Source organism: Vigna angularis, chromosome 1 (genome assembly GCF_016808095.1).
Source record: "Vigna angularis cultivar LongXiaoDou No.4 chromosome 1, ASM1680809v1, whole genome shotgun sequence".
NCBI lineage: Eukaryota > Viridiplantae > Streptophyta > Magnoliopsida > Fabales > Fabaceae > Vigna > Vigna angularis.
This window is the reverse complement of record NC_068970.1, coordinates 60935850-61007459: the sequence shown is the minus strand read 5'-3', so window position 1 is coordinate 61007459 and position 71610 is coordinate 60935850. Positions and strand designations below refer to the sequence as shown.

At 34.3% G+C, this 71610-nt stretch overlaps 6 protein-coding genes and 1 long non-coding RNA gene across 19 annotated transcripts; 2 read left to right on the top strand and 5 right to left on the bottom strand.

Moving 5' to 3' along the window:
- The first annotated feature begins 1741 nt into the window (after nucleotides 1-1741).
- On the top strand, nucleotides 1742-5059 carry LOC108347650 (gamma carbonic anhydrase-like 2, mitochondrial). The gene is made up of 2 exons (XM_017587035.2): nucleotides 1742-2241; nucleotides 4509-5059. Exons 1-2 carry the CDS (start codon nucleotides 1848-1850, stop codon nucleotides 4883-4885), a joined length of 771 nt encoding a protein of 256 aa, XP_017442524.1. The 5' UTR covers nucleotides 1742-1847; the 3' UTR covers nucleotides 4886-5059.
- A 4793-nt stretch (nucleotides 5060-9852) lies between these two features.
- On the bottom strand, nucleotides 9853-13415 carry LOC108346248 (squamosa promoter-binding-like protein 13A). 4 transcript variants are annotated; one of them, XM_017585271.2, is made up of 5 exons: nucleotides 13135-13415; nucleotides 12828-12924; nucleotides 12039-12516; nucleotides 11118-11251; nucleotides 9853-10569 (listed from the first exon to the last, which is right to left on the bottom strand). In XM_017585271.2, exons 3-5 carry the CDS (start codon nucleotides 12461-12463, stop codon nucleotides 9977-9979), a joined length of 1152 nt encoding a protein of 383 aa, XP_017440760.1. In that variant the 5' UTR covers nucleotides 12464-12516; nucleotides 12828-12924; nucleotides 13135-13415; the 3' UTR covers nucleotides 9853-9976. The 4 variants fall into 4 exon arrangements, with proteins under 4 accessions (XP_017440760.1, XP_017440761.1, XP_017440762.1 ...); XM_017585272.2 differs by having other exon boundaries at nucleotides 12039-12538; nucleotides 12834-12924; XM_017585273.2 differs by having other exon boundaries at nucleotides 12834-12924.
- A 10948-nt stretch (nucleotides 13416-24363) lies between these two features.
- Nucleotides 24364-26792, bottom strand: LOC128194232 (uncharacterized). Its single transcript, XR_008245604.1, has 3 exons — nucleotides 26521-26792; nucleotides 26344-26407; nucleotides 24364-24525 (listed from the first exon to the last, which is right to left on the bottom strand). It is a non-coding gene; the product is annotated as an uncharacterized LOC128194232 (long non-coding RNA).
- Nucleotides 26793-30041: 3249 nt separating this feature from the next.
- LOC128195434 (uncharacterized) lies at nucleotides 30042-31615 on the bottom strand. Its single transcript, XM_052872948.1, has 2 exons — nucleotides 30396-31615; nucleotides 30042-30108 (listed from the first exon to the last, which is right to left on the bottom strand). The coding sequence occupies exons 1-2, from the start codon at nucleotides 31613-31615 to the stop codon at nucleotides 30042-30044; spliced, it is 1287 nt and encodes a 428-aa protein (XP_052728908.1).
- A 180-nt stretch (nucleotides 31616-31795) lies between these two features.
- On the bottom strand, nucleotides 31796-42139 carry LOC128194918 (uncharacterized). 2 transcript variants are annotated; one of them, XM_052871437.1, is made up of 4 exons: nucleotides 41868-42139; nucleotides 41691-41754; nucleotides 38112-39838; nucleotides 31796-32174 (listed from the first exon to the last, which is right to left on the bottom strand). In XM_052871437.1, exons 3-4 carry the CDS (start codon nucleotides 39277-39279, stop codon nucleotides 32101-32103), a joined length of 1242 nt encoding a protein of 413 aa, XP_052727397.1. In that variant the 5' UTR covers nucleotides 39280-39838; nucleotides 41691-41754; nucleotides 41868-42139; the 3' UTR covers nucleotides 31796-32100. The 2 variants fall into 2 exon arrangements, with proteins under 2 accessions (XP_052727397.1, XP_052727426.1); XM_052871466.1 differs by having other exon boundaries at nucleotides 41691-41751.
- A 3919-nt stretch (nucleotides 42140-46058) lies between these two features.
- Nucleotides 46059-51988, top strand: LOC108332438 (SUMO-activating enzyme subunit 1A). Of its 3 annotated transcripts, XM_052871491.1 has the most exons (12): nucleotides 46059-46229; nucleotides 46302-46404; nucleotides 47726-47827; nucleotides 48006-48057; nucleotides 48233-48428; nucleotides 48544-48623; nucleotides 48748-48864; nucleotides 50277-50327; nucleotides 50895-50961; nucleotides 51242-51345; nucleotides 51419-51523; nucleotides 51598-51988. In XM_052871491.1, the coding sequence occupies exons 1-12, from the start codon at nucleotides 46154-46156 to the stop codon at nucleotides 51700-51702; spliced, it is 1158 nt and encodes a 385-aa protein (XP_052727451.1). In that variant the 5' UTR covers nucleotides 46059-46153; the 3' UTR covers nucleotides 51703-51988. The 3 variants fall into 3 exon arrangements, with proteins under 3 accessions (XP_052727451.1, XP_017423196.1, XP_052727497.1); XM_017567707.2 differs by lacking the exons at nucleotides 46059-46229; nucleotides 46302-46404 and adding an exon at nucleotides 47482-47629; XM_052871537.1 differs by lacking the exons at nucleotides 46059-46229; nucleotides 46302-46404 and adding an exon at nucleotides 47498-47633.
- Nucleotides 51989-60044: 8056 nt separating this feature from the next.
- On the bottom strand, nucleotides 60045-70473 carry LOC108346826 (tubulin-folding cofactor B). 7 transcript variants are annotated; one of them, XM_017585877.2, is made up of 9 exons: nucleotides 70133-70470; nucleotides 69909-70063; nucleotides 69723-69841; nucleotides 69228-69289; nucleotides 69015-69056; nucleotides 62846-64001; nucleotides 61609-61738; nucleotides 61408-61477; nucleotides 60045-60246 (listed from the first exon to the last, which is right to left on the bottom strand). In XM_017585877.2, exons 1-9 carry the CDS (start codon nucleotides 70232-70234, stop codon nucleotides 60199-60201), a joined length of 1884 nt encoding a protein of 627 aa, XP_017441366.1. In that variant the 5' UTR covers nucleotides 70235-70470; the 3' UTR covers nucleotides 60045-60198. The 7 variants fall into 7 exon arrangements, 4 of the variants coding, with proteins under 4 accessions (XP_017441366.1, XP_017441359.1, XP_017441384.1 ...); XM_017585870.2 differs by having other exon boundaries at nucleotides 61609-61742; nucleotides 62841-64001; nucleotides 70133-70468; XM_017585895.2 differs by lacking the exon at nucleotides 62846-64001 and having other exon boundaries at nucleotides 61609-61742; nucleotides 70133-70455.
- Nucleotides 70474-71610: the final 1137 nt, after the last annotated feature.

Below are 71610 nucleotides of genomic sequence, written 5' to 3'. Positions count from 1 at the left end.
AAGCACTTTTTGTTAAATACTATTAATACTACTGATAACGGTGTGGAACTATCACTTCACTGGTAATATTTTTATACAATGAATCGATTAATGTAATTAATGTACTTTGAAAATTTTAGGCAAACGCGGAACGCGCTTTCTGGCTTGCTTGCAGAGGCAGTTCAACTCACGTGGTTTTGTACACGGACTACGTAGCATAAAGTATAGGAATCCTTAAAATTATGATTCTTGGGTATTGTGGCCTGATCTGCAACCAAAAATAAAAATGTTAGAAATTATTAGTAATTTATTTGCTTTTTAATACTACTCTGTTCTAATTTATACTAGTGCTAATGCTCCTAATACTTTAATATTTCTATATATAATTTAAGAAGATCAATAAATATATATATATATATATATATAATTTTGCATATTTAGCAAAACAGTTTTACAATTTCAACAAATACATTAACTGAGCGACTTAATAAATGCAGTTTTATATTTTATATATAAAAAATAGGTTTAATCATCTCGGACATCTCTATTTCTGTAAGATTTTCTCAAATAGGTCCGTATTGTAAATGTTCTCGATTAGGTTTTTTATTGTGAAAAATTGAATCAATTTAGACGTTGCTGTTAGTTCTGTACTAACACCGTTAAATGATGTGACACGTGTCAGTTTGTGGTTTTTTTGAATTTTTGAATTATTTTTTAAAAATAAAATTTAAAAAAAAATGTCACGTGTCAAACTGATATTATGCCACGTGGCAATGACACTGTGACATGGCACTGACAGTGTCACGTGTCATTATCAGGCCATGTGTCATTGTATTAGTCTCAATTTGGTCCCTGTATTTGTGTCTCGATTTGATCCATGTATTTTTATTTTGTCTCAATTTAGTCTTAATTTTAAAAATTAAACAATTTTGTCCCTCCTCAAATTCAAACAAAATTTAAATTGTATATAAATTTTAACAAATATTTTTATTAAAATTGATATTTTTATTAAATATTTTTAACAAGATTAAGTTTAATTATATTTATATTTACTTAATCATATAAATGTTAATTATGTTATTTAAATATACCTATAAGGTTTTAAAAAGCAGTGACATAGCATGGTGGTATGAATTTTCCAAATGAATTAGCTCATTGAACAAATTATTAATGTGAAATTTCACTTTTTTTTAAATAAAAAATTGGAGAAAGTTTTGGTGAAAACAATAATTAAAGGTGGTTTTTTCTTTCATGATTTTCTATGAAAACTTTCACTACGAAAATTTACACCAACATGTTATGTCACTCTTTTTTTAAACACTTATAGGTATATTTAAATAACATAATTAACATTTATATGATTAAATAAATATAAATATAATTAAACTTAATCTTGTTAAAAATATTTATCAAAAATATCAATTTTAATAAAAATATTTGTTAAGATTTATATACTTCCACGTGTTTTTTCCTGCACCCCACAATTTTTTTCCCCATTATATTTTTTTTGGGCGTATAATCTAAAAGTCATTTTCTGAAAATGGTTTCCATTGCAATTAAAAAAATATTTTTCTTATAAAATGACTGGAGATTACATAATTTGAAAGTTGAAAAATTATTTTCAGAATAAAATTGGATTTTTTTTTCAAAAATGGAGGAAGAAAATTATGAAGATGCATAAGAAACTGCCTTAAAATTTCATAATGATAAAACCCAATTGGCCCATTTATCTTTATCATGGGCTAAAAATAGAGCTCGAAATACCCGATTTCTCTTGGTAGCCCACTAACTCATTCCCCCTTCCTTGCTTCCTGTCTTTCTCACCCTCACTCTTATTCTCCGGTTCCACTTTCCTGACTGTTTCTCTCATGGCGAATCTAGCACGCTTCTCCAAGCGAGCCCTGCGAAGCGCACACGCGCTCGTAAGGCACGCGCAATCGCAACCGCAACCTCAGTTATTGGTTGAGCAGCGCGCTTTCTCGACGGAGGCGGCGAAATCAATTACTCCGTCTCCGGATCGGGTGAAGTGGGACTACCGAGGGCAGAGGACGATAATCCCGTTGGGGCAGTGGCTCCCGAAAGTGGCAGTGGATGCTTACGTTGCACCCAACGTGGTCCTCGCTGGCCAAGTCACCGTGTGGGACGGAGCTTCGGTTTGGCCTGGTTGCGTTCTCCGCGGCGATCTCAACAAGATCAGCATCGGATTCTGCTCAAACGTTCAGGAACGCTCCGTTCTTCACGCCGCATGGACTTCCCCGACAGGTTAGGTTCCCATTCCAACACATTCCTTCCCTTTCTGTTTCTGTACCTTGGAATTAGAAATGTGAACTGTGTAGATTTGTTCTTTTTCTAATATTAGTTATGAAATTCCTCGAATTCGTCTTTCGGTATGGTTTAATTCAAGAGTTCTGAGTTGTGAATATGATTGATTCTCCTTCCCCGGCGTGTTTCATTGTACTGACAATTCTATTGTCAGCATTCGGTCTGGGAAGCTAATGTGTTGGCCCTGATATATTTGAAAACCAATCAGTTTTATCGAAGTACCTTGGAGTTGGGTACATTCTAAGTTCTAAAAGATCACATTTTTGCCTTAATCGTAAAGACAAATGAGGTTTATGGTTTTGATATTCTCTACGCCCACTCAACCTTTTCTGCCCAAGCGTAATGAAATAGAGCTATGCTTACTGGTATGAATTATATAGAATATAGGTGTTTCTCTGTATTTCATTGGATAACTAGTAAGACCTTGTTTTGGATAAATTTCTACCTAAGCAATGAAAATAAGAAGAAAAAAAACTCATTCGACTTTTCTCATAAGCTAAAATTAACAATCAACGTATACACTGTAGTTTTCAAAGGAGATAAATTCGTAAGTTGATTATTGCTCATGCGAGATGTTCAATTCATTTTACTTGTAAGTGCTAATTGAAAGAATAAAAAAAATAGGTAATCTCAATCATGGATAAGAAAATCAACCGTCAATACCACTCGCATAAGAAATTATAAATGTGTTGAAAAATCTATGGATGATTGTCTCCTCGATGACTAAGATTACTTATTTCATCCTTATTCACTTTATTGGAGCCAAATTTAAGAACCTTTGGGTGTAATGATGCAGCTTATCCATGTAAAATTTTCGTGCAACAGTATTGTACCAACTTGCATTTTTGAAGGAACAATTCTTATTTTTCTTTATTCACTTTATAGGTAATATTTGTGCCAGTGTTGTACCAAATAGCATTTTTTCGCGAAAAGGTCCCATTTTTTTCCATGTAATATATTTGTGCCAGTGTTGTACCAAATAGCATTTTTTGAGGGAAATATTTTTGTTGCTTGGCCTCAAGTCCTTAACTTACTAGTTGACATCTACTTTTATAAATATGAGTTTCCTTAAATTTTGGATCAAGATTTATTTTATTTCCTGTAGAGACAGTAGGATTGAACAATTTTCTTATATCATTGAAGATTGTAATATCTATCTTTTTCTTCTATTGATCGAAAAGGATAACTTAAATACTCTTGGGAGTGGAGATGGGGTGGAAGTGGAGTTTGACAGAGATGCTTGTTTGATCCGACTAGTTCTCTATGCTAGGGCCTCGATCTTTAGGTGACTTTGGTGGTATGCTACAAAGAAATGAACCATACTTGTGCATGTGTTTTGGTGTTGTTTGAGAAATGTAAATTTGTTTGAAGCAAAGATACTTCTGGTCATTTATGTTGTGTTATTTTGAGTCCGGCAAGAGGGCATCTAGACGGTTGTGTCCTACACTGATAGAGAGAGAAAATAACTACTTACCATAAAATACCTACAATACTACCTTTAAAGCTAAAGAGCATAAAATCAGCATTCACCTATCCTCATTCATTCATAATAGGTGAGGACGATTACACTTACAATTATAGAACCTAAAAGACGCCAGCAGTTGAATAATGATCCCATAAGTGTCATTATCTGCCTTTAGGAAAATTGAAATATAAACTAATTATTATTCTAGTATTCTAAGACCACCGTATAAAATGTTGGAGTTTCCTTCGGACCTCTGTAGGCCCATCCTAACATACTAATGAAATAAATTTTTGTTAGCATTATTATAGGTATGTTGCACTCGTATGTGATGGTCCTGTTCGACACTTCTAATCTCCCTTCCAACCATTGTCGGCTGTGTTTCTTCAGGAAAATTAGTCTTTATCCTTGTTTCAAAATGGAAAATAATGATTTGACCACTCCTCTGTGCACAACCAATTGACAACCCTTTTATAATATAATATAGAAGTAATTGAGTAAGTGGTTGTATGGGTAATGTTTATATACTCTGAAAATAATATCAGAATGCGATATTCATTGTTAAGCTGTTTATTGTGAACTGGAGTTAGTTATCTGCATACTCCTTTCGAATTATTTACTGTCATGTGGAGGTGAATAACATTGCTGTTTCCAAAGATCCTTGAAATTTTCTTATGGGATAGACTTAAGTATAGTTTATGAATCTATTGTTTATTCATTGCTTATGCTGTCTTCTGTGAAACAGGCCTTCCGGCTGACACTTCAATAGAGAGGTACGTGACAATTGGGGCATACAGCCTTTTGAGGTCCTGCACTATTGAGCCAGAGTGCATTATTGGGCAGCACTCCATCCTAATGGAAGGCTCATTGGTGGAGACACAGTCAATCCTTGAAGCTGGATCAGTAGTTCCACCAGGAAGGCGAATACCTTCTGGTGAACTTTGGGCAGGAAATCCAGCCAGGTTTGTGAGGACTTTGACCCATGAGGAAATCTTAGAAATCCCTAAACTTGCAGTTGCTATAAATGATCTGAGCAGAGACCACTACTCAGAGTTCCTTCCTTACTCCACAGTATATTTGGAGGTTGAGAAGTTTAAGAAGTCCTTGGGTATTTCTGTTTGATGCTCTTTTTTGTTATTCTTCTATGTATCTGTTAGCTGGAGTTCTGCTTGTAAGGAAATAAGAATCAAAAACAAAGAGCAAGCTTTTTGTATTTTCTTTGCATTCCTTGCTGAGATTATTGGCTTAAAACATCATGGTCTATATAATTTGACTGGAGTGATATTTATCAGAGAAGATACTGCATCTTTTTAGCTTTGGCCATTAGTATTACTCATAATTGGACAGGTCCATTTTTTGCGAACAAATATTTATCATAAACGCCTCAATGTCCACTTGGTCAGTGTCCTTTCAACAGGTACTGTGTGAATAAACAATCAGGTTTCCATCACTTTCACTGTCTGCCCCGTTTTTATGAACTATTTGCAGGCATGTGCTGATGAGACGCACGAGTTGATTTGAGTTGTGTTTGGAAGTTTCCGTAGGAAAGGTATGGGGAGTTCTCCTTTGACGCTGCTACTTTTAACACTTTCTTCATGGTTATATTGAAGTATTCTTGTAATGTATAAGTCTGCTCCATATCTTGTGTGCTAAGAATGAGAGGTGATTCAAATTCCAGCGCATCCCTAGTTGATACTTGATGCATCCTGTATCTCCATTCAGACTGTACCAGATGTAAATGTAAAAAATGGTGAGGGCAACTATTGCCTTTGATTAATGTTTTTAAAACAAAAAATTACATTGAAATGGACTTGACATTAATAAATCAATAAAATAATAATAATTAATAATATATAGCATGATATTAAGTTAATATAATATCATTAGTTATTTTAACTCTAAAATCTAAAATGAGTCACATTTTTTATACGTTCTTAACTCTGTCAAAGTAAACATCAAAATTTAAGTAAAATGAGTCATGTAAATAAAAAATAAATATAAATTATAATAATCAAGACTGTAAATGATTAAAACTTTTAATTCTTTTTAATATATTTTTTTGGGTCATAATGTTATTGATGTGGAATATTTATCAGTTTTGCTGATGATTAATTTTCAAAATGAGACCTGATTGGACCCTTTTAGAGTGAAGTATTGTCTTCCAATTATTATTATTTTTTATCTACAAGATTTAAATACAAGAAGGATCAAGTTCTACTTCCTCAAGTCTAGATTTTCTGCTGTTTTCTTGTGTTATACCTATGTTAAGTTTTTTAAATAGAATATTAAAAAAATAATATATTTTAAATTATTAAAATTAGTGTTCATCAATATTACTTTAATATTATTTTGAAGTTACGGGAGGGGATTATACAAAAAAGTTCAACATAAAATTTAAATTACATTTTCTTTCAATGGGACATTTTTTTGTCAAATTTTAATGTTCTCACCTTTTTTTATATAATTTGGACAATTCTTAAATGGACTTTACCAGTTTTAAAACCTATAACTTAGATATATATGGAAAAAAAAATGTTACTTTGACATTCTGAATGGTTCCAAGCATATATTCAGTTAATTGTTCCCTCCTAACTATATCACTTTCAAACACAGGTTTTTAATTCATAAAATTTGAATATACACTTTGATCAAGAGAATCCGGTAATAACTCATCGTTCTTCTTACATGTCCAACTTTTTCTTAAAATTCCATAATCATTTTCCAAGCTTATTTCTTATATTAGCGTTTCCGAAAATGATTTTGCAAATTCAAATGATAACTGGATGATAAGGAAATTCAACTTCACAATACACGATCTATAATTGAAACTTGTGAGAAATCCCTCTATTCTAGATTTCAATGATTTATTTTAATCAATCATAGATTTTGATGCTTGCATTACTCGTATATTTACACCCATGTCAAAGATCACTGTTCAACAACAACCACTTCAAATATGTCAATAATTAAAATTAAAGCACTACAAAAGCTGGTTCGAATCAAAGTTATTATTAGGGCAAAAAAATGGGATAATATAAAAGAATAAACCGTACAAAGAGCACAATGTCGTGAAAATGGAGATACTAAAATGCGAGTGTAGTGCCCAGAATCAGGGGGTGGTGCCGTCGAGCCAAAGGGCAAACAAAACTCCACTTATATGGTCAAAGATTCTTTAAAATTAGCTTAATTCTTATTGCGTGATTTGTTGTAAAACACGTTTTAGTGAGCTTATCTTTGTGATGACATTGACTCCACCAACATTATTACATCATTTTCGACCAAAAATCTTCATACCACATGCTTTCTACTTGAATTTCTTTATTTGTTTTCTGTCGCTGTTGACGTAGTTGGATAATGGATATTATTATTCCACGTCCATCAAAAGACAAAAAGAATTATGTTGGAGAACCCTTCTCTATTGATAATTTGAAAATTAAAATTAAAAAATTCATTTTACAGCAGTGGACCACTTTTCGTGTAGTGTGAGCGGAAAAATTCGTAATTAAAGGGGGAATTAGGAGTGACCTAAAGTTGTGTGAATGATATATTAAAGTTAAAAAATGGCCACTTGAACTGTAAAACAAAGGTGTGATAAGAATGAGTTCAATTTCTTAAAATCAAACATGGTTGATACGATGGCAAATAGATCAGTTGTCATCATTGTTGAAAATTTCATATTAATTGGATATTCATCAGTATATAGGTAAATCCATACCCTTATTTTTTTATTAGTATACCTCTCTAGTCAGCGTTTTTTATAACCAAACAATGTGTTACAGTTGGTTGATGTCAGAATAACCCTAGCTTTACTATTCCAACAATCAGTCGATCAGGTGGTTGACTGACTGATCATCCAAATCCTTAAATCTCGCTAATAATTGAGTTTACAAATAAAAGTATGTATATCAATTGGATCGTAATTATGTCTATGCTAATGGTAAATCCACCTTGAAATCTATAAAAACAAATTGGAGATAAAAAAGTACGTGATTGTATTTATTGTAAATTTAAAACTTTACAATACTAATCGAACAGTCATGTTACTAACTTGAGGATAAGAGTATCTTTGGTTGCTATCCACTAGCATAACTTGAATTTTAAAAATAATTTTGAAACTAATTGAAGTGTTTGATTGTAATTTTATACTCCATAGCCAAACAAAAACCTATAATAAAAACTAAAACAATCATTACTCCTTTCTTTTTCGATAAAAGAAGGGTGGAAGAGATAAATTTGAATAATGAAAAATAGTTAGCACACATGTGAAAGCATTATTTAAAACATATTTAATTAGAAAAGCCAGAAAACAAAAAAACTCATTTTTTATAGGATTTGACAAAATAATCAATTATAATCTATAACTTATCAGTTGGTGTAGTGGTTAAATATCTTTCATTAAAAAAAATAATTTATTATAATTTATGAAAACTTGTTGATCAACAACCGGGAGATTAATTTTTATCTCCATGGACATGAAAATACTATAATACGAAAATATATATGTATAGAACCATCATGTAAGCATTGGATTAATGAAAATTTATATAATAATTTAGAGATATTGACCTTTGACTAAGATTTCCCCTATATAATCCTATCTGTTTTGTTCTCTTGGAAAGTCATATCAATGGATATTCTTCTATAAGGCCAGAGAGCCTTATTTCAATTATTTGGTTCCTTTGGAGGACAACATGCCTCAAACTCAAGTCCATGTTCTTCTTCATTTTGTTCTTCTTCTCGCACAAAGGTAGATATTGTTAATGTTTATGGTAAATTTTCAGGTACCGATGTTGGGACGGTTCAATCAAATCAAATCTCCTAATCAATCGGTCCTTTGCTCTGATTGAGTCGTGCCAATATCGTACTAAACATAACCTTTTATGTTTTACACAGATTTTCTTTTTAAGAAAAATTCAGACCAAGATATATGTAGAAATTTGTATTTATTTTCATAAAATTACCATCTTCACTTATAAGTCTTATTTTTAAATTATATGATATTTTAAATACATCTATTACGTCAAGATGCATATATTTCATATGTAGGATTAGATATTTGTAAAAGATTATATGATAGTAACTGGATAACGAATATTACAATACATTTAATAAATCTCAAGACTTTTACGTCGTATATTAGGAGGAAATTTTAAGTCTAGTTCATTCTCTCAATTTATTAAATGAGAATATGTGAAATATTTATAATAGGATCTGCATATCTTTGCATTAAGAGTTTAATATTATAAGTTTGTTGTTATCATTTAGTCCCTGATGCAAGTATATGAATAGTTACCAAACTTATTCATGCCTGAGTTATTCATGCCTGATGCAAGTATATAAATATGTTTATTTTATATTTTTTTCATTGTCATTCTCAATTTAAGTTATATTCCGTTAACTTTTTTTTATGTAAACACTTGTAAAAAAAAAAGGTAAAACGTATTAAATTTATTTTATTAATTATATCGAATTTGTATATTTTAACTCTTTTGAAGAATTTAATAAAAAATTAATATATTAATTAGTTAATTTTAAACTACAAGAGAAACCAAAATTTGACTTTTTTTTATCTCATTATTCTCTTGTAAGTTTTTCATGAAAATTTTATCCAAACATCGTCGTCATATAATTCTGAACTTAATTTTAGTATTTTTTTTTAAAGTCAAATAAGTTTGAAACAATCATTTTGTTTTTGCACTTTAACAGCCTGATTGCTTCAAAGATCAGATAATGGATTCTATGGTTTTCACTATGACTAATAAGCATGAAACTTCGTCACACAAAACAATATGAATACTAAAATATTAAAATTGATGAGTTTTTTATCCATTAGTACTTAGTGTTCAATCCCCCATTGAAATACTGATTGTAAAATAATACAGATTAATTAAAATAAGTTTAAGCAACTTTTAGATTTATATACCTTCTTCATTCAAACATATATTGTAAATATATTTAATTAAATATATTTTTCTTTCAAATGTAAAAAAAAAAAATTACCGATCATATAGTTTTGAACATAAAATATTTGGTAATGAGGTTATGAAAAATAATTTGCATGAGTAGTAAGTTTTAGGGCAAGAAAGTGATGAGATGAAAAAAATTGAGACCATAATTTTGATAACGTGATAATAGGTAGTTCATGGCTTCATGAAAGATAAATTCAGAATTTAAATAGTGCCAGAGAAAAGAATCCTTCAAATAAAGACGATTCTATCCCCATTGAAAGGGAAACACTGGAGAGGCTTCGTTCCCCTGCGATCCATTAGAACCTATGTTATACATCGACGAAGAATGGTCACTCCCATTCAGGCCCAAAACCGGGTCCACGGGCCCCAAGCTGTTACCATCATGCAGGCTGAGGCCCAATGGCTGCATAAGGGGCGAATGCGGGTTCACTATTTGGCTCAACCCATTTCCAGGACTGTGCGGCTGTGGTGATGACAGAAGAGAGAGAGCACGAGAGGAGGAGTCGTGGACCGAGCTCGTTAGGCTATCGCACAACATTTTACACCTCAGCCCACTACTTTCAGAATACGGGCCGGTCCTCAGAAACATATGGGCCTGGCCCACGGAAGCACCCGCGAGATGTGGGCTTTGGTTGTTGAGAGTGTGGTCACCTTGCAGGAAGGCCAACTGTTTCCCTTCTTTATAACCGGTTGGAGAAGTCCCAAGAAAAAGCTCACCCTGTTGGTTGTGTCCATGAATCCTAACATCACCAGAAGCAACAATTCCACCCCATGTCGGATTCATCACGGTAGTCGATGGGTATACGTGTGAACTTGAGAAAGGTAGCAACTGGGTACCTGCTCAAAACTCATCAAAGGGTAACTCTTTCTACTTATTTTTAAAAATAACGTGTTTCTGATATTTTTTAAGAATTACTGGTTTAAATTTGAGGTGATGAAATGTTTATAATTGAATTTTGTACTATTGATGATGGGTACAGATTTTGCGTGTGTATGGGGAGTGTTAGCGAAAGGTGGTGGTGGCTGAGCAATAATTGATGGATGAGTGTGTGTTTTTGTCGAGAAATGTGGAAACCGTGTAAGAGAAAGTGGTGGTGTGGCAGAAGATGTTTAAGCAAAGTAGATAGGTAGTTAATAGAGATAAGAGTGTACTGCTGGGATGGGAGAAAGCAAAAGGGTATTGTGTTGTGTGTGTAGTGACACGTTGCGAGTTGGATGGAGATGAATGGAGGAAAAGAGAAATGGTGGGTAAGTGTATTGTGTGATGGTGTTATTTCTTACTCTTAACATTTGTGTAGCTATGTGGGGATCCTGAGGAAATGTCTGCTCCAAATCTAGCCACACATGGGTCCACTCAGATAATGTAGGTAGAAGTGTAAGCTAACCTTGGTAATTCGACAAAAAACTACCAGACCGCGTTAGAGGTTCTGGTTGGGGCTTTCTTCTCCGTCTGTTGTGCCCATCTAATCGCTTCCTGCAGCTCCTTTTCCCCTCATCAAATTCCTCCAGTGAATGGAACCTACACAGGTTTATCATTCAAACAACTCCACTCAGCTAACATGTCATCTCACCTTCCCAACTGTGCCATCAAAATGCACCAAATCAAATCAAAATTCACATCATAATAATACTGCTCTCAAAACTCCACTTACCTTATCAGGATTTATCAACTCAATAATACAACCCTCACCATTGCAGACTCATCCCATCAAGTACACCTAAAGCTACAGGACTTCACTGACATCACACTGCCCGGTCTCCTTAATTAGCATCACACTTACTGTAAATTTAGTTAACTATTAACAACTCTTTTATGCACAAATTCCACCTCACCATCCCAACCATCCTCAACACAATCACCTATCTAAGCAGAGGGAGCTATTTTTCTTAATTAATCACACACAGTATACAGTATAGTCTCCATCACTTCAGATTCCCTTTTTTGTTTATATTCTGCTTCTACCTTTCTCTCTCTCTCTCTCTCTCATGAAAGCTAAATTAAAATATTAGACATGTATTTCGTATTTGTCGGTTTAACTGGCACACAGATATAACTCATATTTTACAAGAGCGGTTTGAATCTCATTACCAATAATAAAGACTTTTTGGTAAAAGATTTGGTGAGTAATATATTAGTATTTTATCATGCTGAATCTTGAGGTCTAGCATGACCCGATAAGGTTTTGAACCCACTGAACTCTGGTTAGCAGAGCATGTATTATATAGAGTTCAGATTAAAAAAATGAGATGACAAATCGTGAAAATTTTGAAGCAAGTGATGACATATACAGATATGAAACATGCACCTGCTACACTGCTGGCAGAACCTTTGTTTCTGGCCTCCGATTGTGACTTGTGCAGTTTTGGAATGAACTTCGCAGACCTTATGGCGCCTGTGATAGTCCCTGCAGTTACTGAGATCAGAGTGGCAGCCATCGACAAGACATGAGACTGTCTGTGTGGCGTTGCCAAGGGCACGAGCTCTCTTAGATGAGCCAGAAGATGAAGATGAGGATGAGATTTTGGAGAGTCCTACAGCATCTTTGGACTTGGTCAACACTGATTCTGTGCCAGAATTCCCCACCTGACCAAGCTTCAAGTCAACTGAAAATTCCCCCTTACTTGTAAACATTCCATATCTGCTTGAGCCTTCCACTGTTTCCATGTTGGGTAAGTTTGCCTGATTCACTTCACTCAAATCCCAAGAAGCTGCTTTCAGATTCCAGTCCATACCAAAAACACTTGCACTTTTTCAGCCCCTCTTGTCTTTCTTTGCTCCCCTTTCTGTATACCACACACCAGGATGCTTTCAATTGCATGGAAATTGAAAAGTAAGAGAAGATTAGGCAGGGAGAAATATTAATTGGACCAGACCCTCATAAAAAAGAAGGTGAACCAAACTTCATCAAAGTGTATCTCTTGCTGATTAATGTGCAACAACCGAAATTCTATTCAACAAGATTTTTAAAGTGGCAACTGATACAGAGGAACTTTATTAAAATATAAAAAAGACAACCATAAAATAGGCTCCTTATATGCAACTATATTGGACATCTGTTTGTCCGTATTTAGCAAAAAGGAGAGAGAGAAGAAACCTGCACCAGAGAGTGGTGAAAACACGTGATAATGACTAACAACACTGCCAAGTTCAAAGACTTCCAACGAAATCGGAGTTACAATTCACAAAGTCACCTACATGGTATAATGAAGCAAAAAGATGTTAAAAAGGAAAACAAAAAAGAGAGAAGTTAGTGCTTTTAGACAACCGTAGTAGCTGAAGGATACTTCCTTCTTCTTCCCTTCACTTCCAAAACCTCCACTGGACAGTTAAATTAAGGATTTTTTTCAAATAATAACAGTGAAAAGGACAGAAAGAAGGAGGAATCTATGTGACAAGCATACCTTGTTAGCCATTTAAGAAGGTGAAACTGTGTAGAAAGTTGAAGAAGGAGAAGAAGGAGAAGAAGAAGAATGAAACCCAAAAAGGATATGGATGATGTGGTCTGTTTAACAGGTAAAAGTGAATATTTTAACAATTTGAAAAAGCATTTTCCAAAAATGGGGTCGCTTGTGGGTATTTTAAGCTTGAGAAAGAAAGGAAAGAAAGGAGATATAATAAGGACAGGGTGTTGGTTGCTTTCAGCTTTTTTAGTCAGGAAAGAGAAGTACAAAGAATGGATGCTCAAGACAAGGCATGTGGCATTGTGTTTCACATTTCATGGCATGTTTTTCCTTTATTAGGATTATCTTCCTCTTTTAGTTTTCTACACTACAGTAACATCTCCTTTAACCGTCACTAACGACACAAATAATAAATAATCCAACATCTAATACAAACCATCGCCTATTTAAAATATCCTCTAATTACGTATTTCAATCCCCACAAAATATAAATCCAAACAATTTATTTTCAACCTTCTAAGCTCGTTGGTCAACTACCACATTGTAAAGATTGTAAACGTCATTAAGAATTCGTAGGGTAATTTTAAAAGAATAATTTCTTTTTATTAATATTTTATGTTAATTAAACATTAAAATTTTAGAATTATATGATTTTAAAAAATTAAATTTATGTTTTCTTTCTTCATATTGTATATCAACACGATTTTGGTAGATTTTCAGAAAAAAAAAATTTAAAAAGGTTAAAATATTTGTTGTGAATACATAAAAATTTTAAAAATGTCAAATATATATATATATATATATATACATATATATATATATATATACATATATATATATATACATATATATATATAGATATACATATATATATATATATATATATATATATATATATATGTATATATATATATTTGGTAGAGTCAAGGTCCCCTCACTTATATAGAAAATTCGTCACTTATATGGACGTCACAAATTAAAGATACATATTGTTCGGCTTCACTAGTGATTGAGTGTCATAATTTTAATATATATTTTTTTCATAATTTCGATGAAAGGCTTATTTTTAAAATTTTATTTTTGATGTTAGGTAAAGGTCATTTCTGATTAATGTTAGTCAATTTTTTTTATCACGTTAAAGATGCTTTTTTTATTGATGTCAAATACATTTTTTTCAACTTATACTAGCTAAAGTTACCTTCCGTCTATGTAAGTAGAATTTTCTTTTTTTTTACATTTATTTTTTAGACATTATAGGTCAAGAATATTTCTTGATAAATGTTAGTTAAGGTTTTTCTTTTATACCTTTGAGAGGATTACCTCTGAGTTGATAACTACAAGGATTTTCTTTTATTAATGTTAACAAGAAGTATTTTTTTTATATTGTTATAAATATTTTTGTCATTATAATTTTTTTATTATTTCTTTTTTAATATTAGTTAGGTTTTAATTAACCACTATCCAATTTTTTTTTTGCCAAAGAAAATTAGTATATGTCGTACTTTTCTTGTCCATTGCAATGATTTTTCTTTTAATCCTCAATACTAATGTTATTATTTGTAATTAGTTTGCTAGGATTTTTTTTTCTACTTTTGGTTAAGAAAACTTTTGACCAACATTAAGATTCTTTTAATTAGCGTTGGTTAAGAAATTTTTTTAGCAAACATATATTGAAAAGTCAGTAAAAAATAATAACCAACAACATTGTAAAAATATATGAATTGAGAAAAAAAAAACTTTGTGAATATAGGTTAAAAAGTCTTAATGAATTTTTATGTAAAAATAACAGTAACTAAGATTAACTAAAAAAATTTATTAATATTGATATTTTTGAATCATTAATATTAGGTTATGAATGGGAAGGTGGTGAGTGTAGGGCACAGTGGGGAAGAAAAGAAAAGAGTTTTTGAAATGAAAAGAAAAAAAAAATGTAAGGTTGTAGTGTAGTTTGTCGGCAGAAGGATAATGATGAGTGGTGGTGGTGGTGGGCCTTGGGAGAGGTCGCTGGCCATTAATTCAGAGGGCTCCAGGGGTTTAGATGCCTTCCTCATTTAAGCCACAACAATTAAAACCTTCGTTCACACTGCTAACACTTCCATCTTATTTACCATTCTCATTCACATCTAACAACAAAATGGTTTTTCATCATTTAACACCAAACATTTCATCCTATATCTTTAATTTCTAAGCATAATCTTAGAAATTATATTTTTCTTTATCAAATTATTATGAAAAAAAAAATTCTTTTATCAAATTTTAAAATTTGATAAGAGATTGAATAATGATACTTTGATAACATTTTCTTATAATATTTTAATATTATCTATGTGTCATTTTGTGATTGGTTCATGTTAATGTTTGTAATTATTATTATTGATTGCAGAATAATTTTGGATCAAACAAATAATAATAATAATAATAATAATAATAAATGATGTTAAAATATTATAAAAAATTGTTGTGAAAGTAGTCATTGTGCTTTCTAAATATATTTTAACTTCTTTTCAATCACTGCATAAATCGCTCAGGTCAGGTATCCAATGTCATATTTAAGTATTCTCAACTTTTATTTATATATGTGTGTCTGTTTCTATTAATGGACTTTATGAACTTCACACAGTCAATTCTAATTTGGAAAAGAAAAGGTGAACTTCAATTTCTTTTAATTGTCAGAGAGAAAATTTAGTTCCAGAATATTCAAAAGTGTGTGAGTTTAATTTTCATATTTAGTAGAAATATCAAAGTTTTAAAAAAACTATATCTCATAAATAAACCTATATAGTTAAACTCAAAATGAGTTTTAGGTTTATGTATCATAATTTTTATGATAAATTTTTTTTATTAAACATGACAAATGAATCGAATAACTAAATAATAAAAATAAATAAATAAATAAAATATTTATTTATATGGTAAATATTCTAAAGTAATATTATGATTTAATAAGGAATCGAAATAAAATTATTAAAATTTGAAATATAATTAAAATTAGTTATAAAATGAGTTATGATTTCTAATAAATGGCCTAATTAAAATATAAAATGTGACTAACACTGATTATAAAATATAGATTATGATTTTCATTTATAAAAAAAGTATTACATTAAATATTATATTAGGGTTTTGTTTTTCTTCATCTCTATTGGTAAAGAAAACAAAAATGGAACCTAAAATCTTTTTGAAAGATCAGATATCCGTTATTATTAATATCATTAGTCACTCTTAATAACAAATTTAAGTATTTTTCAATATTTTTTTTTTATGAATTAGTGTATAAATTTATTAAGGATTAACATATAATTATGTTATATATATTTTGGATTTACATAGATAGATAAAAAGATACAGTTAGACACAATTATAATATTTGTTAGAAAGTTTCTTTAATTTTAAATCATTAATTTAAGTTTAATGGAAGTAGATAAGATAATATTATATATGTTTTGGTAGTTAAAATGTAGAAGATTGGAAATAGGTTAAATTTCAGCTATCTAACTTATTTTAGATGCGATATGGTACAATGAGAAAAACATTTATAGAAAGGTTAATGATACTTTTAACATCATCTACGTGTCTTTCTGTTATTGGTTCATGTTGGTATTTATGATTATTATTATTAATTGTTGAGTAATTTTGAACCAATAACAAAATAACATGTAAATGATGTTAAAATTTTATTAAAAAAATGTTGTCAAAGTATCTTTATCTTTATAAAAATATGGAAGTGATAAAAAATGAAGAGTGTAATTGAAAAGGATGAAGGGAGTATGTATGAATGGAGGAGAAAGTAAGTGACACTACAGCCTTCTCGTGACAAAGCTCCTATACCCTATTATTTATTATTTTCAAAGATAATAATATTATTTATTATTTTCAAAGGTAAATAATATTTCACTAACTATAATATTTATATAATACAAAAATTATATACATAAACAACCACTAAACTTTTTTGACACTTGTTATTAATGCTTTACAAATCTCTCATATGCACTATATTCTTCAAATATAACATATCATTACAAAAGAAACAAATCACAACACAACTAACAATAAAGTAAGCAATTTTAATTATAATATAATTTAAATTTACTCAAATTAAAGTATGGTATAAGAAAACTATTTTTCTTCAAACCAATCAATAATATCACGTAAATCATCAATCAAATATCCACATAAAACATGTGTCCAAAATGATTTATATAACATGACATTTTACTTTAAGAAAGACATGTGTATTTACACAAAGGAGTATAAGATCATTTATATAAACATATCACAAACACAAATATAATTAAATCATATACAATCAATTTAAGGAAAACAACATATTTGACTCTGTAATAGGATAGAAAAAGAATTTACTTTATTCATAATTTTGGTTAAGTAAAGTTGTGGAATTCTTTGTTACGAATAGGTGGTTAAATCTTTTAAAAAAATGCAAAAAAAAAGAAAGAAAGGATTTTTAGAATTAAGAATGTTTTATAAAATGAACTCGATAATAAAAAATCCATTTATAGTTTAACTTTTATTAATAAAAATATTTTATTATCATTTTTTTAAATCCTTACAACTTAAATACCCATTTTCTATATAGTTACAAATTATATTTTAGAAAAATAATAATGTTGTTGAATTAAAATTTAAATAATTAATTTTTTTAGTTTAAATAATAAAATACTTATATTTTATTCATATAAATTATTTATCCTTTGAAATTTTTGAATTAATTCCTACATCTTGTAATGTGGAATACAGAAAAAAAAAATGGATAAAAACACGATAGTCTTCCTTACGGGGAAAATAATTTTAAAAAAGGTTTGTTAAATTGTTTTTACATTTTTTTCCTCTTGTTTTCTTCATTTTGGTTCAGTAAAACATTTCTATTTTCTCTTACCTATTTCATTTATTATTTTATTTATACACTCTTTAGTCTTTCTCTTCTCTGTCAAAGTGTATACTTAACCTTCAAATTGTAGTTTCTAAACCTTGTTTAACTAACATTAATTTCATTTCTCAAAAAGAATCGAGGGAAGTGATGACAAAAGCTATCATGTCTATATTTACGAATGTATTTTTCTTTTTAATTTATAAGCTAAAATATCCCACCAAGGACTTGAAAAATGGGCCAAAATTATGATCTTAGAAGGGACCTTTCAAAATCTGAGTTCATTAGCCAACTTTCCCTTTTCTCTCTATAACTCTTATTTTCCCTAACCTTGCTCTACCTTCTCTCTATTATTCCCTCACATTCAGCCATTGCATGTTGGATTAGGTGGTGCTCAAGTGACTGCGGCGCAGTGAGCTTCGCAACCATCCAATTATATTTTCCTTCTTCAGTGGGGTTTGGTCGGGTCCTTGCTGTGTGAGGCACTGTTAGAGCATTCTAGGGGGTTGTACTGCTCAACTCCAAGGTAAGGGGAGCTAGAATACTTCTTTAAATTGCTTGCATGAAGTGTATGTATATTGGATTCTGAATTGGTGCACTATTTGGAGTTGTATTTTGCGTTTTGAGTATGTTGTACTGTATGTGTTGATATGTGAAATCCATGAAACTGTGTTGAGCTGTTTGGAATTGATTTGGATGGGTTTGAATGTCTATAATTAACCAATTGGAAGTGGTTTAAGTGTGAAATCTGATATATTTTTGGTTGGATAGAAATTTGGAGTTTTGTGGTTTTTAGGTCACTTTGAGAGGAAGTGAGGTAGTGATTTTGGGCATTTGGGGCTTAAAGCGCAATTGGGCTGTTGGGGCAGTCTTAGCTAGTGTATTGTGACTTGTTTGAGTCACTAAATTGATCAAAATAGGTGCAAAGCAGTAGGATTGGGTTTTGGATCCCTAAGTTGGGAAAATTGGTGTTTTAGTGTTGAAATTGAGTCTTAATCACTTTAGAATAAAACTAAACCAAATACAATACCATAGTTTCTATCAAAATGAGATAATACACTCATGCAACCAGAATTTGGGTTTGCATGTGACAGAAAAACGAACGGTCTAAGAAGAGAAGTACTCACCAGCTTAAACCACAACTTGATCGGTGCAAAGTGTAGCTCTTGGCACCAAAAATACTCAGGCGTTGCCTGAATGGTGATCGAAAGAAGAAAAAGATGAGAAATCGTAAAGAGAAGACAAAGATTGTAGAGAGAAGGAGGAGAAAATGGAAGGTTCAGAAGATTGAAGATGAAGGGTGCATGCATAAAAGTGGCACGAAGTTTGAACCTTAAATACTATCGTCACTAAAATCGATCGGCCACTCAACACTGCACACCTGTCTTCCACTATCTGAAGCTCTGATACCCTTCCACTGGCACCTGGCTTCCACTCACACGAAATTCAAGGATTATGACAAAGTTAAATATATATAATTTAGTAAAATTAAAAAACATGTTTATATAATAATTTTTTATCTATATAAAAAAATTGAAGAGGTTAAAGCTCCTAATTAATAACAAGGTTCCGTCACTAATATTTTTTACCCATTTAAAAAATTCTAATATACTTATTTTGAAACAACTCTACTTAATAAATGATAAGAGATAATGTAATTTTCAAAAATTTGAAAGTTACATTAAAAAATCTTTCTTTATTTTTATTATTTTATTTCTCTCAAATCAAATATTATATATAAGTAATTATTTAAATAAGAACATGTTTTAAAATAAATATAACATTTAATTAGTATAAATAAGAAAAAAATAAAGTTAATTTAAGAGATGAGGAACATATTAATTTATTATAAGTCTTTATTAGATTCCAATTTTGTAGAACTTAAACATGTCTAATATATTATCTAATAGAAATACAACATGCTAAGATATTAGCAAGTTGTATCTATTTTTCTTACACAAGGTTGAGATGTTTTCTTACAATCTAAGTACTCTCATATTCAAAGTATCAATGTGTTTGCAATGACACTCGTATATGTATATAAACAAATAATAAATGCCATATTGATTACGTATAAATTATTTATTGTGTAAACAATGTTATTTATAGTATTTTGGAGGATTTTTTAATTGGATGAGTTTAGATTATGTACGTGGAGGTTTTGTTATCTTGGTTGGTTCGCTTAATTCGTATTCTAACCTTATTTTGAGAAGCCAACATGTTTTAGGTATATATTGTTACACATATTCCAACAATCTATTATTTATAAAACTTTTGATACAAGAAATTTTAAAACTTAAAACTTGGTTATGATATCAATAATTAGTTTCTTTTAGGAAATCAACTGAGATACCAAGAAGGTATAGATCAAACTGACACAAAAGATTTTGATATTAATTTATATAAAAGACCTTAAAGCAATTGATTTATGATTTTTTTTTGTTAAAACTCTTAAATGATCCTCATATTTAAATTGAAATCTCCCTCGTGTTTTAAATAGTCTCAATTGGATCATTATTTTTTAAAATGTGATATAATTTTGTTCATATGCTAACTCAATATCACATATGAGTCCGTGATCATTGAGTTAACATTGTTCGTTCTGTATTAATAAAAAATGATAAATTGTATAACATTTTAAAAAATAATGACCCAATTAAGATAACTCAAAATATGATAATCAAATTGAGATCTCAATCATGAGAATCATCCAATGATTTTAACAATTTTCTTTCCTACACATTATTATTTCTTATTTGACCTTTAATATATACTCAACATCACGAGATATATATATATATATATATATATATATATATATATATATATATATATATATATATATATATATATATATATATATATATTTATATATATAATTCATTTATATCATAATTACTAAAACAAATACTTGTAAAGAATGAAATATAAGAAAGATTCATTTTAAAATAAATTATGTTAAATTTTGTAATCTATAAAAAATATTTTAAATTAATGTTTGAGTTGTTTATATAAATTTATATCTTTCAACGATAACTTAAAATACTATTAAATAGAAAAAAATAGTATCATCATTAAAAAAATTATATTCATTTTATAAACTAAAATTATATTTAAACTAACTAAAACATTACCTAAATAGGAGGGGTAAATCGTGATAGTAGGTGAGAAAAAAATATATTTAAACCTTACAACCACCGAAGAGGCAGTGTGACAGATATGGCCTGTAATTGTAATTGGCATGAGAATCCCTTGCAGATTTTGTAAAACTGATGTTGCAGGTTCTGCTGTGCTCTCTTATATGGTTCAGCGTTTCAATATTTATGTGAAAAAAATTCTGATAGCTGAGAGTTTCTTGGTATTGTCATTGACTAAACAGTAGTAGTAGGCCCAACCTCTCAACTTCTTAAGTATTTCTCAGTGCCTATCAATTATTGGCCACGTGTACCCTTTCACAACCATGTTTTTTCACACTATATAAAATGTCATTTATCTACTATTTCATTCACCACAAATCTTAAAAGTGTTACGGATGAAAGTAAAAGTCAATAAATTACACAAGCACGTGGGAAATTACAAATTATGTATCAGGAAAAAAATATTCCTTTTTCTTTAAATTTTGATGTTAAATTGTAATTTATTTTTTGTTTTTAATTTTAATATAATTTAATCCTAAATTTTTAAAATTAATAGATATTAATTTAATTATTTTTAATATTTTTAATTATATAAGTCAATTATTACTCTTACTTGACGGAGAGTATTAACGTGAAAAAAATTTACATTTGAAAAAAAATGGTTAGAATTTCAAATGAATTTTTTTATCTCATTAAATAGATATAAACAAAATTAGCTGAAAGAAACTCACAAACTTGGTATTTCAATGTTTTGGATTGAAAAATATTTTTTAATTTTTTATATATAATATTCATAATTAATTGGTGTTAAAAGTTTATGTATTCCTCTTTACAAGACTCGGTAAAAAGAACTTTATTTAATTTGTTTTAGAAAAATAAATATTATTGTAATCGAAGAGTGACAATTATTCTCATAAAAAAGTTATTCAAGACTCGGTAAAAAGAACTTTATTTAATTTGTTTTAGAAAAATAAATATTATTGTAATCGAAGAGTGACAATTATTCTCATAAAAAAGTTATTCAGTAAGAGTGGTCCAAATGCATACCTTACACAGTTGATGTGATATAAAATCAACAAATGATATATGGACAACCAAAAGGGATGGATGGAGTATGATTAGATGACAGAGGTGAACTATTAAAAAATATTTATTTAATAAATATATAAGTATTATATACATTTAAATTTACATTTTTTAAAACAATTCCGAAATATATAGTCAAGGATATTTATACGTAAAAGATCAGTCAAAATCCCTTTTTCAAAGAACTAAGATCTAAAGGTTATTTATCAATTTTATATATCATTAATAACTTTCGTTAATTTATGATAAAAACTAAAGAAAATCCTCTGTTTTTCTCAAATAAACATATAAACGTTAGTTTTATACCAACGAATAATTATATTTCGGATTATAGATAAATACCTAAAACATTCTTTTATATATATATATATATATATATATATATATATATATATATATATATATTATATCTCGTAGATGAATGATTTGCGTGAACCTCAATAAATGTTGTAGGATATTAGGGTGTGTTTTTTTGGTTTATATGGAAGAGATGATTTGAATGGATTTGAGGGTAATTTTGTAGTTGTTTTTTTGAGTGGATTTGTGGGTAATTGAGAGTGAATTTGGAAGTAAAGTTTGTGAGAATTAGTGTAAGATTTGATTGATGTGATAGATTTTAAAAATTAGTATAATTGGTATGAAATAAAGATGATCAAAATGCCTCTCTTTATAAAATAAATATAAAATGTTATTTATTAATGTTATATTTAATTGTAAAAATATTTATAAAGAGAAAAAAATTAACTTAATTAATGAAATTAATTTTAAAAATGTAAAAAAAGTTATAATTTAATAAAATGAAATTATTTTTAAATTTAATATTTTTTGTAATATGATTTACCGAGTGGTGTGACTTGATAATTGTTAATATTATTTAAATTATACTTCCTTCTTCGATTTAAATTATTAATATTATATACATTTCGCACCCACACTCCACTTCCTCCTTCTACTTCTCTGCCCTTTCCCTCTCTCTTTATCCCTTCTTAAACCCCAACACTCAGCACATCGTATACCATCGCCTCCCATTCCCACACCACCAACCTAATAATCATGCATCGTTATTGCGGGAACTCCCAGGGTCACGTCATGGGCACCTGCACATGCACCATGCTTCACACCGAACACGAAGTCTATTGTTCCTACACGCCCTCTCCTTCTTCCGCCAACTGTATGCTCTCCCTCGGTACCCCTTCCACGCGTTTCACCGAAGGCAAGGAGTTACGAAACCGTCACGAACCTCGCTCTTCTGTCACCAACTTCCGCTGGGACTTGAGGGTAAGAAGGACATTTGAAAGGGGATTCGCTCAAATCTTCGCAAAACAGCGAGATACCAAAAAGTCTTATATCTCGCAAATCTTCACAAATTTTTGCAAATCTTTCGTCGCATATCCCTTGATGTGAACATGTTTTTAATCGCAAATCATCGCTCACAAATCTTCATGAATAGTAATTCTGCACAAGCGAACAGAGCGTTAGAGATGAAATCATTTAATAGGTAATAATAATAAATAAAAAGATCATATTAATAAAGATATTCTGATTTTACTAATAGTCTAATAATTATAGAATAATCTTTAGGCAATAAGAAATTAGAGGAAATATAACAAAGTAATATATTTTTGTGTTATCCAGACATTCAAAACATAAACTACCTAAAGTTTCATGGATTCAAGATCTATTATGTGTAAACCTTTGATAAAACTTATTTATTATAATTTATAGTTTTTTAGAGCACATATTATGCACAACTAAATTTAAATTTACTAACATCATATACTTGATTTTTATACATGCATGATAATAATATATATATATATATATATATATATATATATATATATATATATATATATAATAATGATAACACACATAATGTGACATCCCAAAAATACAGCATAACACCATAAAATCAGAAAATCACATTTAATAATATTTCAATACAGTTTTCCAACTAAAAACAAAATAAAACCCGAACGAAAGCTCAAGGACGAACGTCCTTGAGTACAAATCCAACATAACGGACGAATATGCAAAAGTCGCACGCCACACATAAGAGTTTTACAAATTTAAGATAAACGTACAAGAAACCTGACCGAACGGTTTAAACAGGATAAATACCGAACGGTCGAATTAACTCAAAAGAAAACAAGAGATGGTCGAACGACCACTCAATTCAACTAAATACAATACTGGCCGAGCGATCTCACTGCTCGATCTTCACTTCAACATCAACCAGGCTCTCTTCATTCAATGCTTCTTCCAAACGCTCATCTCCCTCTGCTCACACCCACACGGATGATCATTGCAATGACAAGACGGACGTACAAGTACAATGGACAACACAAGGAAACGAAAGGGTAAGCTTACGTAATTTAACTCATGCATCAACATATAATTTCTAGCAAACAGTTCATTTCACGCATACATATCAACGTACGCATTCATCATACATCACATAATTTAACGCATGTACAAAATAAAACTCAACACGACTGACTGTCCGGACTGTATGAAATCTGCGTAGTTACAGGCGTTCACGCACCCGGGTGGTGTGGTAACTGGCATCCTCATCAGCTGCCACCCGAGGTTAGTCCGTTCTTACGTCGCCCATGTTAACTTATGGACTAAGGACCTCCTGCCGTTCCCACGCATGACGTGCGTCCTCTACTTGAGAACGAGCACTCACGGAACATCAGGATGAACAGCCAGCATTAACTATCCACAGTCATACTTTACAACTTTCAACATTCAACCATGAGTCGTTCCTGCCTGGAACGCTCGTTCAATATTCATAACTTTCATATCATCGCAAATACTGTTCATCATTCATTATTCATCAATCCAAAATCATTTTCATCATTCATAACCAAATCACCAAAAGCCGAACGTTCTGTCCCCAAAGACCGAGGACGAACGCTGTAAGTGAGACCAAAAGATGCTCGTTCGGAACGAAGACCGAACGTTAAAATCTGCAGAAAATTCTAATAGTACTGTTCATTGGACGCACGCTATTTAGTGGGAGAAGAGAACGAGCGCTCAAAACGATACCGAGCACTATTCGGACGAACGCTCAATTCAAAGAAGAGCACTATTAGGACGAACGCTCAGTTGGAGACCGAGCACTATTAGGACGAACGCTCAGTTGGAGACCGAGCACTATTAGGACGAACGCTCAGTTGGAGACCGAACGACACTTGGAGCGTACGTTCAGTGTAAGACCGAACGCCTTCCAGTACAATCGTCCGGTGTAAGACCGAACGCTATTCTGGGCGAACGTCTGGTGTAAGACCGAACGTCCAGTAACTCAGATTGATAAGTCTTGAAAATAAACTAAGAGAAGTTTGGAGAAGTAATACGAACGGAAATATGCACTGCTACGTATATATATACAAGTACAAAAAAAAAGAGGGAAGTTTATCAGACGTACAACGTTTCTACAGTGCCAAACCGAACGCTCAAACAGAGCATTCTAGGGTGAGGACGCTCGTCCTCAACTAGGGAATTTATCATGTTGACCAACAAACACCGAACGGTCAGAGACCGTCCCAGTAACGAACGTAAAATATCATGGGAATTACAAAGAGAAGATCAAAACAGTGCTTGGCCGAACGCTCAAGCATGGCAATTTAGGACGAGGACGTTCGTCCTCAAACAGGGATTTATTAAAATGACAGGATCAACATTTCAAACCTTTTATTAGGGGAAAACCGAACGGTAAATGACTGTTCAGTACGAACGTACATGTTCATAAAGTTCTCTTACAATTCATTTTTCATTTCCAGTTCCTTTCTCATAGTTTCACTCGTTCACATAAAGAAAACCTCATTTTTTTTTTCATACGATTCATATCATGTACTTTCATATATTTCATTTCATCCAAATAACGAACGTTCATGCATCCAAATCAACATATAATATTCTCATACTTTCAAAATAACGAACGTTCATGCAAATCAGTCATGGCAACATCATACAGTGAAATAACGAACGTTCATACCATCATTTCATCATTCATCATGCATCTATACAGTAAAATAACGAACGTTCACACCCACACATACAACAAAACAGTTAAATTAAGTAAGCTTCCCTTACCCGGAAATGACGAACGTTCACAGATTCTCTACTCAAATTCCAATAACAAGCGCTCGTTAATCTACTGTTCAGACGAACCCCAATAATGAAAAATCAGAACCGCTCTACTCTAAGAAATACGAACGTACAACTCAAACACAGCTAAGGACGAACGTCAGAGAGGAAGGGAGAACCTACCAGCTTCACCAGTCGAACGTTCTCTCTGGAACTCCTACGCCGAGCGTCCTTCAATCTTGCCGGAGTGTGGAATGGAGGAGGTGCAGTGGTGATTTCTTAGAGAGAGAAGGGTGCAGAGAGTGAAGAGAGAAGGAGGAGAGAATTGAATCTGAGAAACTGAAGGAAAGAGGGTGAAGAGAGAGATCTATCAGAATTAAATTAAGAGGTGAGTGCTCCACTCAGCCGAACGCACGTCTCCACTATACCAGTGCGCGCTCGGCCGGACGCACTACACCAACCCACTATGGACGGTCGACCACTGTACTTTTGCCACGCGTCTTCCACCATCGCCGATGCTCGTTCAGCTGGCCGACCCACTGTTCCCCACTACCGGACGTGTGGCGGCTGGCGTCCAGCAGTGGCTGTCGGGCACTGCTGTCGGCCATGTACACTACTGACGTGGCGCGCTCTCTTGCCGCCACGTGGACGCACGTTTTTTTTTTTTTTTTTTTTGAGTCCTCACATTCCCCCCAACTACAAAAATTTTCGTCCTCGAAAATTAGGACGGAGTCTCGAACAGATGGGGATACAAATCTTTCATAGCATCTTCCACTTCCCAAGTGGAGTCGCCCGTCTTCTCGTCCCAGACGACTTTCACCAATCTGACGGCTTTCTTCTTGTAGTACTTGGTGTCGCTATCTTCAATGCGTACCGGCTGCATTTCCAACGTACGATCTTGACGAAGACGAATATTCTCCAACTCCAATACATGAGAAGGATCGGATACGTACTTACGGAGTTGAGAAACGTGAAAGACTGGATGCAAGTTTGATAACTGAGGCGGCAAGGACAACTCGTACGCAACTGGTCCAATCTTCCTCAAGATCTGATAAGGTCCGATGAACTTGGGAGATAACTTCTTTGGTCGGATGGCTCTCCCTACACCAGTGGTCGGATGTAGTCTAAGGAAGACATGATCTCCTGCATCGAACTCCAAGGGTCTTCTCCTCTTGTCAGCATAAGATTTCTGTCGACTCCTGGACGTCTTTAACCTTTCTTGAATCAGCTTCACTTTCTCAGTTGTTTGCTGAATGAGCTCTGGTCCTGTTAACACCTTTTCCCCTTCCTGAAACCAACACAAAGGTGTTCGACATTTCCTTCCATATAGAGCTTCAAAAGGAGCCATTCCTATACTGGCTTGAAAACTGTTGTTGTATGTGAACTCCACTAAAGGCAAGACTTCATCCCAGACGCCCATGTGATCTAGGACACACGCCCTCAATAAGTCTTCAAGCGTCTGAATGGTTCTCTCGGACTGACCGTCTGTCTGAGGATGATAGGCCGAACTCATTTGAAGTTTACTACCGAGCTCACTTTGTAATGATCTCCAGAACCGAGAAGTAAACCTCGTGTCTCGGTCTGAAACAATGCTGGATGGAACTCCATGCAGGCGGACAATTTCTTGGATATAAAGCTTAGCCAGGTTCGTCATTGACATCTTCAGGTTGACTGCTAGGAAATGAGCACTCTTCGTTAGTCGATCCACAATTACCCATACAGAATCATGATTTCTGACCGTTCGAGGTAAGTGAGTCACGAAGTCCATCGCAATGCTGTCCCACTTCCATTCTGGAATCTCTAACTGCTGAAGTAGACCACCTGGCCTTTGATGTTCAGCCTTGGCTCGCTGGCACGTTAAACAAGATGCCACAAAACGTGCGACATCACTCTTCATTCCCGGCCACCAGAAAGATTTCCTGAGGTCTTGATACATCTTAGTCATACCAGGATGTATGCTAAGACGACTGTGATGTCCTTCCTCAAGAATAATCCTTTTTAACTCACCATCATTCGGAATACACGTTCTATTCATGTAGCGTAGCATACCATCAGTTCCAGTGTTAAAATGTTTAGCTTGATCTGTACCGAGTGCGTTCAAGATCTTCACCAGCTCTTCATCTTCTCGCTGCTTCACTCTGATCCGGTCGAATACGTCACTGGAGATTCTAAGGGTACACCATTTGATAACATTCGGTTGCAAGTCAAACTGTAACCTTAGATCTCTAAAACTTTCTACCAAACTCAACTCTCGGACCATCATAGAGGAGACGTGAACTACCTTTCTACTTAAAGCGTCTGCTACAACATTTGCTTTTCCCGGATGGTAGAGTAGTTCAAAGTCGTAGTCCTTCAAGAACTCCAGCCAACGTCTCTGTCTCATATTCAGCTCCTTCTGATCAAACAGATACTTGAGACTCTTGTGATCACTGAACACTTGGAATGTCGATCCATACAAGTAGTGTCTCCAGATTTTCAAGGCAAAGACGACTGCTGCTAATTCCAGGTCGTGAGTTGGGTAATTCTTCTCATGAACCTTCAGTTGTCGAGATGCATACGCAACCACCCTCTTTTCTTGCATGAGTACACAACCTAAACCCTAATGAGACGCGTCACAATATACCACGAAGAGTTTAGCCGTGTCAGGAATGACCAATACCGGGGCGCTCGTTAACTTATTCTTCAATTCCTGGAAGCTTCCTTCACACCGATCGGTCCAAGCGAACGGTTGATCTTTTCTGGTCAGCTGAGTCAACGGAGCTACTATCTTGGAAAACCCTTCAATGAACCGTCTATAGTAGCCCGCGAGTCCCACAAAGCTACGAACTTCAGTTACCGAACGTGGACTCTCCCACTCCAATACTGCTCTTACTTTTGCCGGATCCACTGATATTCCTCCAGCTGAAACTATGTGTCCCAAGAATGGTACTTCCTTCATCCAAAATTCACATTTAGAGAATTTGGCGTACAACTCCTTTTCTCTTAGTACGCCCAGAACAGTCCTCAAATGATCTTCATGTTCTTCATAGCTCTTGGAGTAGACCAAAATATCATCAATGAATACCACCACGAACTTGTCTAGATACGGCCTGAAGATACGATTCATGTAGTCCATAAATATTGCTGGGGCGTTTGTCACACCGAATGGCATCACTACATACTCGTAGTGTCCATAACGAGATCGGAAGGCCGTCTTCTGGATGTCTTCTTCCTTTACCCGAATCTGATGGTATCCCGACCGTAAATCAATCTTCGAGAATATGGTCGCGCCATGTAATTGATCCAGTAGGTCGTCTATCCGAGGCAAAGGATACTTGTTCTTGATGGTCAGCTTGTTTAACTGCCTGTAATCAATGCAGAGACGAGAACTGCCATCCTTCTTCTTCACTAAGAGTACTGGCGCTCCCCAAGGTGATGCGCTTGGTCTGATAAACTGCTTGTCCATTAACTCTTCTATCTGTTCCTTGAGTTCAGCTAACTCTGCTGGCGACATCCGATATGGTGCAATAGAGATAGGACCCGCATTCGACACTAAGTCGATAGTAAATTCCACCTCGCGCGGAGGAGGTAATCCAGGCACTTCATCAGGAAATACATCAGGGAATTCATCCACAACTGATCGTTCTCCACTCGACTTATTGGGCGATCGCTCATGATTCAAACCTTCAAGTCGTTCGTCCGAGTGCGTCATGATCAGAAAACAACTAGCACCATCCACGATGTCTTCCTTTAGCTGACCGAGCGTCACTGGTAGTTCTACTTCGTACTCGTCTGGAAACACCAATTCCTTAGCACCACAGTCAATGAGAATGCGATTGGCAGCCAACCAATCCATTCCTAGTATCCCTTCCAAATCCTTTAGGGGTAGGCAGATGAGGTTTACCTTATAGTTACGTCCTTCAACCTCTATAGGACATTTAACACATACAGTAGACGTCCTAACCTCACCCGCTGCTGGGGTTGATACTACCAAGTCGAACTGCATCTCGCGTTCGGCTAATCCCAATTTCTCAACACACGCCTTCGAAATGAAGGAGTGTGTTGCCCCCGAATCATACAACACACAAACAGGCATTCCATGTAATGAGCAAGTACCAGTGACGAGCGTACCTGAACTGACAGCTTCCGTGGCCGTGATCGCATAAACTCTACCAACAGCCTGTGCTCGTCCACCCCTTCCCTGTTGCATTCTTCCAGCATTTGGCGGCCTCATTGGCGCTCGTCCGCCCATATTACAGTCGCGCTCTGTGTGACCATTCCTTCCACAACGAGTGCAGGACTTTGCTCCCAATAACTGAGGGCATGAAGACCGGTAATGTGGTCCTCCACATTGGAAACACTTGACTGATCCGTGCTGTCCAGATTGTCCGGCAACAACCATAGCCTGAGAATTAGATGGTTGTGCTGGACGAGCATACGGCAACCTGTCCCGATTCATATTCGGCCTGGACATGATCGGCCCTCTAGTTGGTTGTTGCTGCTTCTTCTGACGTTCTGCTTCAGCCATATTTTTCTCCAACACTTTTGCTCGCTCAATCATAACAGGAAAGGACTTAATGCAGAGGCTGGATATCAATACCTTAAGATCACTTCTCAGTCCATTTTCAAACTTCCTGCACTGCCACACCTCACTGGTGGCAAGGGTATTAAAGCGAACCAGATGTTTGAACCTGTTGGTGTACTCTGAAACAGACATATTACCTTGTACCAACTGGAGAAATTCCACCTCTTTGCCGAATCGAACACTATCCGGGAAATACTCCTCATAAAATTTTTCCTTGAAGACTTTCCAGGAAATAGGGCTGTGAGATTCTGCTAGTATCATCTTCGCAGTCGACCACCAATGACTGGCCTCTCCAGTCAACAGATACTCGGTGAATGCCAGTCTTCGATCATTAGGACATTCCTTGGCATCGTAAATCTGTTCCATGTCCCTTATCCACTGATCAGCTCCGTCGGGAAGGCATTTCCCATCAAATTTTGCAGGACGATGCTGTAGGAAATTTTCCAAACTCCACTCAGCCTGATGGGTGGTGTTTGAAGTAGATGCTCCGGGTGTACCCCTGGTAGATGCAAGAATCTCCATAAGCTGTCTCTGAGTCACTTCAGAACTTGCGCGAGCAGCTTCCAAACTCTGTAAGGCAGCCGCATTTTGCTGCGTCAAAACAACGTTCTGCTCTTGTAACCTTTCAATTACTGATTCCAACAATCTGGTGTTGTTGGGCACATCATGCTCATTAGTCTGCGGTGGAGGAGGAGGGGGAAGTCTGGGTGCCATTGGTTCTCTGAGAAACAGAGAAAAGAAACGAACGTTAGCCCTGTTGAAAGAGTCGAAAATAACTCATTGAACGCAATTTAAGCACACAGCAAAAACACAGTGTACTCATAACCTACAGTGTCCTTAAGAGGACAAAACTGCTCTGATACCACTAATGTGACATCCCAAAAATACAGCATAACACCATAAAATCAGAAAATCACATTTAATAATATTTCAATACAGTTTTCCAACTAAAAACAAAATAAAACCCGAACGAAAGCTCAAGGACGAACGTCCTTGAGTACAAATCCAACATAACGGACGAATGTGCAAAAGTCGCACGCCACACATAAGAGTTTTACAAATTTAAGATAAACGTACAAGAAACCTGACCGAACGGTTTAAACAGGATAAATACCGAACGGTCGAATTAACTCAAAAGAAAACAAGAGATGGTCGAACGACCACTCAATTCAACTAAATACAATACTGGCCGAGCGATCTCACTGCTCGATCTTCACTTCAACATCAACCAGGCTCTCTTCATTCAATGCTTCTTCCAAACGCTCATCTCCCTCTGCTCACACCCACACGGATGATCATTGCAATGACAAGACGGACGTACAAGTACAATGGACAACACAAGGAAACGAAAGGGTAAGCTTACGTAATTTAACTCATGCATCAACATATAATTTCTAGCAAACAGTTCATTTCACGCATACATATCAACGTACGCATTCATCATACATCACATAATTTAACGCATGTACAAAATAAAACTCAACACGACTGACTGTCCGGACTATATGAAATCTGCGTAGTTACAGGCGTTCACGCACCCGGGTGGTGTGGTAACTGGCATCCTCATCAGCTGCCACCCGAGGTTAGTCCGTTCTTACGTCGCCCATGTTAACTTATGGACTAAGGACCTCCTGCCGTTCCCACGCATGACGTGCGTCCTCTACTTGAGAACGAGCACTCACGGAACATCAGGATGAACAACCAGCATTAACTATCCACAGTCATACTTTACAACTTTCAACATTCAACCATGAGTCGTTCCTGCCTGGAACGCTCGTTCAATATTCATAACTTTCATATCATCGCAAATACTGTTCATCATTCATTATTCATCAATCCAAAATCATTTTCATCATTCATAACCAAATCACCAAAAGCCGAACGTTCTGTCCCCAAAGACCGAGGACGAACGCTGTAAGTGAGACCAAAAGATGCTCGTTCGGAACGAAGACCGAACGTTAAAATCTGCAGAAAATTCTAATAGTACTGTTCATTGGACGCACGCTATTTAGTGGGAGAAGAGAACGAGCGCTCAAAACGATACCGAGCACTATTCGGACGAACGCTCAATTCAAAGAAGAGCACTATTAGGACAAACGCTCAGTTGGAGACCGAGCACTATTAGGACGAACGCTCAGTTGGAGACCGAGCACTATTAGGACGAACGCTCAGTTGGAGACCGAACGACACTTGGAGCGTACGTTCAGTGTAAGACCGAACGCCTTCCAGTACAATCGTCCGGTGTAAGACCGAACGCTATTCTGGGCGAACGTCTGGTGTAAGACCGAACGTCCAGTAACTCAGATTGATAAGTCTTGAAAATAAACTAAGAGAAGTTTGGAGAAGTAATACGAACGGAAATATGCACTGCTACGTATATATATACAAGTACAAAAAAAAAGAGGGAAGTTTATCAGACGTACAACGTTTCTACAGTGCCAAACCGAACGCTCAAACAGAGCATTCTAGGGTGAGGACGCTCGTCCTCAACTAGGGAATTTATCATGTTGACCAACAAACACCGAACGGTCAGAGACCGTCCCAGTAACGAACGTAAAATATCATGGGAATTACAAAGAGAAGATCAAAACAGTGCTTGGCCGAACGCTCAAGCATGGCAATTTAGGACGAGGACGTTCGTCCTCAAACAGGGATTTATTAAAATGACAGGATCAACATTTCAAACCTTTTATTAGGGGAAAACCGAACGGTAAATGACTGTTCAGTACGAACGTACATGTTCATAAAGTTCTCTTACAATTCATTTTTCATTTCCAGTTCCTTTCTCATAGTTTCACTCGTTCACATAAAGAAAACCTCATTTTTTTTTTTCATACGATTCATATCATGTACTTTCATATATTTCATTTCATCCAAATAACGAACGTTCATGCATCCAAATCAACATATAATATTCTCATACTTTCAAAATAACGAACGTTCATGCAAATCAGTCATGGCAACATCATACAGTGAAATAACGAACGTTCATACCATCATTTCATCATTCATCATGCATCTATACAGTAAAATAACGAACGTTCACACCCACACATACAACAAAACAGTTAAATTAAGTAAGCTTCCCTTACCCGGAAATGACGAACGTTCACAGATTCTCTACTCAAATTCCAATAACAAGCGCTCGTTAATCTACTGTTCAGACGAACCCCAATAATGAAAAATCAGAACCGCTCTACTCTAAGAAATACGAACGTACAACTCAAACACAGCTAAGGACGAACGTCAGAGAGGAAGGGAGAACCTACCAGCTTCACCAGTCGAACGTTCTCTCTGGAACTCCTACGCCGAGCGTCCTTCAATCTTGCCGGAGTGTGGAATGGAGGAGGTGCAGTGGTGATTTCTTAGAGAGAGAAGGGTGCAGAGAGTGAAGAGAGAAGGAGGAGAGAATTGAATCTGAGAAACTGAAGGAAAGAGGGTGAAGAGAGAGATCTATCAGAATTAAATTAAGAGGTGAGTGCTCCACTCAGCCGAACGCACGTCTCCACTATACCAGTGCGCGCTCGGCCGGACGCACTACACCAACCCACTATGGACGGTCGACCACTGTACTTTTGCCACGCGTCTTCCACCATCGCCGATGCTCGTTCAGCTGGCCGACCCACTGTTCCCCACTACCGGACGTGTGGCGGCTGGCGTCCAGCAGTGGCTGTCGGGCACTGCTGTCGGCCATGTACACTACTGACGTGGCGCGCTCTCCTGCCGCCACGTGGACGCACGTTTTTTTTTTTTTTTTTTTTTTTTTTTTTTTTTTGAGTCCTCACATTCCCCCCAACTACAAAAATTTTCGTCCTCGAAAATTAGGACGGAGTCTCGAACAGATGGGGATACAAATCTTTCATAGCATCTTCCACTTCCCAAGTGGAGTCGCCCGTCTTCTCGTCCCAGACGACTTTCACCAATCTGACGGCTTTCTTCTTGTAGTACTTGGTGTCGCTATCTTCAATGCGTACCGGCTGCATTTCCAACGTACGATCTTGACGAAGACGAATATTCTCCAACTCCAATACATGAGAAGGATCGGATACGTACTTACGGAGTTGAGAAACGTGAAAGACTGGATGCAAGTTTGATAACTGAGGCGGCAAGGACAACTCGTACGCAACTGGTCCAATCTTCCTCAAGATCTGATAAGGTCCGATGAACTTGGGAGATAACTTCTTTGGTCGGATGGCTCTCCCTACACCAGTGGTCGGATGTAGTCTAAGGAAGACATGATCTCCTGCATCGAACTCCAAGGGTCTTCTCCTCTTGTCAGCATAAGATTTCTGTCGACTCCTGGACGTCTTTAACCTTTCTTGAATCAGCTTCACTTTCTCAGTTGTTTGCTGAATGAGCTCTGGTCCTGTTAACACCTTTTCCCCTTCCTGAAACCAACACAAAGGTGTTCGACATTTCCTTCCATATAGAGCTTCAAAAGGAGCCATTCCTATACTGGCTTGAAAACTGTTGTTGTATGTGAACTCCACTAAAGGCAAGACTTCATCCCAGACGCCCATGTGATCTAGGACACACGCCCTCAATAAGTCTTCAAGCGTCTGAATGGTTCTCTCGGACTGACCGTCTGTCTGAGGATGATAGGCCGAACTCATTTGAAGTTTACTACCGAGCTCACTTTGTAATGATCTCCAGAACCGAGAAGTAAACCTCGTGTCTCGGTCTGAAACAATGCTGGATGGAACTCCATGCAGGCGGACAATTTCTTGGATATAAAGCTTAGCCAGGTTCGTCATTGACATCTTCAGGTTGACTGCTAGGAAATGAGCACTCTTCGTTAGTCGATCCACAATTACCCATACAGAATCATGATTTCTGACCGTTCGAGGTAAGTGAGTCACGAAGTCCATCGCAATGCTGTCCCACTTCCATTCTGGAATCTCTAACTGCTGAAGTAGACCACCTGGCCTTTGATGTTCAGCCTTGGCTCGCTGGCACGTTAAACAAGATGCCACAAAACGTGCGACATCACTCTTCATTCCCGGCCACCAGAAAGATTTCCTGAGGTCTTGATACATCTTAGTCATACCAGGATGTATGCTAAGACGACTGTGATGTCCTTCCTCAAGAATAATCCTTTTTAACTCACCATCATTCGGAATACACGTTCTATTCATGTAGCGTAGCATACCATCAGTTCCAGTGTTAAAATGTTTAGCTTGATCTGTACCGAGTGCGTTCAAGATCTTCACCAGCTCTTCATCTTCTCGCTGCTTCACTCTGATCCGGTCGAATACGTCACTGGAGATTCTAAGGGTACACCATTTGATAACATTCGGTTGCAAGTCAAACTGTAACCTTAGATCTCTAAAACTTTCTACCAAACTCAACTCTCGGACCATCATAGAGGAGACGTGAACTACCTTTCTACTTAAAGCGTCTGCTACAACATTTGCTTTTCCCGGATGGTAGAGTAGTTCAAAGTCGTAGTCCTTCAAGAACTCCAGCCAACGTCTCTGTCTCATATTCAGCTCCTTCTGATCAAACAGATACTTGAGACTCTTGTGATCACTGAACACTTGGAATGTCGATCCATACAAGTAGTGTCTCCAGATTTTCAAGGCAAAGACGACTGCTGCTAATTCCAGGTCGTGAGTTGGGTAATTCTTCTCATGAACCTTCAGTTGTCGAGATGCATACGCAACCACCCTCTTTTCTTGCATGAGTACACAACCTAAACCCTGATGAGACGCGTCACAATATACCACGAAGAGTTTAGCCGTGTCAGGAATGACCAATACCGGGGCGCTCGTTAACTTATTCTTCAATTCCTGGAAGCTTCCTTCACACCGATCGGTCCAAGCGAACGGTTGATCTTTTCTGGTCAGCTGAGTCAACGGAGCTACTATCTTGGAAAACCCTTCAATGAACCGTCTATAGTAGCCCGCGAGTCCCACAAAGCTACGAACTTCAGTTACCGAACGTGGACTCTCCCACTCCAATACTGCTCTTACTTTTGCCGGATCCACTGATATTCCTCCAGCTGAAACTATGTGTCCCAAGAATGGTACTTCCTTCATCCAAAATTCACATTTAGAGAATTTGGCGTACAACTCCTTTTCTCTTAGTACGCCCAGAACAGTCCTCAAATGATCTTCATGTTCTTCATAGCTCTTGGAGTAGACCAAAATATCATCAATGAATACCACCACGAACTTGTCTAGATACGGCCTGAAGATACGATTCATGTAGTCCATAAATATTGCTGGGGCGTTTGTCACACCGAATGGCATCACTACATACTCGTAGTGTCCATAACGAGATCGGAAGGCCGTCTTCTGGATGTCTTCTTCCTTTACCCGAATCTGATGGTATCCCGACCGTAAATCAATCTTCGAGAATATGGTCGCGCCATGTAATTGATCCAGTAGGTCGTCTATCCGAGGCAAAGGATACTTGTTCTTAATGGTCAGCTTGTTTAACTGCCTGTAATCAATGCAGAGACGAGAACTGCCATCCTTCTTCTTCACTAAGAGTACTGGCGCTCCCCAAGGTGATGCGCTTGGTCTGATAAACTGCTTGTCCATTAACTCTTCTATCTGTTCCTTGAGTTCAGCTAACTCTGCTGGCGACATCCGATATGGTGCAATAGAGATAGGACCCGCATTCGACACTAAGTCGATAGTAAATTCCACCTCGCGCGGAGGAGGTAATCCAGGCACTTCATCAGGAAATACATCAGGGAATTCATCCACAACTGATCGTTCTCCACTCGACTTATTGGGCGATCGCTCATGATTCAAACCTTCAAGTCGTTCGTCCGAGTGCGTCATGATCAGAAAACAACTAGCACCATCCACGATGTCTTCCTTTAGCTGACCGAGCGTCACTGATAGTTCTACTTCGTACTCGTCTGGAAACACCAATTCCTTAGCACCACAGTCAATGAGAATGCGATTGGCAGCCAACCAATCCATTCCTAGTATCCCTTCCAAATCCTTTAGGGGTAGGCAGATGAGGTTTACCTTATAGTTACGTCCTTCAACCTCTATAGGACATTTAACACATACAGTAGACGTCCTAACCTCACCCGCTGCTGGGGTTGATACTACCAAGTCGAACTGCATCTCGCGTTCGGCTAATCCCAATTTCTCAACACACGCCTTCGAAATGAAGGAGTGTGTTGCCCCCGAATCATACAACACACAAACAGGCATTCCATGTAATGAGCAAGTACCAGTGACGAGCGTACCTGAACTGGCAGCTTCCGTGGCCGTGATCGCATAAACTCTACCAACAGCCTGTGCTCGTCCACCCCTTCCCTGTTGCATTCTTCCAGCATTTGGCGGCCTCATTGGCGCTCGTCCGCCCATATTACAGTCGCGCTCTGTGTGACCATTCCTTCCACAACGAGTGCAGGACTTTGCTCCCAATAACTGAGGGCATGAAGACCGGTAATGTGGTCCTCCACATTGGAAACACTTGACTGATCCGTGCTGTCCAGATTGTCCGGCAACAACCATAGCCTGAGAATTAGATGGTTGTGCTGGACGAGCATACGGCAACCTGTCCCGATTCATATTCGGCCTGGACATGATCGGCCCTCTAGTTGGTTGTTGCTGCTTCTTCTGACGTTCTGCTTCAGCCATATTTTTCTCCAACACTTTTGCTCGCTCAATCATAACAGGAAAGGACTTAATGCAGAGGCTGGATATCAATACCTTAAGATCACTTCTCAGTCCATTTTCAAACTTCCTGCACTGCCACACCTCACTGGTGGCAAGGGTATTAAAGCGAACCAGATGTTTGAACCTGTTGGTGTACTCTGAAACAGACATATTACCTTGTACCAACTGGAGAAATTCCACCTCTTTGCCGAATCGAACACTATCCGGGAAATACTCCTCATAAAATTTTTCCTTGAAGACTTTCCAGGAAATAGGGCTGTGAGATTCTGCTAGTATCATCTTCGCAGTCGACCACCAATGACTGGCCTCTCCAGTCAACAGATACTCGGTGAATGCCAGTCTTCGATCATTAGGACATTCCTTGGCATCGTAAATCTGTTCCATGTCCCTTATCCACTGATCAGCTCCGTCGGGAAGGCATTTCCCATCAAATTTTGCAGGACGATGCTGTAGGAAATTTTCCAAACTCCACTCAGCCTGATGGGTGGTGTTTGAAGTAGATGCTCCGGGTGTACCCCTGGTAGATGCAAGAATCTCCATAAGCTGTCTCTGAGTCACTTCAGAACTTGCGCGAGCAGCTTCCAAACTCTGTAAGGCAGCCGCATTTTGCTGCGTCAAAACAACGTTCTGCTCTTGTAACCTTTCAATTACTGATTCCAACAATCTGGTGTTGTTGGGCACATCATGCTCATTAGTCTGCGGTGGAGGAGGAGGGGGAAGTCTGGGTGCCATTGGTTCTCTGAGAAACAGAGAAAAGAAACGAACGTTAGCCCTGTTGAAAGAGTCGAAAATAACTCATTGAACGCAATTTAAGCACACAGCAAAAACACAGTGTACTCATAACCTACAGTGTCCTTAAGAGGACAAAACTGCTCTGATACCACTAATGTGACATCCCAAAAATACAGCATAACACCATAAAATCAGAAAATCACATTTAATAATATTTCAATACAGTTTTCCAACTAAAAACAAAATAAAACCCGAACGAAAGCTCAAGGACGAACGTCCTTGAGTACAAATCCAACATAACGGACGAATGTGCAAAAGTCGCACGCCACACATAAGAGTTTTACAAATTTAAGATAAACGTACAAGAAACCTGACCGAACGGTTTAAACAGGATAAATACCGAACGGTCGAATTAACTCAAAAGAAAACAAGAGATGGTCGAACGACCACTCAATTCAACTAAATACAATACTGGCCGAGCGATCTCACTGCTCGATCTTCACTTCAACATCAACCAGGCTCTCTTCATTCAATGCTTCTTCCAAACGCTCATCTCCCTCTGCTCACACCCACACGGATGATCATTGCAATGACAAGACGGACGTACAAGTACAATGGACAACACAAGGAAACGAAAGGGTAAGCTTACGTAATTTAACTCATGCATCAACATATAATTTCTAGCAAACAGTTCATTTCACGCATACATATCAACGTACGCATTCATCATACATCACATAATTTAACGCATGTACAAAATAAAACTCAACACGACTGACTGTCCGGACTGTATGAAATCTGCGTAGTTACAGGCGTTCACGCACCCGGGTGGTGTGGTAACTGGCATCCTCATCAGCTGCCACCCGAGGTTAGTCCGTTCTTACGTCGCCCATGTTAACTTATGGACTAAGGACCTCCTGCCGTTCCCACGCATGACGTGCGTCCTCTACTTGAGAACGAGCACTCACGGAACATCAGGATGAACAGCCAGCATTAACTATCCACAGTCATACTTTACAACTTTCAACATTCAACCATGAGTCGTTCCTGCCTGGAACGCTCGTTCAATATTCATAACTTTCATATCATCGCAAATACTGTTCATCATTCATTATTCATCAATCCAAAATCATTTTCATCATTCATAACCAAATCACCAAAAGCCGAACGTTCTGTCCCCAAAGACCGAGGACGAACGCTGTAAGTGAGACCAAAAGATGCTCGTTCGGAACGAAGACCGAACGTTAAAATCTGCAGAAAATTCTAATAGTACTGTTCATTGGACGCACGCTATTTAGTGGGAGAAGAGAACGAGCGCTCAAAACGATACCGAGCACTATTCGGACGAACGCTCAATTCAAAGAAGAGCACTATTAGGACGAACGCTCAGTTGGAGACCGAGCACTATTAGGACGAACGCTCAGTTGGAGACCGAGCACTATTAGGACGAACGCTCAGTTGGAGACCGAGCACTATTAGGACGAACGCTCAGTTGGAGACCGAACGACACTTGGAGCGTACGTTCAGTGTAAGACCGAACGCCTTCCAGTACAATCGTCCGGTGTAAGACCGAACGCTATTCTGGGCGAACGTCTGGTGTAAGACCGAACGTCCAGTAACTCAGATTGATAAGTCTTGAAAATAAACTAAGAGAAGTTTGGAGAAGTAATACGAACGGAAATATGCACTGCTACGTATATATATACAAGTACAAAAAAAAAGAGGGAAGTTTATCAGACGTACAACGTTTCTACAGTGCCAAACCGAACGCTCAAACAGAGCATTCTAGGGTGAGGACGCTCGTCCTCAACTAGGGAATTTATCATGTTGACCAACAAACACCGAACGGTCAGAGACCGTCCCAGTAACGAACGTAAAATATCATGGGAATTACAAAGAGAAGATCAAAACAGTGCTTGGCCGAACGCTCAAGCATGGCAATTTAGGACGAGGACGTTCGTCCTCAAACAGGGATTTATTAAAATGACAGGATCAACATTTCAAACCTTTTATTAGGGGAAAACCGAACGGTAAATGACTGTTCAGTACGAACGTACATGTTCATAAAGTTCTCTTACAATTCATTTTTCATTTCCAGTTCCTTTCTCATAGTTTCACTCGTTCACATAAAGAAAACCTCATTTTTTTTTTCATACGATTCATATCATGTACTTTCATATATTTCATTTCATCCAAATAACGAACGTTCATGCATCCAAATCAACATATAATATTCTCATACTTTCAAAATAACGAACGTTCATGCAAATCAGTCATGGCAACATCATACAGTGAAATAACGAACGTTCATACCATCATTTCATCATTCATCATGCATCTATACAGTAAAATAACGAACGTTCACACCCACACATACAACAAAACAGTTAAATTAAGTAAGCTTCCCTTACCCGGAAATGACGAACGTTCACAGATTCTCTACTCAAATTCCAATAACAAGCGCTCGTTAATCTACTGTTCAGACGAACCCCAATAATGAAAAATCAGAACCGCTCTACTCTAAGAAATACGAACGTACAACTCAAACACAGCTAAGGACGAACGTCAGAGAGGAAGGGAGAACCTACCAGCTTCACCAGTCGAACGTTCTCTCTGGAACTCCTACGCCGAGCGTCCTTCAATCTTGCCGGAGTGTGGAATGGAGGAGGTGCAGTGGTGATTTCTTAGAGAGAGAAGGGTGCAGAGAGTGAAGAGAGAAGGAGGAGAGAATTGAATCTGAGAAACTGAAGGAAAGAGGGTGAAGAGAGAGATCTATCAGAATTAAATTAAGAGGTGAGTGCTCCACTCAGCCGAACGCACGTCTCCACTATACCAGTGCGCGCTCGGCCGGACGCACTACACCAACCCACTATGGACGGTCGACCACTGTACTTTTGCCACGCGTCTTCCACCATCGCCGATGCTCGTTCAGCTGGCCGACCCACTGTTCCCCACTACCGGACGTGTGGCGGCTGGCGTCCAGCAGTGGCTGTCGGGCACTGCTGTCGGCCATGTACACTACTGACGTGGCGCGCTCTCCTGCCGCCACGTGGACGCACGTTTTTTTTTTTTTTTTTTTTTTTTTTTTGAGTCCTCACACATAACATGATGTTATTTTTTATTTACATTAGTTTACACTTACATGTTTTTGTTTGTACGTAAAATTGATGATAAAATGTGATAGGAAGCAAATTTGGTTATAAACAAGATCAAAATATGGTTAATAAGATTTTTATGTCGAAATGAATATGTTAATACCTTTAATTTATGTGTGTATATGATAAATTTCTTTAAGGGACATGATGAAGTGATAAATATTAGCTATTGTAGAAACTTTTATAATTCATAAATGGTGGAAGAAACTTTTTAATACACAGTAATAAGGTAAAATATGTTGTAAATCTTTATTGCTCCTTTACATATTTCATCATCTAATTTTTTAGTAATTTACGTCAATGTCGTTTCGCCTATGAAATATGTTATAAGTGAAGGTAAATACTTATATGGTAATGGTTAATCATTGTTTTTAATGACTAATAGTTTGTATTAATATTATGATTACTGAAAATTTTACTTTAGATTTTGAATTATCTTTTTCATTTTGCTTATTTTCTATTTAAATTGTGGTAAAATGCATTTTACAAGTCTCGTCAAACGCAATACCGTCGATGTTACTTTCAAGCTAATAAAATAACTAAATAATTTAAGTTTAAAGATTAAATAAATAGAAATTTTACAAAGCAAATGATCATAATAAATGTTTAAGAAAAAGTAAAAAAAAAATACATTTTAATTCACAACATTTATGAGATAAATTATAATTGTTCACTAGAAGACAATTTATACAATAAACAAGAATAAGATATATATAAATATAAAATTAAGTTATAAAACAAAAGTAAATATAATCACTTGACACAGGTACGAATAGTTTCTATCCATAGTCTCTGACATGTAAAACAAAAACTCAATCCATAAATATTTTTTATACATTTTAAAAATATAATTGAAATAAAATTATAAAAAATATATAAAATTTAATATAAACTAAAATTTATTTTTAATTAAATTTAATATAATAAAATATAAATTAATTTTATTTTAAATAAAATAAAATAAAATATAAATTAAATTATTATTATTATTTTTATTTTTTTCAAAAAACGTCGTTTATAAACAAATATTCTGAATTTTTTTTTGTCATCCTATGTTTAACCAATGGGATAATAGTATATAAATAAATAATACAAAAATTTTAACTTTTAAATATTATCCAAATAATATTTAAAAAAAATGAATTTGATATTAATATTAAGAACGTAGTCTACTGAAGAAGTTGCTTCACGTTGACAAAAGGAAGATTTGAGTGGTCCATGATGCTTCCCTAAATCCCAATTGCTAATATTTATTATCAATTAATATTCTCTTGATGCTGTTAAGATGTTTATAACTTATATCATCATTGTTAAGGACTTTTTTTTTAATTTCACATAACATATACAAAGCCGATGTAAGGTCTTAATCTTTCAGATGAAACACAAATAAAGTTTTTTATTAGTTAGTTCTCATTTTTATTAGATGAAAATAATTTTTTATTGATGGATAATAATTTATAAGTGATTTATATATGTTTTAAGGACAAAAAATAGTGTTTTTATAAGTTTTAGAACCAAGGTAAACTACCTAAAAAATCACTACTTTTGAATCTTCAAGAATAAAAATAATCCAATTTTTGCTTCTAAAGGAGCATGTTTTAGGTTTTGTCGTATTAGTCAACTTTCTTTACCCAGTGATAGATTACTCTATTCTGGTTGGAATTTATAATTAATTAATTTTTAACCTATCTATTATAATTATCTTACATGAACAAATATCCATACCTATATCTTCATTAATAACACTAAAACATATAGAAGTTACAGTAATAAATTAAATTGAAGTTTTACATTGATCAAAATATTCAAGTATGTTAAATTGATACTTTAACATTAAATTGTAAGTGGTGCTTAAAGTTTATTTTTTACAAAATAAACATTAAATGAAAATTAGCATAATTTACATCATAAATAAATATATAATCGACACGAGTGAAAATGAAGAGATGGAATACCTTTTTCTTCTTCTGTTCGTATCCAATCAAAATCTAAATTTAATCATTTATGTGCATTCGAATATAATATATAAATATAACATTATTAATTATCAACAAAAATATTTTTGTCCTATTTGACATGAGAAACTTAGCTAGCCACAAATATTTTTCTTAAAACAGGTTCATAATGAATCATTGCACACGATACTGCTATACTTTAAATATATTTTTATGAGATTAAATAATTATTTTTATGACACTAAAAATTTATAAAGTCTAAATTAATTTTTTTTATACGATCAAATCATTATTTTTTTTAAGAAAAACTCACCTTAGCATGTGAGAGTATTGTAAGTGACATGATAAGACACGGCAACCATGTCATTAAAAGTGTTCAGTCCTAGCATAACATTGTCTTAAACAGTTAAATATTTTGTTAACTTGGATTATGAGAAATTCATAAAAGTCAAATTCTTTAGAAATTAAAATCAAACTTAACAATCGTAGACAGATAGACACACATTTTATGCTATCGTTCTTTATATTTTAATAAATGATATGAAGTCTTGATATTCATGTATAAAAAAAATCTTGATTTCATCTTCTTTTGAAGGTTTATAATAATAATAATGATCCAAAATCAATACTATTGATAATTTTAACAATAAAAAAGAAGTCAACTTTAAATATCTCTCTTACCTTGAATATTGAAGTTTACATTAAACGTATAAACGAAACCCTATTAAGGGAAATTATAGTTTTATGACTTAAACCGTTTCGATATTTGGAGTTTATTGATAAGAAAAACCGTATAAAGTTTGAATTCCTCGTTTTAATGATCTCAAACAAATGTAATTTCTCCATTTTTTTAGGCAAAAACCAAAATTAAAAAATGTATAAAATCTTTCATATAATCAGTTTAACATGTTTTATGTTTTATTGAATTTATTATTCTTTTCTTTAATAAAATTTGTTAATATTTCTACTCAATTCTATAACCATTTTTTATGATTTTTTAATAAGAGTATTTTATGTTTTGTTAAATTAAAATAAAATCCACAACTTTACAATTTCTAATAATAAATATATGACAACTCAACTCAAAAAAGTTAATTATTTAATTTTGACTATTTCCCGTTGAAAACATATATTTTGATATTTTTCAAAATTATATTATTTTAATAGGAATGTGTACCTACAACGGGACATTGACCTTTCGAATTTTGATTTTTGTCATAACATGATAATATTTGTTGTTTAAATTTAGAATTTAGGAAGAAAAGTGGATTTATTTAATGTTGATACAAAAAGAAGTATGTTATTTTGACGAGAGTTTGAAGTGGTTGTCGATTTGATTAACTGGAAAGCTTGGTAAGTTAATTAAATTGAATAAAAGATGGTGTGGTGACGCAGTTTAATAATCCAAGTGAATGTGAGTGAGGTAGAATAGACGTGTGAGTCTTAAAGATATTTGAATATGTGAGGCTGACATTTAAAAAAGTTGGGTGAAGTTAACATTTCCCTTGCACTTGGGGCACGTTTCAAATCTCAAGACACGCACATTGCACTTCCACTAACGCGACCTTTCAAATTCGTTTTTCAAATTAAACCATCAAGAGTAAATAAATTGATATATATGCTCCGAGAAGGAGAGGCATAGATAGCCATAGCCAGTTAAGGCAAGAGCAGATTTATTCAATAGGTAGGGTTTGGTGCTACATTGGGGAAATTCAAGTACACGTAGTTTTAGCCACGACACACTCAAATTATGTGTTACCATTCATGACCCATAATGCGAATCTAATGGGTCTGTGGACCAGAGTGGAAGTTTCCAACCGCGATATTCTGCCTGATACAGGTTTTTCTTTCTCTCTCGTTTGAATTTCTCTTACAGAAACGTAAGAAAATGATGTTGTTGTTATTGTATTAGGACTGAAGTGGATAGTGGGTGGTGGTGGAGGAGAGGATGCAAAGAGGAAGCATGTTGTTTGGAGGAAGAAGAAAATAAAAGGAATTCGTTCTCTGTTTTCTAGGCAAGTTTATCCGTTTTTGTCTGTGAATTTCGTGAAGGCAGTGTAATATGTAGGCATGTTGACAAAGAAGAAGTGATAAATCTAGCAGTGCTATGGATGCCTACTCTAGAAAACTCTACCAGACCTTGGACAAATACTTGCACTACCTAAACTTGGACCACCTTGAACTCCACACATTTAAAACCATGTTGCCACTTTCTTTGTCAAAATAAAACAAAAAGGTTGTTTATAGTTTTTTGGGGTGAGGGAGATGGAGAGGAATCATCTTCGTTCGTGAAGCCGTGCTCTCCCAAACAAAATGGATAAGGACAGAACACATTTTAAATTATTACACACCAGCCGATATTTCGATTTTCAACTTCATACCTACACTCCACTACGCATCTCTAGGTCCACAAAAACACTCTCCCTCTCCTGCTTCTTCTAATCACAAACCCATTTAATCATTTCTTCAATATACATATTGTGCAACAAAATAAAATATCAAATAAAACTAATTTATAATATATAAATGAATTAATTTATAACATATAAATGAATGTAAATACGAGTTGATTTTATTATATTGAATTAAGTTTAAAAAATATTTTTTTAATATTATTCACATTGTTTAAATCAAATTTACAATATATATTTAATTTATAAAATTATTCTTTGGCTTTTGTGTTCTGTTATCTGTACCTTTCGTTTTTCTGTTATATGCATTTTATTTTAATTTGATTTGTGCTTTGAAGTTCCAATTCTGATAATACAATTCATTGTGTGAGTTATTCTAAATTATCTATCATGTAGTTTGTATTTTAATAAATAAAATATTTCTTTAAGTTCATTAATTAAGATTCATGTTAGTTGAAATTATTTCTTTTTTTTTTAAGTATTGAAGGAAACTACATAATTAGCTCTGATCACGAGAAGATTTATAAAAATAGTAATCTTTGTTCATATTCCATCTGGTAACCAAATGATTTACAAATAAGGTTTCCGTCATGGGCCTATTGTTGCCCAAATTAGGTATCCAGGTAGATGGATCCAAAGTGACGAAGCCCATTTAAGTTATTCGGGCTTACATTTTTCTTGATCTTGGGCTCCTGCTGTTTGGCGCTTTTCTTCTGGTGCAGTTGACCCCCAAAAAATCACACTCACCATTACCCATTATTCTCCTCCGTGCGCTACTGAGAGCTTGAAGCGAGAAACGGAATTTTGCCTTTGAGGGGATTCAGCGACAGTGGGTGTTTGTCATTGTTGCTAATTTGTAATTTGTTTCTTATTATTTGCGAATTTGAAAATTGAAAGTGAAGGTTTCGATGATGTCGTGGAGCAGGTTGCGGCTCGGAATGGAGGGCGACGGCGAGGAGTTGACGGCGCAGGAGACTGCTTTGTATGACCGCCAAATTAGGGTTTGGGGAGCCGATGCTCAAAGAAGGTTCTTTCTTCTTTTAGTTTTCAAATTCTGAATTGTTTCGATTTGTTTTGTTACTTTTTTCTCATAACCTAATTATATTCTGCTATTTTCTTTTCGTTGTATCTAATTTAAAAATTTAAGCAATCACTCTATTCAGCATTTTAACTATAGTTTCTTTTTGTTGTTCTGGTTTACCTAGATTAAGCAAAGCTCATGTCTTAGTCTATGGAATGAAAGGAACTGTAGCTGAGGTAATTCCACCACTTTATCTTGTTGGTTTCTCAAAATTGACTTTGACACACAACATAAAAATGAGTGGAATAGGATGTTGGATTTGGTTACCGGTTGTTCCTTTTGCACTTTATTTGTATCCTTCTCGCGTTTTTGTCATTTTGTATGGTGTCTGAGTTTACTTTTGTTGGTCAGTTTTGCAAGAATATTGTTCTTGCTGGAGTAGGTAGTCTGACTTTAGTAGATGATCGGGTTGCCACTGAGGAGGCATTTTCCTCAAATTTTCTCATCCCTCCTGTTGAGGATGTGTATGGTGGAAAGACCCTTGCGGAGCTTTGTTGTAATTCTCTTAAAGATTTCAATCCTATGGTTCGTGTTTCAGTTGAGAAAGGTTTTTGTTTCACATCCGTTCCCTTCTTAGTTTGGTTTCTGCTTCTGCATTGTTTTCTTGTGGCTTTTGACATTATGTTTTGTTTGTACTTTTATGTCATTCATCTTGGCTTCAGGGGATTTGTCAAGCTTTGGTGTTGAATTCTTCAGCAAGTTCAATGTTGTTGTCGTCAGTTGTTGCTCACTTTCAGCCAAAGTAATTTGGAATATTTTTTATTTCTGATGCTGTACATTTACTGTGCATAAAATTACTTTACACATTTCTCATACTGTAAAGTGTCTTTTAACATTCTTGTTTGCCTCTATTGCTTTTGCTGTAGAAACTGGCTAATGACAAATGCAGAAAGCTATCAAAACGTGTAGCATTTTATGCTGTTGACTGTAGGGATTCGTGTGGTGAAGTTTTTGTTGATTTGCAGGATTATAAATATTCAAAGGTACGCTTCACTTTTGTGGAACTAATTTGTCACAATTATATGATTTTATGACTAGATATTATTTCTTTGATTTTGTTGAGTCAATTTCTGTGCTTTTTATATGAAGATGGTTTGTAAAGAATTCAATCTCTACTCTATTTGTGATTTCAATGAATAAAAAGTCGTCATTTTTGATATTTTTTTTCTTGCTATTAGTGGTAGAAGCTGCAAGCGAAGCCTAAGTACAATATCATAAAAACAGAAAAATTAGTGAACGTGTAAGTTGGTATTCATAGTGATGCCCATTATTGTGGATTGTATGTTTACTATTTGATAATTAGACTCATTAAGAATTTTCAAAATCATTTTTGTTTTTTTCTCATACTCATGGTTATTAAACTTGTGTGTTAACTTGTAGACTTGGGACGGGTTTACGTCTCCAAGAAGATGTATTTTGGTGTTGCAATTGCCACCATTTGTGCTGCCAGAAGTCTCTTTGTTATCTGTTCTTGTTAAGGAAGGCAGTTGGATGGAAGAAGCAGATTAGGTTGTTTTTATAGGCATTTTTTTTGGGTCTGTTGGGGTTTTCTTGTTTTTATTAGTAATATGTTATATCATTACAAGACTATGGGATACTCTAATATTTAAATAATACATAATTATATATTAGAAAACAGGGATAAATCTATAATGACATTTGAATTTCAGTTATATAGTAATTATATATATATAGTAATTAAATAAAATATCATATAATAAGCTAAAATAATAAATTTTAATATTTCAGTTACCTTGCAATGTTTACTTTGTAATTTTCATATTGAGTAAATTATTACGTGTTTTCAGTTCAACTTTATGGAGCTTTCGTAAGTTTACATGGACTGTCGAAGTTAACAACCTTGTCTATGTTTTGTGACAAAAAAAATTGTTTTTATAGGTTTTTTTGGGTTTGTTGGGTATTTTTTACTGTTTTTTTATTAGTCAAATGTTATATCATTTTAAGACTATGGGATACTCTGATATTGAAGAAATAATACATAATCAGAAAACAGGGATAAATATATAATAACATTTGAATTTAACAACCCTGCAATGTTGTTGGGATAAATAAATAAATATATATCTATATATATATATATTCAACTAAATTAAATATAATATAATAAGCTAAAATAATAATATTAATATTTCAGTTACCTTGCAATGTTTACCTTGTAATTTTCATATTGAGTAAACTCTTCAGAGTTTTCAGTTCAACTTTATGGAGTTTCATAAGTTTACATAGTATGTTTGAGTTTAACAACCTTGCTTATGTTTTGTTACTAGAAATAAATTGTTTGTGATTGCAAGTAGTAAATTATAAGCATTAGATGATCCTGTGCTTTCTAAAGCTGCATCTATTTTCTTTTTAACGCTCTATTTTTATTTGGCAGAAAAAACAGGATGAAACCATTGAATGCGATCTGAAATATCCTTCTTTTGAGGTATGTCAGTCTTAATTCATTATAGTTGCAATACTACCTTGTATTTCTTCTTATGTGGAGAAATCCTTTAATGTTTCCCAAAATAGTATGTGGTGCAATCCATAAGACCTTCAAAACTTTTTCCTATAGTTTATCATTTGCATAAAGAAATGAAAATAACAGTTGATATATTATGTTTATTTTGACTCGAAGGGTAGTTGATGCAACCGGTAATCATTATAGCAGGCCATACTATTAATTTACATCAGATACCCATGGTATGACTTCAAATGCATACTTTTAAATTCAGTGAACCTAGTATCATAATCTAGAATTCAGAAAAGAGAAGTACCCTCTTTTGTATCATGTTTCAGGTCGGTCATGCTTCCCATATGATTTCAGAGTTGTGTTGATTTTGTAAAATAAAATTGGGTCTGTAACAATCTCAAATGGCAGATGTGGGATTAGAGTTATTGTGCTTGTGATTTTGTCTTGGTTGTCTATGTCTTTAATAGTTTACTGGAGTGACCATCCTTTTGTAGTTGAGAGCTATTTTCGTGAGTATGACTATTTTTTTTTTTCCTGCAGGATGCATTGTCAGTACCTTGGAGGTCACTTCACAAGAGAATGTCAAAGCTGTACTTTGCAATGAGAGGTATGGTAATCTGTACTGCTCTGTTTGTAAGTAATACACAAGAAAACAAAGGGATTCTAATCAATTGGAAAGTGAAAACTTTACCGTTTATTGGGTCCTTAGACTGTGTTAACAAAGACGTGGAGTGAAAGCTTGCATCTCGTGTGTGAAGCAAGATTGTTTTCATTCTGAAGTAAACAATTAATACATCTCTATTTTGTTCTCTTCCTTTGAATTTTATGATCAGTCTGGTCTATAGACAAATGTGCAGCAGTCATTAACGTTTTGTTGTCCGATGCAGTAATTGAAAAGTTTGAAGAGGCCGAAGGACGTAGTGCTGGGGAAGTTTCAATTGCAGATCTTTCTGCTGTTCTCAAGCTGAAAAAGGACCTATGCACCGCACAAGTATGCTTCCTGAAATTTGTTATTTTGCTGGTATTACACAAGTCCTTCATATATCTGATCTTTGTGTTGACAGTCTCTCAACGAATCTCATGTGCCTGACACTCTGTTAGAAAGATTGGTGACAAATGCAAAAGAATTTCCGCCTGTTTGTGCCGTTATAGGGGGCATTCTTGGACAGGTACTGACTACTTTTCATTGCCTTGTAAAAATGTTTGTGATATTTAACTGACGAATTTGACTTTATCGTCTCAGGAGGTTATCAAAGCAATTTCTGGAAAAGGAGACCCCCTCAAGAATTTTTTCTTTTTTGATGTTTTCGATGGGAAGGGCATTATAGAGGACATCTCTGCGAATTGATTAATGGCTGAATTTTCGGTAATCTAAATCAGGGACGCAAGATTTTGCCAAAAACAGCACAGAAAACTAGTAAAGTTGTAAGATCTATAAGAAGAAACTGACCCTTCTTATTAACTACTCATATAGTTTCGTAGTTGGTAATTATTTATCTAGACTAATGACAGTTACAGTTAGGATCTTCTAGCTATGAAGACACTAGTCACTCAACTGTATGTAAGCACTTTTGACCGTGGATTGTATTTCATCATCGAATGGCTTTTGAAGTTATGAAGCCTTATTTTCCTTAGTTTATGTGTTCTTCAGTGGGTACACCTGGTTATTTGTTTTTCTTTAAATCTTTTTTATTTTTCTTAAATTAAACATTTTTAACATTTACTTTATTTTTCATTTTTTTACTTAACTATTTATTAAATGCATAATAGGTAACACAGCATGATAGATACAGGTTATTATAATTTACATTTTATGTGTAAGCAAAATAATTAAAAATATATTTGATTATTGTTTATAATAATACTTTTTAATGTCATTCAATGATTATTTTATATGAAGTTTGTTTATTTTTGTTATTTATTTGGGATTCTGATACTGGGGTTATTTATTAGCAATAAATTCACACACAAATATCTATGTAAGTACATTTTTTTATTTACAAATTTTAAGCATGCATCATGAATTGATTTTTTATTATAGATTATAAATTTAACTAACCTATATGTATTACTGAAATTTATTATAATATAATTTCCCCCGTTAATTTCTGTTGAAGAATACTGTTTTTTATGGCCATTGTTTAGATCTATATTTAGTTGCAACTAATCAGAAAAGAAAAATATATATATTTGTTCATCCTTCCCACAATCTTAATTATATTTTCAATCCCAGCTTTCTTTTTATGTTAATCCTCCATATGTATGATCATAAAAAAAATAGTTGTTAATTAGATAACTTTTATTCTGTCAAAAGTAATATTTGCCAAAGTTTTTACACACCCCGTATTCATACTTTTCTTCGTGGTTCGGTAATCTATACTTAATATATAATAGACTTAATATATAATAGAAGTTTTTTATTTACTATATTTAAATTGTTGTGTAGTGTGTGTGAATAATATACTTTCACCTAAAACCAAAAAAAAAAACTTAGTTATGAATATGCGTTAAATATATAGTCGTTATAAGGTTTTTCACAGCATCTCCAAATTTATAGTTTTCTCCTTCAGTAAAATATATATAAAAAAATAAAATTAGTTAAGCACTATCCAATTGCATTCATTGTTGGTTTTACATTTATTGTCATGCACTCCTAAGTCTTTTCAGTTTCATTCTGTTATCTCGTTTGTCGTGTGGTCTAGAGGTAAGTTTTCATTAAAAAAAACAAAACCTTCAACCACTTTGCTTAGTTCATCTTCTTCATTTCATCTCTTATGTTTTAGATGTAAGTTTTTTTAAAGGTTTTTAATTTTATATTTCTTGATATATTTGTTTTTATTAAGTTTTTGATGTATTGAATTTTGAAATTCAATTTAGAAAATTAATCGAATTTTGAAATCTAATTAAGTAAATTTATCGAATTTCAAAACTCATTTGCATCTAGAAATTGATTTAAAGAAGTTGTCGAATTTTAAAATCCGATCAAGATACACATAATATTTCAAAATCTAAATAAGAAAATTGTTTTTTTTTTCTAAATTTTTTTAAATTTTTTATTTTAATTTATTTTTCTATGTTTTTTAATAATTTCTTGAGGTATTATTATTACTATTATTATCAAAAAAGTGAGGTATTAGATGATGATGATGTTATGTTATATCATATATTGACTATGTTATTACTAATCAATATGATGTGATCATAATTTGTCTCATATTGTCAAAATATTACGATCTTTTCATTATATAGTACACTACCTTCTGATATAAAACAATATTGATTAATATGTATACAATTAGTTCATGGATCTCATTTTGTGCGAGTAAAACTATTATTCTTTTGTTCTATTATAAAATAAGTTTCATTATCTTTACAGGTTCAACAACATCATCCTACTCCTTAATAACATCTTAGTGCTCCTCATGAAGGATTACATAATACTCCAACTTATTTAGGATGATCCCTTTTACGAGCTGACGTCGTAAGTCTCTTTTATGAAAAATTCTTAGACTGATTTGTAGATACACCTCACGTTCTTTCCATATTTATAACAAACAAATTCAAAAAAAAATATTAAAATCAATACATATAAAAAATAGAAAATACATAAAGAAAACTATAACAAATAAAAAAAATATAGATATGCACTTAATGGACTTAGAAATTCAGTTAAGAGCTTCCTCAAATTTTGAATTATGCTATAAACTCGCTTCACCTAAATCTAATAAACCGTTAACCAAATTTCAAAATCCGATAAAAATCATAATTGGATTTCAAAATGAAGTGAATTCTATTTATCCAAATCCACACATGTCCCCAATTTCTACGTGCATGTACTCTATACCAATCATTTTAAATAAAATGTAATCTAATAGATCTAAAGGAAAAGGATTATGTAGCTGAAGTGGATGAACAAACAAAGGTTCCTCTTGGTGATGAAATCAACAAGAGCAAAGTGTTGGTGCATGAGGGTGGAGAATGCAGCGCTAGAGTTACACAAACAAGTGAGAGTAAAAGTGGGTGAAAATAATTATATGAGAGAGAAAAAAGTTTTTTACCCTTATTAGGAAAAGTAACTAATAGAAAATTTGGAGGTATATGAAGAAACTTTAATGTTAAAAATAATGTTTAGTTCGCAAAAATCATGTTCTTAAGGCATAGTTGTTTGTTCTTATTGAAATACATTAACCATGTTTATAGAAAGAAAAAAAAATGCTTCTTTAGGGCACGCGGGTTGTCTATTAAAGTTGATAGAGACTTACACTGATTAGCAGCCACAAAATTCAATTGTTTTGCATTATTGTGATATTTGATATTAGATTCTCTAAACCTCTGCTCTAGGGATGGCAACGGATCGGGTCGGGCACGGATAGTGCTTATCCGCAATCCGATCCGACAAAAAAATTCACCTTCTACCCGCCCCGCTACCCGTACGGATACCCACTTAAAAAATATCTGCGGGTATTTTAAAACCCGCGGATACCCGTGGATATCCCCAGATATCCGTAAATATTTTAAAAAAATATATTTTAATAAATTATTTAAATAATTTAAATACAATTACAAAAAATATATAAAATATAATATAAATTAAATTAAATATAAATTTAAATTCAATTTTAATTAAATTTAATCTTGTAAAATATAAATTAATGTTAATTTAAATTAAATTTAACTTAATAAAATATAAATTAAATTTTTATTTTTATTTTTTGCGGGTAACGGGTATCCGCGGATACAGATAGTATAATACCTGCACCCGACCTGTTTATAAGTGGATTTTAAAATATTCGCTACCCTCGAATTGCGGGTAGTAAATATCCGCGAATATTAACTATCCGTCGCGGATTTTATCTGCGGATGCGGATTTTTTTGCCATCCCTACTCTACTCATTATCTTTGGTGTTCTAACTCCTTACGTTTTCAAACTTTTCTTTTCAACAAAGATGATGTTGTCTTGTGTTTGTGTTGTATATATGCGGAAGAAAATATCAATTTCTCTAATAAAATATTTATGATATTTATAAAACTCTATCTTTTTATGTATGATAAAGTGCCGAAAATGCGTCGTTTATTGAAATGCGTTGAACACATTTATAAGGTAATGAATTGAATAAAGGTGAAACGGTGCTAAAGAGAAAAGTGAAGAACTTTTGAAAAATATGAACAATTTCCAACATATGATTGATTTGGGAGTATTATTGTTACTTGCACGATTTCTTTCTACATTTGGATCCTATGCTATGCAGTAAAGCTTTTTGTTTCTTACACGACTGCTTTAGCCATAAAACAAATTTTCAAGGGCTAGAATGATAATTATTATAAAATAACGGTCACAAATTATTAGTTTAAGCGTTTTTTTTAATAGATGTTTTGTTTTATTTGAATGATTTTTTTATATTATTGTGATAATGAGTTATAATTATTTACTATAAATAATTACGATACTTATTATATAATATCAATTTAAAGAGTATGTCTATTACTGTTCAACTATAAAAGACAAAGAGACTAGAATATACTATGAGCCATCTATTCCATTATGTCTGCTAACAGAAGAGGAAATTATGGAACATAGTTTTTGCTTTTTATGTGGAAAAGGAATAAGGGTGCTCATGGTAATGAAGGCTTCAACCTCTAGTCTAATTTAATTAAAATATTTTTGGCTTAAGTTGGGTTAGACTAACTTAGATGTTTCACGATTTTTTATATATTTAATTTATGATTGAAGTAAAAAGTTGATAGAATTACTAAATACGACACACAAGTCTAGAACTTCCAAAAGAGAGATAGTTTAAGAATCGAAGGATGCATGAAAGAATGTTGGAGTAAAGAAAGGAACAAAAAAGAAAGAAAAAGATATTTAGCGTACATGAGTTTCTTTTAATGTTTATTTTTTATAAAAATATAGAAACAACAAATTAAAATAAAATATATTATATAATAGATGAATTGAATGCATGGTTCTTTACTAAAAATCCAAAGACAATAAATCAGATTCGATTAAATTGAAGCAAAACGCATAACCCTAAATATTTTTATTAATTTAAATCTATCTGAATTTATAAATACTTCAACTGCTCTTTTATAATTATAACAATACAGAAAATATACTGAATTATTTTTTTAAAATTGAGAATATTGTGTTTGATAAACCTTTGATTAATTATTTTTTCATAAACGAATAAATAAACAGGTAATACGGTTTTTAAAATTTTAATGCTAAAACTACTTAAATAAATTCATAATCAAAGAGTTGAACTTAAAATCACTTTATTAAACGACTCAAATTACAACTACTCAATAATATAGCATATATTAAACAAATAAGAATGGTCAAATGTGTTCTGGATGAAGATTAATAATCCAAATAGTAATATTGTCATAGAAAAACATAATTTTTTAGATGTACCTCTTCATAAATTGTTATAAAGGTTTTACATTTAGTGCTGGAATTGCTCTAAGAAGATATATATTTGAGAAGAAGAGAAAATATTCATGGAGATAAATATAAAAGAAATAGAAAGAATGTATTATATCAAAATATATTGAGATATTCTTACTTTTTTCCTCTCTCTCTCTCTCTTTAAACTTAGTCTAAAGAATGAAAATTATTAAAGAGTTAAAACTGAAAATAAATTGAAATGCTATCCACTACATATTTTCCAACATTTTTGGAGATACTGTAATTAAAGAGTGAGGCTATATATGTGATGGTTTCTGAGTATCTGCTCGAAACTTTCACTTGTCTTTTCCACAGGATGAGAATGTGTCCCTTCATAGGTTGTTACCACAATCTCTTCGTCTTTGCTATGTCGTTGGATTTGTTTCTTCACGTTGCAACCTCGATAAGAACATCTGTAGTAGCTTCTGATACAACCAAAGTAACAAAAACTTACCAATCATGGAACTCAAACAAGGAAACACTTAGAATTTTTCAAATGAAAGGTTGAGAATTTTCTGTAATATGCCTAAGTTTTTCATATCGCACATGAATATAATCTTTTTGAATATCAGCAAAAGTGTTAAAAGATTAATTTTAAGTACGTAGAAGTTCCAAGAAAAAGAAAAGTAAAAGGGGAAGAAGATGAGAAACCTAGGAAATTTATTGTTTTTGACAGACTTTTCCCCATACTTTCTCCAGCGATATCCATCATCGAGTATATCAACCTGACTCCTTGTTTGAAATGCAAATCTGCGGTGCTTCATTTGTTCTCGAACGTGATGACGAGGGAGTTTAAAGTAAGAAGGAGAAGGAGAAGATGAACAGCACTTGATCTTTGTCCATTGAAGAAGGAATAAAGGAGAAGATATGTATATAATAGAATAGATGAATTGGAAGAAGGTGAAACATGAGGGCGGCAAGCAAGTCAACAGGTCTGGTGAAGTCGAACATGACTCACCACAAGCTACATATACTCGATGATGTATTAATATCCTCCATCTCATCAAACTCAAAACAAATTACAATAATTCAAATGTTTTCTCTAATAGTATTATCTTGATAATTCTAGATTAAGAGTTTGTATTTTAGCATGCATTTGGTCATAGTTGCCGTGAATAACATGGAATCTAATCAAGTGATGTGCGCAGACATTATAAATTCCAATCTTCCATGTCAAAAGTACTAACTTGTGACTTTGGTCAATTGAAAAAGCATTAATTTAATTATTGTAAAGTTTATTTAACCCAAAAACTGAACAAGAGGAATAAGTTGTGTGTGAAATCTAAGTTGTTCATGTTTAAAAAATAAATTAATTAAGCATAGATGGAATATAAAACCACGCTATTAGTTAAGCGTATCTAAAATTTATTATTTTCTTATAATGATTCGTATTATCTATTATTTATCAAAATTTGATTTTCAACTTTAAATATAAATAAATATAATTATGCAAACATATAGCTTTAAACTTTTTTAATATATGAAATGAATTTTAGATTGACGATTGATATATTAAATGTTATTCTAAACCATTATTTAACATATAAAAAAATTACATAATTAAATTAAGAAAACTACATTAATTTTTTATTTTTAAAATTTAAAATAGAAAACATAAATTTTAGAAATGAACAAATTTTAATTTTGCTTCTAAATTGAAAGATTAGTAATATATTTATTAGTTGATAAAAGACGTGAGGATTTTGTGAAGTGAAGAAACGTGGGATATTAAGATTATGAAATGAGAAACATGATTCGTGAATCATGGCGGCATGAACGTGAAATAGGTTATTACAATCATTAATAAAGAAAACACCAACTTTCCATGAAATTGCTGAAGAAAAGGACGTTACCAACTTCTCCAGCAGCTACCAAGAAAGAGGTAACGTCAAAATATCTCCCACCATTACATTTCACTGTATATATATATATATATATGTCCATGTATGTTGAAAATTGAAGTTAACTTCACTCCAAAATCTCATTATGAATAAATCTTTGTGAAAAAATAATAATTATGCACCATTTAAAATGAGAATTTAAAAGAATAATTCATTGATGAATTATTTTTTAAAATAAAATAAGTTATTTGGATGGAAAATTAGAAGAATATTCAAATTTAGAACTTGTTAAAGAAGTAAAGAAATTGAATTTTTACAACTAGTAGCTTTTTTTTTCTGCCCACGTATTTGTTTAAACGATTAAATGGTTAAATATTACTTAAATATTTAAATTTGATTAATATTTTTTAAAGTGTAATTTCAAAATTTTATATTTTAAAATAAATATTCTTAAATAAAATTTATCTTTTAAAAAAAATCAATTATTTTATTCAAACAAAAAATAAAAATATAAAATATTTTAATTATTCTTTTCAAACAAATGTTCATAAAATAAAAAATTAAAATATTAAATAATTTAAATATCAATTTTTAGAATGATAAAAATCTTTTATTCAAACACAATTTAGATAAATTTTTAATTAACTTTCCCTTTTGCATTTTATTTTTAAGCTGATACTACCTAAATACGTAAACTTATTTGAAATAATTCAAGCAAAATAAAATATTTCAAATTGAGAAAATGCGATTTTAATCTTTGAACATTAAATTTTAGAGACTAAAATAAGTTTTAGAAAACTGTGTATAGTCCTTCAGAAAAATTAAAATCATAATTTACTAAATGTGAATAAACTTTCTTTTAATGCGAGAGTAAAAGGATTTATCCCAAATTCTAGAAAAAAAATCTGATCTTTTTAAAATAAAAGAATAAAATTTTAAAAACCATATCTTTTCAGACCACATAACTTTTAATTTGGTATTCTTGTATTACTATTTTTTACATCATATTATTAACGTAAAATATTCATAGAATTTGCTAACAATTAGTTTTTACCAAAAATGGAATTGACTGATTACTTCGGATCTCTCCTCCCATTCACGCTTTTTTCATTCGCAACACTCAAACTCAGAAGCTTTAATTAAGATGAAACAACATATCAATCTTCTGGTTCATATGTAAACAATTAATTAGAAAGATGAAAATTGAAGAAAACTTTAACAACAGGCCATAATATATTTATTCCTTTTTCAGACCTAAAAGCATTAAACACTTACTTATAAATCTAATTCTTAACATAATTAGTCTTTGCGTGTGTTGGCCTTTACCGAATTATATGGGCTTAAAAATTTATACTAACTCCTTTCAGTGAGTAATAAAAACAAATTTGAATGTTCTCTAAAGTAGCATCGTAATGAACATCTAATTTATGTTTTTCACGTTGCACTGGTTTTTCATTTTAAAAACAACACAAACATTTCAAAAACCACAATGAAACCCTTGATTAGGTTCTGGAAACAAATACTTGATCCACAAAAGGAAAACCCTCCACGTTGAAACTCATATTTCATCTTCTTCAAAGGGATCTCGTTCAGGGTAGTCACCAACCTGACAAGGAAATGTACACGTAAATGACATTTTTTTTTTTTGCACAATTTAATGATTTTTATGCAAAATTTAATGAATTTTATGCAAATAAGGGTAAAATAGCACCACCTATTATATTTTTCCTCTTTTCTTTATTTTCTATCGTGGAACCAGGTTATGGTTGTCCACTGCCAAAGGCAATGAAATAACACAGTGAAATTGCATAAACCTCAACCACTTAGTTATATTGCAGCTAATAAAGGTGATTGCACGATTTCATTGATTTGGTTCTATTATATTTTAAAAGATAGCTTGATTCAGACCATTAGAAGCAACCAACTTCTAAGATTATTGTGCAGCTTTGGAATCTCAAGCACTTAAAGGACTCCATTGTTATCTGTGCCAGCCAGGGATTGATGTGTGAAGTTTCTCGATGCTTTATCCTGTGCCTCAATCATGAATATGATGCAATTGGAGAAAAGTGTTTCTGGAAACCTCTCTATTGGAAATATAGAGTTTATTTCCGTAAAAAATCTCTCAAAAGTTCTTTTATCTGTATCTAAATTGGCTCATTCCACCCTCTATTCTCAAAGCATAAGGATACTATTGTTGCAATTAAGGCTCAAACAAATATCATCCTCTAGCACAAGTGTTTCTAATGTTCAACTTTTGTAAAGGTTTGTTTGGCTCTGATTGATAAAAGGCTATTTAGGATATTTTTGTTTGGTCCCACTTTTAATGTGTTAACATGATTACCTCCTCTCATGCTCTCACTAGATATGCCCATACATATCCATATATTTGTTTCCAAATGGAAAAAGAAAATATGAGCCATGAAGCATGTCAAAAAACAAAAAAGAGAATTCATGACTGGAAGTAAAACACATATCTACACTACACCCAACAAAATCTGTCCATCGAAGTAAAACTATGAGTAGATAATATAATATGCTTCTAGGCATTTTACAGATTCTATTTGGTGTAAAACATGTGATCTTTTAATAGGAATTTTCTCATGATGTTGAGTTTTGAGGAGGGATCGAGCAGCTTCTCTCCATTGATATTCTTTTTGTAATTTTTTATTTGTGTTAATCAATACTTTTATCAGAATAGAGAACCACCATTAACATTGGAAAATATCCCAATATTTAAAATATCATTGCAATGTGTTTCTAAACAAACCTTCACTTTATCTGGTCTAACTATTCCACCATGAGATGGAGGACATTCGAAGTAGCGTACTCCTTTAACCCTGTAACATAGCGCAGGAAAATTCTGAGAGAAGTGTGGAAGTAATACTTAAGAAAACTTAAGATGATAGGTTAATTGAGAATTGACTCCACTAATTTGCTTATCATAAATAAATGTAGAAATTGTACTTACATGCCATCATGTTTGCCCAAGGGTTCGTCATACTGTACTCCAACCCAGAGACCAGGACCCAGTGATTCTGCCCGACCAACAAATTTTACAACACCTCTTTTTGCCCCAGGTTCAACTTCACATCTGGATCCTACCTTAATATTTTTGGAAATATGGATGTTGGAAACAGTAGAATAATAAAATAGCAGTTAAAAATGATTCAATGCATAGAAGTATACCTACGATAAACAATAACGTGAACAAGAATATATAAATCACTTCTTCAACAATACAAAAAGGAATAAAAAACACTTAACAGAATTATCAAATAAATAACATTCAAAATTCATCCAAATACTCAAGTATTTGAGGCTACTGCCTACCACAAGCAAGTGACAGATGAAATAGTCTCATTCATTGCTAGCAATTGACATTATACAAATTGTAACTCTAACAAAACAATGTCTCCAACTTATTGCTACAAGCATTTCAATTCATATTCTATCCGGTTAACATGCCTTCTTTAATTTGTTGGTTAGTCCATCTATTTCCCTTAATTATTTTCGTCCTATAAACCTTTCTATTTTTCTGGAGTCATCCATCCCCACCCGCACTCTCCTCTTGTGTTTAAAATTGGTTTCCGTGAGGCCAAAACTAACCAGTTTTCTTTCTTTCGTTTTCTACTCGTCCAGGGAAAAAAATGAAAAATGCAAGATATAATCTTATAAGGGTGATTGGCACCAGATCAATTGAGAACTCAACCTCCCTCTGAGGAGGCAACCCTGACACTTCCTCTGCAAACACGTCCAAAAAATCACTTACAACTGAGTGATCCAAGCTCCCCCACTCTGATCAACCTCCATATGCGTGAACACCAAGAAACAACACGACCCATCCTTCACTTCATTCCACATCAGGGAACAACAACTTCTTCTCTCCGCAATCTATGAGAATGCGATTGGCAGATAATCAATCTATCCCTAAGATCACCTCCAAACCTTGTAGAGGTAAGCACATGAGATTCACCTTAAACTGACGCCCCTCAACCACCACAGGACATCTAGCATACACTGTAGATGTCTTGACCAACCCAGAAGCTAGAATAGACACCACAAGGTCATATTGTAGCTCACACACTGGCAACCCCAACTCACGCACACAAACATAAGACACAAAGGAGTGTGTCGCTCCAGAATCAAACAAAACATAGCAATCTCTACCATGCAACAAACAACTGCTGATAATAAGGCTACCTGACCTTGCTGCCTCTGCCCCTGACATAGCATAAACCCTGTCTGTAGCCTGAGGTCTGCCACCTTTCCTCTGCTGAGATGGACCCGACCGCTGCGACTAAGATCCTGATCCTTTAGCTGCAGACAGTCCATGGCAACATGTCCCTCTTTCCCACAGGTATAACACTTCATGGCACCACTCAAGCGAGGACAAACATTCCTATAGTGTGGTCCTCCACAAGAATAACATCTCACTCCACCAGATTGCCCTACCTGACCTACTGGCTGAGAAGAAGACCCCCTAGACCAATGAGAGGGAGGCCTAGAATAAGGTTTCCTCCTGTCTCCTTGACTGAACCTAGACCCAGATGGTCCACCAACTCTCGGAGGCTGCCTCTGCTGACTTTCCACTTCATTCTTTGTCTTTTCCAACACTCTGGCTTTGTCTACCAATGAAGGAAACTTCTTAATATATAAGCCCGCTACTAGTAACTTGATATCTCCTCTCAACCCATTTTCAAACTTTCTACACTGCCATTCTTCATCCCTCTCCATGGTGTGAAAACGAATGAGATGCTTGAACTTATCTGCATATTCTGATACTGACATTCCTCCTTGCACTAACTGAAGGAACTCCATCTCCTTAGCAAACCTTACACTGTCAGGGAAATATTCAGAATAGAATTTCTTCTTGAATAGACCCCAAGTGATAGGTGTACCACTTCTGTCCAACAGCATCCTCATATTGCTCCACCAGTAACCAGCCTCTCCAGACAACAAATACTCAGCATACACCAACCTGTTCTCATCTGGGCATCTCTTTGCATTGAAGATTCTCTCTATATCTTTGAACCACTGATCTGCCTCATCTAAACTGACCTTGCCATGAAACTTGGCCGGATGGTGCTGGAGGAAACTCTCTAAACTCCACTCTTGAGCTGGAGCGGGTGAAGAAGAAGAAGGCCTAGTTACAGTTCTACCACTGCTCATAAGATCCACATACCTCTGGGATGTCTCAGCTGACACCCTAGCAGCCTCTAACTGCTGCATGGCAATGGTATTCAGCTGCACTAGGGATGTATTCTGTTGCTGCAACGCCACCACGAAGGACTCCATCATCCTTACAAGACCGGGAACCTCGTGATTTGTGGGTGGGGGAGGAGGAGGGCTAGGTGCCATCTTCTGCTCACACAGAGAAAAGCCACCAGTTAACTCAAAGAAACTGAAATACTAACTAGATACAACTAAGAGTACACAACAGAAACACGAAACACTCATAATCTACAAGATTCCTAAGGAAAGAACTACTCTGATACCAAAATGTAACATCCCAAAATGTAGTGTTAAACTATAAGAGAGTTATCACATAATTAATAAAACGAGAACAGTCAACAAGACAGGAATTACAAAGTTATTTACAGTCATCTAACATAACCATAAAAACCAACTTTATGTACAATACCACTAAGCTAAACTATATACATCTCTAAAGTCTAAGAAGACTACAATACAAAGCTCCATACATTCATACACACAACACTTGTTAACCATCAATAGGAAGTTCCTCCTTGGAACTCTTTTCCATCACTTTCATTCATAATTTTAACTTCATATAACATCACATACATCTACATGAAACCAATCAATATCCATCAAAAAAATCAGAAACCATCCATCAAGAAGTACCAAAATAGCATAAAACAACATTTAACAAAACCCCCAGACTGGCGCTCAGGCTTCAGGTGCCTAGAAACTGGCGCTCAACACCCAAAAACAGTGAGATAGCGCCCAAGCACTCCAAGAGTGGCGCCCAATGCACGAAAATAGAAACTTAGCGCCCAGGCGCCATGACAGTGGCACTCAGCGCCATGACAGATCAAAATACTCTTTAAACCTGACTTTGAGCACTTCTCACACAACTTCCACTTTCCCCTAGGACCCTCTAGACACTGAGAAATCTCAGAAAACACACCTCTAACTCAAATTTACTACTTCAAACCCAAAATCCCTTCTCTAAGCTACCCAAAACCATTTCTACTCTTTCCAACATCCAGTTCAGTAAACCAACAGCAGGAACAAGTCTTAATACACTAGATAACACCTCCAAACACCTCTGTTTCCTCACAGCCTTTCTGTTTTCACTTTCCACTAGTTAAAACCCCCATAATGTACTAAAATATACTAATAAACCCAACCTATTAAGCAATTATCACTTCCGTAACAGATTTAACTTATTTAAATGCCTAGACAAGTCATAATTCGTCTAATAACAAACTCTCAACTTCCAAAAACAGTTCACACCCCTTGCTTCAAAATCTCACTACTCAAAACCCCAAATTTACACTAAAAACACTCTAAACCCTCAACAATGAACTACCTCTTTGTTCTATATCAGATTTCAATCAAACCACACCTCTAACAAGTCTCAAATAACCCCATAACAGCCCTGAAACAGTTGCTTTCTCACCCCAACACCTATTTCTCAAACTCACCGATCAAAACCTCCCTAGTTGTTATTACTTACCCAAAAAATTATTTGCAGGAATCTGCTTCCAATCAACTAAGCTTGCAACCATTGTGATAGGATTCTGATCCTAAAAGAGGATTACAGCTGGAAGTATAGGCAAGATAGAGGTGAATAGCATCCCAGCTAATTGAATTGTGGTGTGGTGAACACTTGGCACAGTTATCAGTTTTAGGTTATGAAAGAGAAAGAGATAGGGAAGAAAAATGGGTAAGAATTGAACTGGTTTGGGGGAGAATAGATCACCAAAATACCTCAAGTATATAGCTCACCTTCTATCTTGCAATCACACTAAAAATTAGTGGAGAGAAGACTAAACAATGCACTTGGCTGTTCTTTCCTTTTCTTCACTGTTAATGGTTTAATTTTTATCAAACTCGTACCACACCTCCTCCCAACTTCAGGGAGCTTTTCATGACCGCAATTGAGAAAGTCAGCTAAGAAACTGTTACATGTCCTAATAACCAATTCAGTGAGCTGCTATTTATTCAGTATTTTTATGAGGGATTGAGCATAATAGACCGGAATTTGATAAATGCAGCTGGTGGTGGAACAATCATGAATAAGACTGCTGATGAAGCCAGAAAATTGATTTCTACTATGGCTGGGAATTATCATCAGTTTGCTCCAAGAAACGACATGAGATGCAAGTCCATTCAACAGCTGAGACTTCAAAAGTGAATAACTCTTCGGGAGACACAGCTGTGGTTACATTATGCGACTGAGCTAACTGCTGTGATGAAACAAGTTGATATAAATCAAATTGCTGCTGGACTGTTTCAAAGTCAAGGTTTTTATAAGTCACCACCACAAAGAAGGTTTTGCTGTTACTGTATTTATTGCTGAGTGTTAATTCTTTTCTTTTAACATTTTCTGTTTTCAGATTGTGTATTATTGCTGTTTTCACTTCTGGTATACACCCTAGACACAGTAAGGACAACGCATAGTTAGTTTTCTGGTTTTAGGAATAGTATATATTGATTTAGTTTCTTTGCTGATTCTGAATTTTAGTTTTTTACTAACAAGTTGACTAACCTTTTCTAACCTTGTTTTTGCAGATAATGTGCTGACTGCACCAGTTTACTAGCTATTATTTTTGCTGCAGCTGTTTTGGATCCAGTTGCCCTTTCTTTCATTGCTTTGATTTCTCTAACAAGATCTCTTGGCTGTTTAAATTTTTGCTGGATTAATTTTCAAGTAACTTTAGTTTTAGGTGGCTGTTTTCAGTTTACATAGGCTAGTTTGAGTTTCTTTTGTTGTTTTTAGGAACTAATTTTTGTTTTTGGTATTTTGCTGTTCTAGTCATGATTAGTTAATCTGGTCTTAGATTTTCCATGCTGTTTCTGTTAGGTTCTTGGGTGGGAAACCTAACTATCAACGCTCACAGTAAGCAAAAGAACAAAGAAAGAATGGATTTTTGTATTGAAATTGAGAACGATGTACACTGATAGTGCTAATGGAGGCCTAATCCCCCTCTTAGCCCTAATGGAGGCCTAATCTCCCTCTTTTGGCCAATGTTCAGATTTACAAAATAATATTCAAAACCCCCCTTTAACACTGAAATAGAACTCTATTTATACAAGACCCCCATCCCGCCTTTTCTAACTGCTCTCACCTCCATCCCGCCCTTCCTAACTACTCTCTCATTTCCCCTTCCTTCTCTCCTCTTACCTTAGATCCTATCAGTTTCAGTTTTTAAAACTTTCACAGATTGCATGAGTTCCATTTTGCTGTTAAGTTGTTTCTTGTGAGTGATTTTTAATTTGTCAATTGCAGTTGAGAGATTGTAAGCTGTTTAAACTAGTTCATTCAATGAAAGTGCAGAAGTTTTTCATGAAAAATCAGTTTTTGAATCAGTTTTGACCATTAAAAACCATGCCAGACTTGAGTTTATTTTCCTTTCATGTCTGAATTCCCTTGTGATTGCTAGCATTCCAGAACTTGCATTGACTCTCTTTGAACTAGTTTTTAGATGTACTCTTGAAACGATCTAGGCCATTCTTTTTATCTTGAAGCTACTTTTGCCAAACAGCCTACCTTGAACTATTTCCATTGCAGCCTATATTTTAGCCTGATTAATCTTTTCTTTGATGATTTTTAGCTCATTACAAGCCTTGGACCTGAAAAACCATATCTGACCCAACCATTGAGTTGTGAGGGGTTTTGGAAGTGTTTTGGGAAAATTTTGTGAAGTTCGAGGGTGAGGAAAATGTGCTGAAACAGTTTGAGAAGTACTTTGAAAACGAGAAAAGAAAGTGGTTTTAGCTGAAAAGAGAAAAACAGAAGAGAAAGAAGGAAAATGTGAAAGAAAAGAGAAAGTGATGGTTTGATTGAAGAATTTGCTGAAACGTGGACTTTGCACTTGCATTTCCAATTTTTTCCCCATTGTTTCCTCACTTCTCTTTGATTTTTAACTTTGCATCCTTTCATATATCTCACCTTTACCTTGACCACGTTACAAGACTTAATGAAGTCCTTTTGACCTTGAGTTGCATTTTTAGCAAGTAGTGGAAATTAGAGACTCTTCAAGCCTATGGTTATGTTAATATTCATGAAGTGCTGAGAGCAAACACTAGCCTGAAAAACTTGAGGGAATGAGTGAAACACTATCTAGTGAGGAGGTCATTTCTAGTTTGAGAATCTGTTTTTAGTGATTTCTGCAGCACTTGAGTTGTTTGAGCTGTTTTCAACTAGTTTGAAGTCTTGAAACTTTGATTGGTGGATTATCATTGTGCTCACAGCTTTAAAGCTATACAGTGAAAAGGTGTTCGATGCGGTTTTGTGAATTGTTTTAGAGTTTAATTTAGCTTTGTTTTCTTTGTTGTTTGCCCAGAAGTGTAAAGGCTTAAGTGTGGGGTGTAATGTTTGCTGGTTTGATTAGTTTTTATGTCAATTTTCCTTGGGATATATTTTGTTCTTATTATTTCTTTGTTTTAAATTAGATTTGATTTTTCGGTAAATAAGTATAAAATTGGAGCTGGAAGAGGCAATCTACTAGTTCACTTGTTACCTAGGTGCCTTGTAAATATAGTTAGAGTAGTTAGGACGGTTTGTATGTAACCTTTACATGTTACTACCTGTTTTGTAACTTCTAGGCAGTTTTCCAGTTTCGTTGTGAAATACAGCCTACATAAGGCGTGCTTCTGCACATTTGTTACTCGTTGGGTGCATCAGGAATTTGATTATAGCCACTCCCCATACATCATAATTATGTTGAGTTTTGACTCAAAGTAAGCTGGGCTTGAGCAGTAATGACTTTTACTTAAAGATCAAGAGGCTCTTGCATGAATAGATTAAATCATTGTTGAATTGAAACCTTCGCCAACAGCACAAGCTTTGGGAATAATTGGCCCTTCACATGGTAGTTTACAACTTAAGCTCTAGACCAGGGACAATTATTAGATTTATGGTACTACGTCAGGAGTCTTATTACTTATAGGGATAGGGTTGTGCTAGTTTTACTACAACAGCACATTACCTTATTGTTAGTGTATATCAACGATAAGGGGTATTAGATTAGTTTTCTATGCACATCTATCATCACGCTTACATCAATCTAACCTCATATTATTCACAGTATCTCTATTCTATTTCCCTCTTTTTCCACCTAAACCTTAATTTCAACAATCATAACAGATAAAATAAAACATATAATAATATAACAGCCAAACCTTGATATTAGCACAGAGCTCTTCCTCACTGGTGTCTGACATCTGTGCAATGAACGTCAAAGGTCAATTACCCAAAAGCCAGCATGGGTCCGTCTCAATTTTCAGGTAACAGAGGTAAAAAAACTCTAAAACAGATAATAGCTTTGATCTGTACGTGAAATCAGAAAGCACTAAAACAGCAGACTAGGAAGGAAGAATATATTAAATGCTCACCTTTGCCTCCGCAGTTGCAGGAACATGGGAAGTAATTTTCTCTTTATATTTTCTGAAGGTGTCTGTTACAGTAAAGTAAAACATACCTAATAAGCTACAAAGCAACTTTGTATGCAAATCAGATCATAAAATAATAATATTTTCTCAGCAAAACATTCATTGATGATAACCTGTCAGTGGTTATTTTGACAGCATACATACATAAATCGCATAAAACAAGATCATACCATTACACACACAAGGGTGACAACACAGATTTTACAAACAATGATTTAAAATTTGAAATCACTCATCAAAACATCGTCATATACCAAGGATGATATCTAAACAGTAGACACTTAGCAGTATAAAAACCTCAACATCAACAATACGTGTATGATGAACTCTATTTGCAATGCTGAAATCGCATTAAACAGATATTTTTACATATGCACAGATCACCTTCCACAGCAATTCGAAAAAGAAAAAAAGAGAGGGCTTTTTCAGGGGACATGCCTTGTCGCTTATTGTAGGCTTCTTCAGAAATTTGGTATTTTTCGACCAACGAAGTATCTTCCAGCCAACCACCAGAGGAGATGGAAGTTGGGTCAAGATCCACAACATGCAAACGAAACCTGAAACAGGAAAACGCAATGGGAAACCGCGCAAGAGGAGTCGAAAGGAAAACCCTAAAATACAAACCCATCAAGAGGGGAATAGAAGCCAAGGGGTTTGGAATTATCAGAGAGATCGGCGATCTTGTCGTTGCGAGCATCCTCGTAGAGCTCAAGGTGCATGGAGTTGACAGAAGTGCCGCATTTTTTCCACAGCTTATCCTTGACGCCTTCCACCGTGAGCTATCATCGACGAAGCCACGTGTTAACGAACGAATTTAGAAGAATGGGAGTGGAAGGGAAGGAATGAACCTGAAGCGAGAAGCGGATATCGGTGTTGAAGGTTTTCAGATTGGAATGAGTGACCCGCAACACCACCGAGTCCTCCCCATGGAGTTGGATGCCGGACGCCATTCCCTCCCTCACCACTTTCTTCTCTTCCTCTTTTCTCCCTCTAATACTGCACACTGTTTCGAGGATGCCGCAGCTTTCACACACTCTCAAATTTAAAACAAAAGGTTATAATATAAAACATCTAATGTAGCCAACATTGAATGTCATAAGGTTTCGTTGTGATCTTTGACATTATGGGAAAACGTGATCGATGCAGTTGCAATTACGGTTGCTATGCGGATATTGGGAATATTAAAACCAAGATGCTTCTAATGCAACCTATGAGTAGTGATCATAAAAATATTATAGAAAAGAAAACATTCCTCATGCTTTTCTATTTATCTTGCATGACAATTTGTTGACTTAAATAAATTTAGGAGAGAATGATGGAAGAGATTTGAGAAATTTGAAAATAATTTTTTGTTGTTTATTTGAGTGGATTTGAAGGTAGATGAAAGTGAATGTGGAAGTTAATCTGTCACATCAATCAAATCCTATACTAATTCTTACAAAAATTGCTTCCAAATTCACTTTTACTTATCTCCAAATTTACTTAAATATATAACAAAAAAAATTATCTTCAAATCCTCTCAAATTCACTCAATCACTTTTCTTCAAATCCATTCAAGTGAACAATTATAGTTGTTTAAAATCAGTTTTCGGGTTTGATGTAAACAAAATGCTAAGGATTATGTAAGTGTAACAAATCTCATGTACTTAATGTTTTTCAAGAAAGGAAAAGGGATGATTGAAATAAAAAACCAATGTAATTTGAAATGTGCAACACTGAATAAATAGGAAAGCATATAAGATGATGTGGGTAACCACTTTTTACTTGTACTAATTTTGTTCAAATTGAGTCAATGGACTAGGGTAATATGCAACTAATTGAAAAATTAGAAATATTCTACTGACCCAAATTGAAGTTGTAGGTGACCTTATAGAAAGTCTTGGAGTTTTAATGGTTGAAGATCTAATTAAGAAAAAAGATAAATTTTAATGAGCAAAATTGACGTGAAGATAATCATATACAAAGACAAGGTAATCATAGTTATTCAATGCAACATTTCCTCTGTTTGATATCCTTGAAGGAAGGGAAAAAGGATGATTGAAAAAAAAAACTATGTAAGTTGGGATGTCTGGTAGGAAATTATTTAAGGTGTCATTTGTAACATTTTCGCTAAATGTAGTGTCGTTTGAATGAATAAAAAAGGGAATGTTAAAGTAGTAGATATTCATTTTAAGTGGCAGGGGGGACCATTTTGGATATCAGTTCCTCAAATATGTCGAAAGAATGGTTGGTGTTTTAGTTGTGTTATTAATTTTGGTATAAAAGTCTGAAATTTCTTATTAATTTTCTTACTTACAAGGTGATTTGAACATTTATTGGGCCAGAG

Coding starts and splice junctions, on each gene's coding strand:
- LOC108346248 (XM_017585271.2), bottom strand. CDS start 12,463: ATGGACTGGAATCTGAAAGCAGCTTCTTGGGATTTGAGTGAAGTGAAT. Junction 11,252..12,038: donor TTCTGCCAGCAGTGTAGCAG/GTGCATGTTTCA, acceptor AAACCTGTGTAG/GTTCCATTCACTGGAGGAAT. Junction 10,570..11,117: donor TTTTTTGTCGAATTACCAAG/GTTAGCTTACAC, acceptor AGTTTTGAGCAG/GTACCCAGTTGCTACCTTTC.
- LOC108332438 (XM_052871491.1), top strand. CDS start 46,154: ATGACCCATAATGCGAATCTAATGGGTCTGTGGACCAGAGTGGAAGTT. Junction 48,058..48,232: donor TGAAAGGAACTGTAGCTGAG/GTAATTCCACCA, acceptor TTTGTTGGTCAG/TTTTGCAAGAATATTGTTCT. Junction 48,865..50,276: donor AGGATTATAAATATTCAAAG/GTACGCTTCACT, acceptor TTTATTTGGCAG/AAAAAACAGGATGAAACCAT.
- LOC128194918 (XM_052871437.1), bottom strand. CDS start 39,279: ATGGCACCCAGACTTCCCCCTCCTCCTCCACCGCAGACTAATGAGCAT. Junction 32,175..38,111: donor CACGGAAGCTGCCAGTTCAG/GTACGCTCGTCA, acceptor GGGTGTGAGCAG/AGGGAGATGAGCGTTTGGAA.
- LOC108346826 (XM_017585870.2), bottom strand. CDS start 70,234: ATGGCGTCCGGCATCCAACTCCATGGGGAGGACTCGGTGGTGTTGCGG. Junction 64,002..69,014: donor AGCTCTGTGCTAATATCAAG/GTTTGGCTGTTA, acceptor CTGTGTGAGCAG/AAGATGGCACCTAGCCCTCC. Junction 61,743..62,840: donor GGCAGAGGCAGCAAGGTCAG/GTAGCCTTATTA, acceptor AAAAATATTAAG/GTAGGATCCAGATGTGAAGT.
- LOC108347650 (XM_017587035.2), top strand. CDS start 1,848: ATGGCGAATCTAGCACGCTTCTCCAAGCGAGCCCTGCGAAGCGCACAC. Junction 2,242..4,508: donor CGCATGGACTTCCCCGACAG/GTTAGGTTCCCA, acceptor TCTGTGAAACAG/GCCTTCCGGCTGACACTTCA.
- LOC128195434 (XM_052872948.1), bottom strand. CDS start 31,615: ATGGCACCCAGACTTCCCCCTCCTCCTCCACCGCAGACTAATGAGCAT. Junction 30,109..30,395: donor GGAATGCCTGTTTGTGTGTT/GTATGATTCGGG, acceptor TGGTGTTTCCAG/ACGAGTACGAAGTAGAACTA.